Source organism: Pteropus medius, unplaced genomic scaffold (genome assembly GCF_902729225.1).
Source record: "Pteropus medius unplaced genomic scaffold, Ma_sr-lr_union100, whole genome shotgun sequence".
Taxonomy (NCBI): Eukaryota; Metazoa; Chordata; class Mammalia; order Chiroptera; family Pteropodidae; genus Pteropus; species Pteropus medius.
In genome coordinates this window covers 8,226,416-8,298,504 of record NW_024349800.1, presented here as the reverse complement: position 1 = coordinate 8,298,504, position 72,089 = coordinate 8,226,416, and the positions used below count along the sequence as shown (strand labels likewise).

Below are 72,089 nucleotides of genomic sequence, written 5' to 3'. Positions count from 1 at the left end.
ACATTGTTTTTGTGTGTGTGTGTGTGTGTGTCTTTTTTAAAAGTTGTTTTGAGAGGCTTCTTAGAACATGTTGTGATTATGAGTAAAAAGAATTACAATAGAGGCTGGGAGATTAGCTTTTGAGTTGTCTTAAAGATGATACAATTGGATGTATTGGACTTCCTGGCAGTCCATATGGAGGATGCTTATTTTTTCTGATATAGGCTGTGAGGATATTGGTGTGTCTGTGTGTGTGCGTGCAAGCAAGCAAGCAAGCAAGGAAGTAGTGATGTAAAAAACTGAGCAAGTTCTCTACCACATGGTCTCTATTTACTCCATAAAGTTTTAAGCAAGCAGGGAAGATCTGCTGGAAATGAAAGGGAAGGAGGGAAATAGAGAAATAAATGGAGGAATCTAGTAAAAGTCAGCAACAGCCACATGGTTGACTTTAAATATCAATGATATTTAAAGAATACCTAGGCAATTTGAATTTTCCCATTATCTTTCTTTGTTGGCAAACCTATTTACTGTGCTCTTTGTTTTTTGTTTGTTTGTTTTGTTTTTATCAGTTATCTTTGCCAATCATACTTTCCCATTGTGCTTCGAAACATTTTTTAAAATTTGTTTAGAGGATAGAAAATGTCTGAGTTATACATAATTCTTATTTCGTTAAAAATGGTTTCACGGTTGCAAACTTTTTGACTTTAACATGCTACCCAAACTTCCCATAATCATTTTGCTTTTATTATTTTTATTCGTTTTGTGAGAATCAACAGTGAAGATTTATTCAGTTTGAGTTATTTAGCATATGTAAGGATTAAATTGACAGAGTTGTTGTAATAGAATTAATATCCTCTTTATTCCTTGGCATAGAAAGACATGAATAATTGAAGTCGGGCCCTTACCCTCACCTTCTACACAAGTGTCTTGTGGCTTCTCAAGAAAAAGTCTACTTGTTTCAGACCAGCTTATAAATCTCTCATTAGAGTTTGACTGTGTCAGTACGTAGCTCTACAATAAATACTTTAGTAAAAATGTGTTGGGAAGAATCACAGTAAAATGAAAAACAACCAGATGTTGGAATTAGAAAAAAGCCTGGGTTTAAATCTTGACTTTATTTCTTTTCAATTCTGTGACCGAGACCATGTTTCACACTCTCTCTTAAGAACAGTTTCTGGATTTAATATAATAGGATTACTATTAATATTAACTAAAATAACATTTCTAAAGTGGTAAGCAGATGTATAGTATATAATAGGTTCTTGATAAATGGTTTGCTCCCCTTTTCTTTACTACTTCCAACAGCAGCAAAGTAGAAATTTACAAATATATGGTTATGTTTTTGTGTGTATGAATAGGTTTTTGTTGTTGTTGTTATTGTTTTATTTTGTTGTTTATGAAGGCACAGAGGTTTGCATGAGCTGTGTCACGTGCTGGGGATGTTTAATTTTATATATCGCATACAAATAATATATAATTTACATGAAAAATGTTAAATGTCTTTGAAACTTCCTTAGAGGTATTTGCTTTTGCAGTGCCTCATTTACTTTTCTGTTCTATGTCTTAGTAAATTCATAACAGGTATTGGAATCTAGTTGAGGAGGCAAAATATCCAAAAGCTATTCAAGCATGTGAACATTCTTCAAATATATTGTGTTCAAGAATGAATGAGTAGTCAAAAATGTATGCAGAATATTTTTATGGTAAAATTACTATGCATCATATATGTGTTTCAACCTGAAAGGCATTTGGAAATGAAGTTCCTGGGTATGTTCAGAATATCAAAAATGTTTGAGAGAGGGAGAGGGGGGAAAGCGAGAGGTAACTAGACCTAATCACCAAACTAAAGTCGTATTCCTGAAGTCATCCTATCAACCACCTACTACCTTTCAGCCTTAGAAAGCACACTGCCTTTTAGATCTTTTTCCTGAAGACATAGACAAAGAAAGTGTTACATAAGTATCAACAGAAATCTCTTTAAGAACAGAAAATCTGACCAGACCTGGCAGGTACATTTGGACTGTGTCAGCATAAAAGAGAGTCTAGGGCCTTTCGATCAGATCGCTCTTCCCTAGCCCTGCTCTTTAGTCTCACTAAAGCAGCGATTTTACTAAATTCTGTATTCACTTTTCAGATTTTGATTCTGGATCCCTGAGCCACTGCCAAGAGTTGCCTGGACTTAGATTCTAGAGTGAGAAATTGCTTTTTAGTGCCTATCACGGGCCAGTGACAATAGGAAGTAAGGCAGAAGAGGTCCTAAACTCAGGAATTTAGAACTTAGTAAGTGAGACAGACTAAAAACCAAATAAGAATATTAGCAAGTAAAAAGTAAGAGTAATGCAAAAAATAGGATATTAAAATATAAAAAAGTGATGCATTCCTAATCACTTGTCTAAATTTGTCCATGATACTGATTAAACATAATTGACAACTTTAATCCTGTTTCTTAGATGCTTAACCTTGTGAGTACATATAATTTATTTCCCTGATGAACCTAATTTTGATGGCCGTGGAGGGAAAGAGATTCAGAGGTTTGGATAAAGATCAATAATGAGGATGAAGTCTTCTTTCTTTATAATAATAACTTCCTCTCTGTGTATTTGGGAAAATACAGAAAGCGGCAGTTCCCGTGATTTTACAGCAGTGAATTCCCCTAGGAAGAGTGGAGAAAGTTGAATAGCATAGAACCAAATATTTCAAGAATCTCAAAGCCTAAGTTTGAATTTCAGCTCTTTTCCTTACAGGCTGATGATTTTTGACAAGTTGTTAAACTTTGCTAATCTTCATTGTCATCATCTGTTAAAATGGATATTATACTAGTACTTACTCCATAGGATTAAAAATTAAAAAGACTAATCTAAATAAAGCACCTAGTGCATAAAATTTTGTCCATAGATATTAGCTATTTTTACTAATGTGAAATATTATATTTTGATCACTGTATTTGTAAGATAATTAAAAAAATTTATTCTACCTATAAATATCTCTATATGTATACACATGAATACTCATAGTTTGTAACTATATAGAACATGATGAAATGTTGGGAATATAAGTAAATTTGTTTTTAATAATAGATTCACTGCTAATGTATATGAAAAATATAAGTCAATTTTTTATTGATTGTTGCCTTTTTTCTTTGACGTCTTTATTTCAATTATTTTTACCTTCACTCTTATTTTTCTTTGACTGTTGCTTGCATATAATGCTGTCACTGGAACATAGGAAGCACTAAGAAACTCCTTGTTGAACAAATATGTATATGAATAAACAAATCACTGAAGTATGAGATAATAGTCATCACTACAATAAAAATACAGAAAAAGGGTAGATTAACAAATTCTTTAGTATAAAATAATAACTGGCATAACTGTGGATATCTGTAAAACTACATTTTGTCATAATTTTTCTCACACTTATGTTAGCATCATCAATATTCATGGAGCACATAGTTATTATGAGGCCATATGTTAAGTGTTGCATACAATGCAACTTAAAGATCTCTTTAGCCCATTAATGGATGAGTGGATAAAGAAAACGTGGCATATACACACACACTGGAATATTATTCAGCCATAAAAAATAATAAAATCTTGCCATTCGTGACAAGATGGATAATCTTAAAGATGTTATGCTAAGTTAAATAAGTTAGACAGAGACAAATACTATATATTTTCATTTATATAGAGAATCTAAAAAACAAAAACTGAACAAAACTGTAAGCCTGTAGACACAGAGAATAGATTGGCGGTTGCCAGAGGTGAAGAGTAAGGGGTGAGAGAAATGGGTGAAGAGAGTCAGAAGATACAAAGTTTCGGTTATAAATAAATGTCGTGGGGACATACTGTACAGCATGGTGACTATAATACTGCATATTTGAATGTAGCTGAGATAGTAGATCTTAAAAGTTCTTCACAAGAAAAAAACAATTTGTTAATATGTAAGATGATGAAGTTAACTAGACTCATGGTGATCATTTCACAATGTATACGAATATTAAATCATTATGTTGTACATCTTGAACTAATATAATGTTGCATGTTAATTATACTTCATCTAAAAATATATATATAAAAAAATCTCCTCAAAACATAAATACACATAATTATAAAACTGAGTGTGTAATACATGCTGAGGTAGATGGATCTCAAAATGGCACCAATTCGTCAATCCTTCCTATATCCATACACTTTGCAATGTGACTTTACTGTTTCTCTCAACAAAAAGAAAATGTCTGCATTTGGGATAGCGTTCATATTTGCTTTTGCCAAAAGAATGTCTGGAGAGTGATCTTGGTCTAGTTCCAAGCCTGGGCCTTGAGTGGCTTTGCATGTTTCCTCTTTTTTTTGGAACCCTGGCATGATCATGTTAACAGATCCAATCTAACCTCCTGCATGCCAGGAGCAAGTGACCAGTATCAATTACCAGATCGGTGTGCCTCCAAGGGAACTACCAGCTGATGTAGATACATAAGCAAAGCCTGGCAAAATCAGCCCAGCCTGGATTAGATCAGCAAAGTTGCCTGACTGATCTAGAAACTTGTGAGCAATAATACATTTTTATCATTTTAAAACACTGGATTTTAGTGTGGTTTGTTATACAGTAAAATATAACTGTTTTATTTAGATACTCATATGAAATCAGTTATATATGTGTACTCATTCAAACAGTTTACATAAAATAGATTTACGATCTTTACATAGGTATGTACATTTATATTCACACATATAAATATGTTTATATAAATGGACGTGGTGGGAGAGAGAGAGAGCAAGAGCAAGAGGGAGAGAGAAACTCATTTTTTATCTCTCTTTTTACAATGCCGTTGGCAATAGAGGAATTCTAACTCTACTGTAGGTGAGAGATGGGCTGCTTTCTCCATAAATAGTCTTAGCTCATAAATTTCCTGTAAGTAGTAGCTGCCACTCAGTGGTCAGGCCAACTATAGCAAATAGGATAAGAACAGGAGAGATGTTTGAAGCTCTCTGAAGACTATCAGTGAAGATCAGGCTTAACGCCCTCATGCGTAACCTAATCTTAATCCCAAAAATGTAATTTCTCACATATATGGAATGGTCAGGGTTCATGGCACATCATAATTTTAGACCTTTTTTATAACTTGTGAGAAAGATGGCTGTGCCAACCTTGCCAAGGAATTAGTTTAGTTACAAACATATGAAAACCTTTAATTTGTTTCATAATATTCCTATATTCCAGTTCAACTCAGATTGTTATTTTTAATATTTTCTAATGTTTTAATGCAAAATATTCCTATATAATTATACGATTGTTTCATGATGGGTTTGTGAGTCCTATATAGAAGTTTAATTCCCAGTCCTCTTCTTTTATTTCAGTTTACATGTATAAAAGATAATATTCTAAAGACTTTTAATTTTGATAAATGTGGTGCATTATTGGGAACAAAACTTTCAATTAAAATATGTTAAATAGAACACAATAAATGCATAAAATAAATGAAAATAGTAAAGAATAACAAGATAAATTATTAAAGGATTTCTTGATGACTGAGAAGAAGCCAGAAAATAGGAAGACCTGAGGGCTCTTGGCAATCAAAACCCAATCAAGTTGCAAACTATACTTTAGTTTTGAGGCCTTGCAAAATAAAACTTAAAATGTAGAGTATCTGGTACACCCTCTGCTCATTAAAATGAAACCAGAGTAAGAGTAAAGCAAAAGTAAACCAGCCTCTTTTATTTCATGCAGGAGACTACAAAGGAGCGTTGTCTTGGAACTGGCCTGAGAGAGAGAAGAAGAGAGCGAGAAAGTGAGAGAGAGAGAAAAAGAGAGAGAGGAAAAAAAGAAAAATCTTGGCCAGCCCTATCAACAATGTGCAGCAAAAATTCTCATCACCAAAGTAGTCTAGAGAATTTTTTCACAGTAAATTGTGTTTAAAGTAATTCTCTCCTGGTCACCTGGCAACCGACAGAGCAACCACTAATCCATAATGAAAAAGCCATATCTATTGTACACCGTTAGAAACACCTGCAAAAATAACATTTCTAAAGCAATGAATAGTGCAGTAGTTGAGATCTTTTAAATTTGTCATTTGAAAGGGGTACAGAGAAGCCTGAGAAAAGAGAGAAATTCTAGATTTTTGTTAGAATAAGATGAAGAGAAGAGATTGTAAATATAGAGAGTTTTATAAAGACCAACATTAAATTCCACAGGATGCAAAAGGATGCAGAATATGCTGAAGTAGGAGATGGAGTCAAGAAAGAGGTCAGAGTAAATAATTTGTGGTGATGACCTGAGTATCAAGGGATTCTTGTAGGAAGTGACTTAATCCCAGGATATAAGATATTCTGTGACTGATAAATCTTGATCTAAAGGTAGAAATTTACAGCATCTATAAATGTGGAGATTTTTCTAGTAGCATATGAGATCCCAGGGTTGGGGCAGTTGCTTGATTCCTGCAGAGCCAAGGTTAGAGTAATCTTAAAACTGAAATTTTGGGACTACCTCTTAACTTCTAATGATAATGACTGGAATGAGGGTGACAGAGAATGCAGGGTAGGAAGCTTTATCCATGCTCAGGGTTTCTTCTCTACTCCCAAAGATGGAGCTACGGCAAGTCACCCTAAAGTTCTCTAACTTTTCCTCCTAAACAGAACTCCAAAATATATTCTAAATATTTTTTATTGCTCTTATAAAAGTAGTTTTAAATTATGTTTTCTAATATTTTTGCTTATGTCTATTTGCTCTATTGATTTCAAAACAGTAAAGTTACTCTTACAATCTTTGTAGATTAACTTTGATTAAAAAATATATATGCATATATTCATACATATATATATATATATGTATACACACACACACACACACACCTTTTGAGAACAATGTCATTTTCATCTTGCCCAAATATAAATTACATTTTCTTGCCATATTGTTTGGGTTAGCACCACTAGTAAAATGTTGAAAATTTGCGGTGATAATAGACATCTTTGTTAAGGTCCTATTAAAAAAGAATGTTCCTATCATTTTATCACCAATTGTGATCTTTTTTGTACGTATTTTGATAGATACCTCTTAGCCAGTTAAGGATGCTCCCAGACTTAGCAAGATATTTTATCATAAACATCATTAAATGTTTTAATATTCTCACAAATTTAGAAAAATACATATTGTTCTATAGACAACACAATTGGATTTAAACAGTTTATTCTACCAACAATATGCCTAAATGGACATACTTTTCCAAGCCAACCAATCAGTATCAACTGTTAACTTCTGAAAGGCAATCAGGGGAAGATTTATTCAAATGAACTTGCTTCTGAGAATCAACCAATCAACAACACTCTCATCTCTGAGTAATCAAGTTTTACCAGGTGATGGATAACACTCACTATACCTGCCTTGAAAAGTATCGATTCCTAAATTCCCCTTATCTTAAACACTCTCTATAAGATTAATGTTTTCTGTTTCTGAAGCCTATGACTAACCAACATAGGTTGTCCTTGCCATAGTAACCAATGACCAGATTTTTTTTTAATTTCAAATACTAAAATATCATCGTTTGAAAACTACCTCTATTATATGCTCATACTTTAAAAAAAAAAATCTTTTACTTGTTAATACGATGAACTACATAGGTTTTGTTTTTAATATTGAACTATCTAAGTATTTCTGGTATAAATCAAACCTAGTAATGATAGTGTTTGGTTTCATAGATATAAATTGATGAATTTAAATTGTTAACATTGTAATTCGAATTTTTTGTCTATATTATGAAATTGAATGCAATTTTTTTTCTTATACTCTCAATATTCGTTATCAGATGTTTCAAACTTTATAATTTGAAATCTTTTTTTCCTGCAGTTTGGAATAAATTACATGAAATTTGGAAATATCTGGCACAAGTTATCTGGGCTTGTTTTGGTTGGTAGATTTATAATTACTTACTTTGGTTATGTCTTATACACCACTTCACAATTCTCTCAACCTTATCACTTCTAGAGTGACCATTTCTATGCAGATGTTGATTTGCTTTATGCAAGGATAACTGGGCATCCTATCACCTGGAACCACTCCATGTACTTCTTATTTTCTATCACGAGACCAGCTTCAGAAACACTCTTTACTCAGTCATGCACAACCCAGAAATGCAGAAAAAGTAATGACCTTGGGCTACACTTGACCAAAGAGGAATGGAAGCAAATGGATGTATGCTCCCCTTCCACCTTTTATCCGCTGGTGAAGAGTTTTGAGACATATCTTCTTAGATTCAGCATTATTTATCTAGAGCTGAGGATAATTTAATCACGTCTTAGGCTAGCAGTCCCTTTTCTCTAGTCTTTTTTTCCTCCTGTCCTGTATTTCTTCTCCCTGGCATCACATTTCTACACAGGTCTCGCCTGTAGACTTTGTGTCTGTTTCTAAGGAAACCCAGGCTAAAACATTTTCAAATATGCCTATCTCATTTTTCTGTCTTTTGTGTTAATTGTGTTGTTATATTTTTGTAAATAAGTACATTTTGTCTGTTTTCAAAAATTTTGACATAAAATTGCTCATAGTGTTTTCTTATAATGATATTTTATTTAGTCATTTATAAGATGCACCACAAATATATATTTTCTCAAGAAAAAATATTTGCTAGTTAAACTATGACATATTATTGATTGTAATGTATCCTGATTTTAAAGATTTTTTTTTTTTAAGTAAGCTTTTGGTTTAATTGGTCCACAATTTTTATATTTTTGTTTCTTACTGTGGTTTTATTTTTATTAATTCTTTACCTTTACATTCTTGATATAATTCTTCAGTTCTTTTTCTAGCTTTTCATGTTGTAGTCTAACTTCATTAATTTTCAGTCGTCTTTCCCCTAATGTGAGCTTTTGAAACTAAAATTTCTCTTCTAAATACTACTTTAGCTGGATTCAACAAATAAATTTTGGTAAAAATTTAATTAAAATTAAATTAAAATTAAAAATTAAAAATTGATGTTACATTTTTATCTGTTATGACTTAGTCTTTGACTTATGAGATATTTATATATCCATTCAAAAACTTCCAAACTTAAAAATATGGAACTTTTAAAATTTAGGTATTAAAATAGAATTATAACTTATTTATATTGTGATGAGGGAACATGTTCCAAATGATAATATTTCTTTGCTATTTGTTGAGAGTTCTTTGTGACATTTAGTATACTGATATTTAAAAAAATTATAAATGTTCCATATAGACTTGAAAATACGCTTATTCTCAAATTTATAGACTCAGGATTACATTATCCTATTTTTTCTTAGGACCTCTCCTATTTTAAATTCTATTTGACATATGTTGGACCTTATTATTCTGCCTTTCTTAATTCCTTTTTCATATTTTCTATCTCTTTGGGTCTCTATGTTTTTATTTTCTGTAATTTCCCAGCCATATCTTCACAAATTCCCTATTGATCTAATTTGCTATTTGGTCAATCCATAGAGATTATATTTTTAGTGTATATTTTATTGACAGAAGTTCAATTTTGTTCATTTTAGCCCTGCTTATTCATTATCAAAATGTTTTTATATCTTTAAGCATTTATTCATCATTTAAACATCTAATAATTTTATTACATAAGAATTTGGCTTGTGCCTGCAAATTCTTGCTCTCAGTTTAGGTTGTGATTTCATATTCAGGGAGACTTTATCTGTGGGAATCCTTTCTAATCTAAATCAAACTTTGTCTTTCTAGAACACTTTTGTCTCATGTCTCTCACTTCTGGTCTCACTTGAGATGACTTTTTATATTAATTTGTTGGCTTGAGTGTTCCTGGATCACACAAGAGGTGACATATTCAAACTCATATGAGGTCACACTCATATTTATTAATTCTCAGGAAAGATTATTTTTATTTCCACATTAATCACAAACAATGCAAAATGAGTTCTTTTTATTTTTAGCTGCCAAAGATTGTTTTTCTAACCTACTTGTTTAGTGATAGTGAGTCCTTTGAATGTTCAAAGAACTGATAATGTAACCCTTTAAATTTTCTGAGTTTCAGTTACCCACCATATGAGGATTCAAGACTTACCAATTGTATGGCTATTAAAACCAAAACTTTCGTTACTGAGACTGCAACATCCGATCCTCACCCCTCACCACTTCATGTAGCTGCAGTCCTTTCTTTTTCTTACCACTTTCATTTTCAGTTCTTCCTTTATTTTTGACCCATCAAGATTTTCATTCCCATCTACTCAGCTATAGTTCTAAAAAATAACCTCTTTTTAGCATGCATGTGGAAGGGTATTCAGAACATTTAGTTTACCTAAATGTTGAAGAATAAAATTTAAATTCAATCATTTCTTAAATTCATTTTAAAGTTTAATGAAATAAAATCCTCAGATGCTTCACTTTTTACCTGATGTGGGGAAAAATATCTTAATTATATCTCTCTACAGAGCAGAACTACACAATGGATTAGACACATAAGTCCCTAAAAATCAAGCTACTACATCGTTGTACAACATGGAAATCTTCAATAGCTTTGCTAGTAGAAGAGATCATAATTGTAGGCCTTTCTATCCAACCAAAATTAGCAGTTGCTATTTTTCTACTCCAGAAAAATGCATCTAATAGCAGTTTACTGAAACTCCATCATTGCAAAATGTCACTAGTATAGGGAAAAAAATCCTAACTCATATAATCAGAGAAACACTATGTTTAGCTTATTTCTATAGCTTATCAACCTCTAAATTTGAATTTTTAAGTATAACTACAGCAATGAATTATGAAGTTATGAAGAAATGATTCATATATAGGCCTTTGCTCACTGTCACTAGTGAGTACAGCTACCATTTGAACGTCATTTTAAAATAAATTTTTAGACAAATATTATAAACGTGTAATTTTATAATGTGTAAAAATCCATGAATAGAAAATGAATGCTCACTTGATTCAAAATTAAAAATATAAATATAGAATTGGTGATTTAAGCAGCTTTAAAAATAGTTGCTTGTATAATTTTGTTCAAGTGAGGTATCAAATCACATTTTTAAACAATATCTGCAGTAAATATTTATTATGACCATTAGATTTATTGTTTTTTGGCTCCAAATCTACTCTTTCTTGCCTTGTCTTATGTAATTGGAGCTGTTCCATCCCCAGGTATTTTTTTCTTTGATACCTGGTACAAATGTTTATTATCCGATGGCGTCCAAAGGAATCTGAAAGGAAAAGTAGAAGGAGCTTTTCCTTGTGGTTTTGGTGTGTTTTATCCTTTCTATCTCTGGTGGCCAGTGGTTTGAGGGACACCTGTAGGGACCACACCTTCAGCAAGACTCACCATTATCCAGTAGGCAGCTTCCTGGCTCGTGGTGTGTGGGAGACCCAATGGCGCATGCCTGTAGAGATTTCACATTGCTGCTGAATAGGACTGAAGTATTTAGCAGATAAAGATACAAGACATCTAGTTAAGTTTGAATTTTAGATTAACATGTTTTTTGCCATATTCGCGATATACTTATATATACTAACCCTTTATATTCATTATTTATCACACATTCAAATTGTGCCCAGCATTCTCTATTTTATCTGGCAACCCTATGTCCAGTGGGATTTTTCTGCTTGCCAGCCCCAGACAGCAGGCATCCTGGTTGGCAGCTTCCTGCTCAGCAGCTGTGGCCGGCAGTACCTCTGCAAATTTTGTTATTCAGTGGGCCACAGCCACACCTTCTGTGACAAAATCTGAGTTTGCACTCTGGGTTGGGGTGTGTCGGGGGTAGTACTTCTAAGTTTCTTTCCTCATTGAATACCCTTCCTTGGCCTTAGATATAGTGGCTACTCCCTACCTTTGTTATTCCTGTATTCGTTAATCATTCTTTATGTTAAATTTTTTCTGTGATAATTACTGTAATGTATCTATTTCCTCACAGGATCCTGACTGAAGTAGAATTAGTACTGGAAGTGGCCCTAGGAGAGAAACCTTTAAAGACGAGATTTAGGGATCGGTTAGCCATGCCCATGGGCTTGAGCACAGTGCTGATATCCTGACCACTGGGACAAAAGATGCTAATAATTCAAGGCATGCAGTGGCATCACAATTAATCAAACTACCACCTGTGGTCGATTCTGATAAAGTGCCAACTGGAGCACGTGCCTTGGGAGTCTAAGTGACTGCAGCACTTGACTATTAAGTAATTATGATACATACAAGCATTATGGTGTGAGAGGAATCTACTGAGTACACTGGAACATTTACAAAAAATAAATGACAAGCTCAAGTCTTTTAACCCTCAGTTCAAATCATGATCTGAAAATCAGAGAAGTTTCATGACAACCCTCATCGAATCTCTTATTTTTTTTTAGCTATAAGGCTGATATTGCTCAAAAATCAAACAATAATTGTGAAGGTTTCTAAATGATATCAATTGAATGTTGCTTAGGTTCAGAAAGAATGGAACCAATCTTGGAATTAAAAACATTTGTTTGGACTAAGATGAAATGAAAATGTCAAACTCACAAGTTAGCCTAAGGTTCCCTTGCAAGTGGAAGCAGCTTTCCCTCTCGTGTCAGAGGAGACTAGTCACCTTTTGTTTTAAAACACTGTGATAACCTCACCTTTTGCAAATACCTTGAAAGAGAATTTTTATTCTCCTTCAAAACCCATCGCAACCACTAGACCCACAACTGAAGGCGAATATCAGAACGCTGCCAGTGCTACGAAAGAGACTCAGTGGCTCTCATCCTGCAGCATATTTCCAGGATCTGAATGAGCAGTTTTCTTGCTAGCACAACGTGAAAGACACGGTGGTAATCACCTTCCAGCAAGTTTCGCTGTCATTTTACACAGTATTTGGCTGGCACCCCAGACAGTGGCTTCCATGGGCGAAGTGTGCTGGGAATCCGTGGCTTTTGTCCTCCAGGGAGTTTCGCCAGCAACCCAGCATGTGGCTTCCTTCGTCTTCTTGTTTAGGAAAGCCAGAGTTTCGCACCTCCCAGTTTGCATCATTAAGGGTGCAGTAGGCATATTCTTACTTCCAGCTAAGAAGAACTGCTACAAACTGGCTTTTAGTAATGTGGCGACAGGTGCAGGAGAAAGAGAAGCTTCTGTAGTCCCACGACTGGGTCTCAGTTTTTCAGTGAGACTCTGCCTCTGGGCTGTGGACTGCACCGGAGTTCCTCAGGTTTTTTGTTTGTTTGTTTGTTTGTTCATTTGTTTGTTTGTTTTCCCATGTAGGTGGATCAAGATGACTCGAGTGGGCTAGAGTTGGGTATTTCCCTTCACCATGTGAAATGTGAAAGGTTTGAGTCAGCTGGAGTTGGGTATAGCCATACTTTGCCTAACTGTGCTTTGCTTTATTACACTTTGCAGATATTGCGTTTTTTACAAATTGAAGATTTGTGACAACCTCCTGTTGAGCAAGTGTATCACTGCCATTCTTCCAACAGCATTTGCCCACTTGGTGTCTCTGTGTCACGTTTTGATAATTCTTGCAATATTTCAAACTTTTTCATTATTATTATATTTGTTATGATGATCTGTGGTCAGTGATCTTTGAGAAATTGTTTGTGAAAAGAAGAGTCAATCGATGAGGCAAACTTTGTCTCATTTTAAGAAATTGCCACAGCCACCTCAAACTTCAGCGGCCACCACCCTCACCAGTCAGCAGCCATCAGCAGTGAGACAGGACCTTCCACCAGCAAAAAGATTGTGACTTACTGAAGGCTCAGATGACCCTTAGCATTTTTAGCAATAAAGTATGATTTAATTAAGATATGTACATAATGCTATTGCTTACTTAACAGACTACAGTACAGTGTAACAGTTTTTATATGCACTGGGAAACCCAAAACATTGTGTTACTCGCTTTATTGTGATATTCACTTTATTGCAGTGGACTGAAACCGAACTGAAATACCAACGTAGGCCAGTACTTCCCTTCCCCCGGGTAAGTTAGGGCTCGGCTAGTACCCTATCAGGTTAGGCTCCGGTTAACTAGTTTCTCCTGAGGGCAGGCGTCCTTAAGAACAGACTGCTCCGGCATACTTTTAAATGTTTCCTTTTCTCTTACCCCTGCCAGAAGTGAGAAGTTTTTCTCTGATATTTACTGTGGAAACGCGGTTGAGTTCCTGGAGGTAAACCTTACCATGTTGTGGGCCCCCTGTGATTGGGTCTCCCTGGAGGTTTTAACCCTCAAGCTTGTCAACATGGAGCCACTGGCATTTCAGCAACTGCAGTTGCGGTTTTCCTGCTGGCACTGATTCCAGAGGTTTCCGGTCCTGAGTGTGGGCTCTGGGAGCCGTGGCTCCCTGTGCTCTCCTGTCTCTCTCTCGGGTCTTGGGGCAGTGGTTTTCCTTGTGTCCTCCACATGGTGTCTCTTACAGATCCAAGGAGAGTTGTTGATTTTTGATCTGTTTAGTTTTTTTAGTTGTTGCTGGGACACGGGGCAACTTCCAAGCTGTTTACACATGGGCCTGGAGACCTCAAGTACATGTATTTACTACATATAGTACTGTTCATACCTGTATCCTTTAGAGTTCTCTTTAATTATTTTTAGTAATCCCATTTCACTAATAAATTCTTCTTCAGATAATTGGTGTGTTTTCTTTTTCTCGACTGGAGTCTAATGTATTTATACAATAGTCCCCTCCACTTCTCCAAGGTTTTGCTTCCCATGGTTTGAATTACCCGTGGCCAACCACAGTCTGGAAATATTACATGGAAAATTCCAGAAATAATTCATAAGTTTTAAATTGCAACTCATTCCGAGTAGTGTGTCGAAATCTCCTCAATCCTGTTTCATCTTGCTTGGGTCGTGACTCCTCGCTTTGTCCAGCTTCTCTGTGCCATACGTACTCTAGGTCCCTTAGTCCCTAGCCATCTGGGTTATCAAATCAACAGCTGTGGTGCCACAGGCTTATGTTCGAGTAACAGTTATGTAGCCTAATACTACGTCACAATGCCTAGGTCATCCACCTTGCTTCATCTCATCATGTAGCATCGTTTAATCTTACAGTATCACAAGAAAAAGGGTGAGCAGGTACGGTAAGATATTTTGGAAGCGAGGGAGATCAAGATCACATAACTTTTAACATAGTATATTGTTATAATTGTTCTACTTTATCATTAGTTATTATTGTTAATCTTTTATTGTGCCTAATTTATAAATTCTACTTTATCATAGGTATGTATGTATAGGAAAAATCATACCATATTAGGCTTTGGTATTATCTGCGGTTTCAAGCAACCACTGGGGGGAGTCTTATCCCCTTGGGTAAAGTGAAAATACTGTAATTATATTTTGCCCAGATTTAAACACCCTTGATATCTGAAAAGCAATTTGTTGGCTCTGAATTTCACCACAAATTTACAATATGTTGTTTCAGATAGGGAGTCTATGTGATGGCTGCATCGTTTAAGGCTCTGTAACTACCACAGTAGAAAAACTGTGGATTTATAACTGCTGTTGTGTTAAACCTAAGGAACATTGAGGTAAGTTTCCAGACTTCAGAGACCGTTCCTAAGGTAGTTTGTGCCCCAGCATGGTTTTGCATCCACTCACTGGGTCTATGACCTTTTTGACATCAATTTAATTAATTTTTTTTTTATATTAACTAAAGTTGGCTTTTATTGTTTGCAGCCAAAACCCTGACTGGTACAGCACCAAATATCAGGTAAGGTAAATTACCTGAGAAGCTTTAATACTCGAGAAACTTCTGCTAGACCAATAATTTAAATCCATCATTGATTTGGCATACAATAAAAATCTTGACTTATGTGACCAAATGATTTTCATAATTGTTAGAAACAGCTAGATTGAAAAACAAAACAAAACAAAACAAACACACAAATAAAAAACCCTAACATCTGATTACAGAAGTTTTCTTAACGTATGGATAGCCCTACATGGGGAGTTTAGTTTTAAAGAGTGAGCCATCTGATGTATCTTATAATTGATAGGAGCCAGAAAGAGAGATAGAGAAGCTGATCTGTTTAGGAGATTATTATAAATTTAATAGTCGAGTGTCTGGGTATGTATGTGTGGAAGGTAGTTAGATATTACAGGTGATTGGTAAGAAGGAAGAGATGGTGAAGAAAAACTAGCAGAGGACAAGAAGGAAAGGCTGAGCAACACAGAGGCAAGCAGAGGGGTCTATAGTACAAATATTGACCAGTGAAAACTTTCTGATGGCAGAGAAGCTAGAAAGATTTTAAGAACATGGATGTTGAATATCAATTTGTAAGGTTCTTTTTTTCTTCAAATAGAGGATCTTATAACTACTAGTAGTTATTTAAAAGTTGTTTCTAATACATTTTATAGCTTTACTTATAATATTTTAACGTAAACATTCAACATATCTTTTTAAATTCTTGCTGTAGTAATATTCCAAGACACTCTGATACATGGTATTATTAAAATAATCTATTTTTCTTTCCTCAACCCAGAACTCAAATTTGCTCTTCCCACTCCATTTTCTCTAACAGAGGCCATTTTGATTTTTCCACATGGACATATTTAATAGGTAATCATCTACTTTCCCAATGTTTTCTTCAGTGTGCTTCTCAGAAATTTGTCTCACCATTTGCAGAGCAATGAAAATAAACATTTAGATATGGAAAATAGTTTTAATAAATATAAACATTCATTAACAATGTATTTATGTTCCAAACTTGGGCAAATTAACATGTATATAGATTTGGCATTGAGAAGTTTTGTAGTTGCCAAGAAAATGACACCATAAATCCAGAGTAAAATTAACCTATCACCATTGCACAGTCCGATTTTGTTTCACAAACAACTCTTAGGTGGTCAGTGCAGAGAATTTAATGGGAGTTTTGCCCAGGAACCAGTACAGAATATAAAAGCAGTTTGTATAATAAAGAATGGATTCACAAAATAAAAAAATCTTTAAGTATAAAAACATGAAAATGTTTTAGTATTAATTATAAAAGATGAGACTTTTAATTCAGAAAGTATGAAAATATGTTTTAATTATATCTGAACATGTGGCATGTATTCTGAAAAAAAAACTATGTTTTTCCAGTAACAGTGAAGTTTTTTAATTAAATTAATGACCAGTTATATGCAGCAGAAGGGCATAATTTTAAGAAATAATTTATATATATATACATATATATGTATATATCATGCATATAAATGAGAATTCATAACACAAATTTATATATATAGAGAGAGAAACTAGTTTAACAATTGTGGATTGTGTTTGTCTGATTATGGATTGGAGACCAATAAAAATATATATATATCATTTAAAACAAGTACTTAAAAATGTTAGCTTCATTAAGAGGTGGACAACGGTGAACAAAGGGCAATTCTATTTGGATAAGGTTCTCACTATAAATATGGCCAAAAAATAATAATATGAATTTTCTCAAAGAACTCTTCCAGTCCTAGTCTTTCCCATTTTAGTAAATGTTACTACTTTTGCTCAGGTGCTTAGGCCAAAAACCTAGTTGTCAGTGTTGATTTTTCTCTTTTCCTCAAACCCATATCCAATCCATCAAAAATTTTCACCTGTTTCCCCTTCAAAATACACCTGGAATCCAGTAATTTGCTAGCCCTCTTAGCCTAAAACACCTTTATATTTCTCTGAATTGCTGCAATAGCACCCAACTTGTCTTCCTGTTTCTACCCTTCCATCTCCCTTAGAGTCAATCCTGTACCAAGTTGCCAGGGTGACTTATACATTATAATTAATTCATGTCACTCTACTGTCTTAAACCTTATAAATGGCCTTCAAAAGTATTTAGAATAAAGCCAAACTCATTATCGTGGCCTACTGGTCTACATGACCTTACCTAATCTACTCTGTGCAGGTCTCTCATCTGACCACTCTGCACTTTCTTCCCTCCTACTGTTCCCTTCGCACTGGAACTTTGACTTAGGGTCCTCTCTGTCTGCAAAGCTATTCCTCCAGATATCCGGATATCCAGATATCTGTGTGGCTCACTTCTGCTTGTCATTTATATCTCTATTCAAATATGGTTCTTCAGAGAGGCTTTCGACCACCCTAAGTAAAAGAGTCTTTCCTGAAGTCACTATCTATCCCTTTATTTTGCTCATTTGACTTCATTACTCTTTTCATTACCTGAAATTACATGTTTTCTTGATTACTTATTGAAAATAAGTTTCTCTTTTGAGAGTATAAAGCATGAATCAGACTTTTTAAAAAATCAAATTAAGATTAATTTTTAAATTTTATTTGATTTTTAAATTATGACTGTAAACTCAGAGTATGGTACACATATATTAAGCAAACAATAAATATATATTTTAAATGAATGAATTGGAAATAAAGAATATTATATAGTGCTCCTTTTCCAAAGTATTAGTCACCTCTTTCATATTGCTCGAATTGCCTAACACTTGTGAGGCCCTTTTGCCTGTTTCACATTAATTTGCTTATTGAAAATTCCTTATTGGCAATGGGAGGTCAGATGTTCAAAGTACTATTCTTTAACATTCATTCTCTCCTATCAAATCATGCCAACATTTACCTGTTCAAACTTATGTCAAACCTGAATTTCTAGACTTTTCCACTTCAACTGATGACATAAGTTTTTAAAAGACTCGATTTTTCTTTTTACACATATTAAGTGGTTTTTATATATTTACAAGTAAATAAAAATCCAACACCCTGTGTCCTCTCAACACAGACCATATCAAATTTAGCTGACATTCAAACTCTCTAATTCCTGCCTTTCACATCTTACCTTTGAATATTCTCATATAGATATTCTAGATATCCAGATCAGAAATAGTCTCATACAGGTATTTCAAGATAGCCTGTCAGAAATGTTATACATGCATCTCGGTGGTAGAGAAAGTGCTAGATACAGGATAAGAGATTGATGAGAAGAAATTTTAAAAAAATACACAAACATGTTTTGATAATCCATTAGATTGTGATGAAAACTGTGGAGACATATATGAAAAAGATCGGTCATAAAATAATAATATCTGAAGTTGAGTGATTATATACATAAAGGTTTAATAGTCTATTTTCTCTACTTTTATATATGTATGTGCAATTAACTAGTACTCAGATCTCTTGCTCCAATCACTTATACATTCTAAATGTCAAAATAGAATGTGCTTTAAAGTTATTAAAATTTTACTTATATCTATACAAATGACTGTGTGTTTATCTTTGCATTTGTGTGTTTTAAGTTGGGTAGTCCTTGGAACTCATTATTTGTCAGGAGACATATGCTTTTGTGTGCCAGATGGTTTGTTGAGGAAATGTAAGACATCAGAATTACTTTGTAAATATCTTTAGGTGCTCGCCTGAAGCATTTCAGTTCACTTAAAAGGAGAGCTAAATTATATTTTCTCAGAATGTTTTAACTTACTTTTTATTAGGCAGCAGTTACTGTTAAGTCACTGAAGGGGTTTCAAAAATGATTAAAACATTTAAAGGTAAAATAAAATTGTTACCTTTATATGGCTTATGATGGGAGGAGGACAAAGTTTATGTTAGTATGTTGAAATAGGAGGATTGGTAGAGGAGAAAGAGGGAAGTAAAATCCTTGAATACCTATAACAAACCAGGGAAACAATTTAGTAGCTATATTAATTGCTTAAGGCTTCCTTAACAAAGTAGCACACATTTGGTGGCTTAAAATAACAGAATTTTGCTGTCTCACCTTTTTAGAGGCTGACAGTCTCAAATCAAGGTGTCAGCAGGGTCTTGCTCCCTTTAAAACATGTAGGAGCATATATACTTCCTTGCCTCTTCTGATGGTTTGCTGCCAGTCTTTTATGTTCCTTTGTTTGCAGTTGCATAACTCCCATCTCTGCCTTTGTCCTCACTTGAAGTTCTCTCCATGTGTCTCCCTGTATAAGGACACCTGTCATTTTGGGATACCTACCATACTCCAGTACAAATTCATCTTAATCATATTTGTACATGTGACCTATTTCCAAATAAGGGCACATTCCGAGGTACTGGGAGTGAGAACTTCAAACTATCTTTTTTTGGAGAATACTATTCAACAATCATGGTGATTTATGAGCTATAGTAAGAAAAGTATTAATTGGATAGAAACATTACATAACAGTAGACAATAAAAGGCTTCCGAAAAATAAGTAAAAGAATTTAGATGTATCTTGAAATAAATGAGACTATAGATGGAGAAAGTGGAGATTGATTGTGGGAAATTGTGAATGTACAATTAGACTAAAGAATAAGTTGTTTGTGAATATCAAAAATTTTATGAAAAATTGGATTGGGTCTAATTTAGGAAGAGTCTTGATTACCATAGCAATGAGTTTGTATTCAATTCTCTAAACATGTATAATCAACACATGTCACATCAGAAGTTGATGCGACCGGATCTGTATGTTATAGATCGATGAAGTAGAATTTTGTCGATTAGATTGGAGTTGATCAAGTGCAGATACTTGGAGTAAAAGTCCAGATTAAACAAAGGGCACCGTGGACTAGGATAGTAGAAATGAGAATGACAAGGATGTGCTAGATTTTTCCTTATACGTGTTTGAATTTCTTTGTAATAGAATACACATAAAATATATGATTTGTTTTTATTCCTTTTTTGTTTAATGACAAATGATAGAACTCAAAAATTATCTCTTGGTATTTGTTGTTTATATTACTTCAGGAAAGTTTTGCACCAAATTGTACCAAAGCAGGTAATTTAAAATTATTGCAGATTTACTTTAAACAGAGAAAACATTATTAAAATGAACCAATTTTCATCTTTCTTTATATTGTTATAATTCATTTATAAAATTTATAGTTTAAAAATATCTATTCTATTTGTATAAGAAGCAAATTATATTTCTACTTCCTTTCCTACACCTAAAATGTTTTCTTCTAAGGAACAAGTGTTCCAAAATATACTTCAGGAAACATTTTACCAAGTCAAGAAAAAAATCTATTTAGTCACAGCTAAGAATAAACTTCTGCAAATGAAAACCACATGCCAGACAAACAAAACCTTATAAATATATTCATTCATTCAGAAAAGTTTTATTGATTACCTATAATAATTAAACCACTATCTCAAGCAAAATGTGGAATAAAAAAGCTTTTCAATGTGGTCTCTCCTGTAAAGTTACTTGTATTCTGCAAATGTATGTAAGGCTCTTACAAAAAATAAGTATCATTCAAGGAGAAGAGTGATGATTTGTAATCGATGTGGGATAAATAATTAAAGTGTGTGTGTCAGACACTGTAGTGCTAAGCCAATAGCGCCACCAATATCCCTTTTGTCTTTGCTGTTAGAACTTCTATGTTTAGGTAGCAGAAAGCCACATGCTAGTTGATCCTGATTAACCTAGAGCTAAGTAATCACTGTAATTCTATTCTGTCTTTTGAGAGTTAGGCGTGTGAATAGCATGTGACCTAATTCTATCCAATAAGGCATAACTGATCTAGACACATCTGAGAAAATTGTCTTCACTCTTTAAAAGGAACACAAGGAAGAGGTGAGATTTTTTCATCCTTCTGGTTTTTCAAAGGTGTCATCTTTCTTTGATGTCTGGAATAATGGCAGCCATCTTTGAATCATGAGATTTACTAACACTGAAAGGATGGCAGGCTGAAAAGATGAATCCAGAGAAATCGGACTTTTGATGATTTGGGCTAATGCATTTATCAGCCATGAAAACATCTTATCTTGAGATTCTTAATTTGTGCAATAATATATTTTTTTATTTAAAAACTAATTTTATTTTGTATTGGATTTTTATTCAGCGATGTGAAGCTGAAGGTATCCTGACTAAAAGAAAATTCAAAGTAGATGGCATTAGGGCTAGTTCTTAAAGGATTATTATTGTTTTGATAATGGTTTTAAAGGAGTATTACACTTCAATAGCAGGAGATATAGCACGGCAAAAGAGCTGAGATAGATCTGTCTGGGCCTTTCATTAGAAAATATTTAAATGTCAAAAGATTTATTATGATGAATATATTTATTTTATTGTTATGGTTAGTATCAATTAATAAGAGAAAGTTACTATCTTTCATTTTATTTATATATTTATTTTTTTAATCTAAAACTTTCAAATTCATTTAGATTTGAAACCAAATATGATCTTATTAAGTGTTCTTTTCATGGTGAATGATATATATAAACTCACAAAAAATGTCTAAAAAAATGTCTTTACCTTGTTCCTTCTGATTTCTTTAACTACAGTTTGAGACCCATCATTTAGCGCATTATAGCATGTAACTAAAATTGTGCAAGAAGACATCACACATAAAGATATGAAGCATAAATTTTATTACAGAAGAGGATTAAATAAGCAAGAACCAAACAAATCTAAACTGTTTCTGAGGTTAATTTTTATTGTCTCTAAAATAGTAATTATTTTCAGGACAATTGCTTTATTCTGTGCTTGAAAAAATCTTTAGCCATTTATTTGGAACACTAATATTTTTTATATGTGAATCTCTTAGATGACTAAATCCAATTAAATTCCAGAATTGAAATGGAGTATTAATCTAAGCTATTTAAGAAACACGAAGAGCAAGCTACACTTTTCTGACAATAATTTCCAAAAAAGCTTACCTCTGTAAATAGTATACATGCTCCGCAATAAAAACTATTATGGGTTTAGGAAGACTGAGGTGGGGCAAACAGGAAGGGCTGACATTCTGGTGACATCGGATCAAAGCTGCTGATTATTTTTGTGGGTCTTTCAAAGTCTCTCTTGTTTTTAGTAAAGCCATGTGTGCCTGCAAACGATGTATAATATGTGTTATTTCTGGATGAATGCACTTAATTATCTCTAAAAATCATTTCACCAACAGATGTCTCCTCCTCCTTTCCTTGTACTAATCATTCTCTGCAGTTGCAAACTTTTTTTTTTCCCTGAGTCCTTGTGTTCCCTCTCTTCTTCTTTCTGAAGGATTTTCCTCCAGGGCAATTCTCCCTCTCAAAACCAAAATGTGTAGCAGCATAAAAGACACCATAAAAGCTTTGAAAATGTTCCCTAGTGCATATTTTAATATAACTACCAGATTTGTCCAGACAAAGAAAATGAATTTCCATCATTTTAGTAATTTTTTGGCAACGGCGCCATAATCCAAATTTATCAATTTATTATCTCTTATTTATTTATTCATGTAAGTGCAGTCATACTTTGTTGTTTTGACAGTGATTAGAAAATGAAAATAACTGTACATAATTTTTATTGTTTTTTATTTCCATTTCTATATCTCATTTTGTGAATCATCCCAATTAAGTTATTTAGATATTAGTATCACAAAGGGCTTATTGGGAGAGATCCATCTCAGCCCAAATTCCAAGTCTCTAGAAAAATAAACATAAGCTGGGTTTACGAATGCAAAGAACAATTGCGATTGCACATATATTAAAGGTTTTTTAGGCCTTAAGCCAATATCACTGTCGCATTTTAGAATTCATAAGATCTTGGCTCATTTAAAGTGATTATAATAGACATACTTGCCTTCTAATATCTTATTTAACTAAGGATTTGATATGACACATTCAAATCAAAGCCACTTCATGTTCAAAAATGACCGAAAGAATATAGAGGATCTTTCTGTAGGAAGGCTACGTACCTAAGGCTGCCGTTGCTTATAGTTGTTTTAATTAAGGATGAGGATTTAAATTGCACTAATTTAAATTTTATCTATTTAGTCATTACCTCAGTCTTTGCATTCAGTTGGTTTTTAAGTGAAAATGTACACACATAGCTCTGAGAAACTTCTTTGTTTTTCTTTCCTTTTCCTTCCTACAACAAGTGATTCTCATCTTGAAATTAACCCTGGAACTTTGAGTTTGAAAATCTTCTGAGATAGTGGTTATGATACATAACCCTGATAAAGAACCAATACATTTCATAATTTTAATAGAGTACAGCCTGGCATGGGAATTTATGGCTAAGGTAGATTTTTATTTCCTCAATAAAATGCTTTAATAAACTCCATTGGATTTTGGAAGAGATGTAATATTTTCAAATTTCAGTTCATTCAAAAAAGCACTCCTAAAGTATAAGCCAATTTGAGGAATAAAGATAAATTAGATACTCTAAAGGAATTAAAACATATTATACTAAGTTTGATGTGGCATACATAGAGAGGCATGTGACCTTGAGAACATAAATTAAAATTTATAAGTCATATTTTACTTCTTTGTACAATTACAGTGTTTATCTAATTGTTCTCTGAGTTCTAGTATTCTGTGATAGGTTAATACTCTATCCAAACGACTGAATAATTATTTTATAGTACTTTACTTTTTTTTCAAAAAGCATATGAAAAGAAATACAAAAAAATAACATTTTTAAGTTAAAAGTAGGACTTAAGAAAATAAGGATTAAGACAAAGGAACGACATCAAGTCAATAAAATTTCTTTATTGAGCATCAGTATTGCTGCCTCCAGACCTCTCACCAGCGATTACATATAGAAATAAAATGATAACATCTAGAATAATGATCATAGTCGGATGCTGTAAAAATTTTAACATTTTTAATTACATTTTTAACTCATTCATATTTTAATGTCTACTTTTCTGCATGCATTATGATATACATTTACTACAGTGTTACAATATATATATGTCTAGGCATAACTAGTCATAAAAAATTTAATAATACTGTAAACATTTGGAAGACACTGATGTTGGGGGCGGGGGAACAGTTCTTTAGCAAAGACAGAGTTTTAGTAATCTCAAGTACTGAGAGAAATTTAATGTGAGAAGGAACATTTAGAAACGTAATAGACAAGGGCAAGGAAACACAAAGGCCTTCAGGAGTCAGCCAAGTAATACAAAGGGTTAAAGTAACTCCTTTAAGCATTTGTATTGCTTTGAAATAGTTAGCTATCATGGTCCTGTGCAAATACAAACAGTATCCTGCCTAAAAGAATGCAATTTTCATAATATATATTTTTAAAAATTATTTTTTAGCATTTAAGTAGCAGTTTATATTTTTCTTTCAAAATCTGAATTTTGTTTTTTAGTCAAAAAAATTCTTTAGGTTATAATATAGTATTAGTTCATTTGTCTGGTTGATGATTTTTATGTTGCTGCCCTAGAGAACACTCGTATATAAACTTCTAGTTACTCATCTTTTCACATTCAGTAATGTGTTTCTTCTTTCTTCTTGGTCATCCAATTGCCAATAACAGCAAAATGTTATTTCAATTAAGCTGAGATTTATTGTTTAAGTTAATGCATATAGTCTTAAAATGAATGAATAAAAATATACATAGTGATAATTGAATATTTTTTCCAAAATCTGACATAATATTTTGTGATATAATTCTAAAAATTTTAGTCCTCAGTGGCAACCCTTAGTAAAGTACTTCGTTCTTTAATTACATGATTTGCATACAAATAAAAAAAGTCAAGTATGAGTAGAAAAAATAAAGGATGTATATATGATGTTGGATCTCAAAAAAAGGCTTTCTAGGAATGTTTTTAACCCAAGGAAATTGAAGTTAGAAGGTTTGATCAAAGACATATCACTCTTTGTTGGAAAAATTAAGATTCGTTGCATTGTCACCAGAGAAAAGCCTGGATGTAGTCACCCAGAGCTAATAGTGTGTGCCGTGTTTAATAAGGTTGCTGCCTAATGGACTTCAACACAGGGAACTCTTTATTGCCCGAGAGACCTTGACATTAGGGACGTTCTTGGAAGAGTTTCAGTCTACACGTGTATCCAGCTATTTAGCCGCTCAGAGTTAACATAAGATTTTTTCTAAAGGTTGATCGGTTCAGTCATCAGTTTGATTTCCTGTCTCCTGTCACTTTTTGCAGTAATCACATAAGTAGTTTTTGTTGTTGTTGTTTTTAAGCAAATTGGATTAAGGAAATAGTTTTTCACTTGTACTAAGAGGTGTTTTTCATTAAACAACATGATCAGTATTGCTATTTTCAATTTATATGCTAATAAAGTATACTTTAGAACTTATAAACATGGGTTTCCCAGTGGGATTTTATTCCTGAATCCAACATAATCTGTGGCCTCAGAGGATCTCTTCAGGTTATAAGAGTGAGAGAAAAGTGGTTTCAACTGAAAAGTATAAGGTCATACTCACAGTGAGGTAGAGGATTGGAGCAGTAAATGATATATTAAGTTAGAAAGAAATGTACATATAACAGACCGCATCTACATTTTTTGACATTAACAATTTGATATTCTACAAGTATCATATGGCATATGAATAGTATAAATATATGTTTATCTCTTGAAAATCCCTTACAATCCTTAGTTTCACACATGTGTAATTTACTGTAATACCGAACAAATATTACTTTGGTCATATTAAGTCTTCCAAGTCCAGCTATGATCGGAATTTTCCTTTGAGATTGTTCATTATTATTTCTGCTATCAGTAGTGAACCGAAAGAATTCCTTAAGTATAAAGGATCATGTTTGTTTTACATGACTGTTTTTTCCAGAAAATTTGATTGGCCCAGAGTGAGAAAATGATCCAAAGGAAACCAATATAAACAGTCCCTGACATATGATGGTTTCACTTATGATTTTTTGACTTTACAATGGTGCAAAAGTGATACACACATTAATTATATGAGATATTCAATGTTTTATTGTAAAATAGGCTTTATGTTAGAGGATTTTGCCCAATTTTAGGCTAATGTAAGTGTTCTAAGCATACTTAAAGTAGGTTAGGCTAAGCTATGATATTTGGTAGGTTAGGAATGTTAAATGCATTTCTGACTTAACAATATTTCTAATTTATGATGGGTTTATCAGGATGTAACCTGGAAGTTGAAGAGCATCTATATATAAGTCAATAAATTTTGTATGAAGAGACTTAAAATTAAAGTTCTCTCCAAGTAGGAATAATGTAGTTAGCTGGCTAAATCAAATCTTTTCTAAAAAGTTTAACTGTACAACACAGAAAAATATTAACATTTGTTTATGATAATACCACCTGAGAAGACACACAAAGACCTTGAGATAACATAGGCAGTGAGTTAGCAGAAGCCATGAGTAAACTAAAGTTATGTCAGAAGAATTCATAAATAAATCAGAAGTTGATAAAAAATCAGAAACCAAAGATATACTAAAAATTAAGATTACTGGAGTTTGTTCACCACAGAAAAGGCTGTAGAAACATAGAAAGTGAGTTGAGCATCCAAAATAAAGTTCTCTACACACCTGGTACTCATAGAATAGGTCTGAGGTAGTTCTGGCTTTGGGGGCAAATGAGAGAAAGATGTAGTTTATCATAGAACTCTGTGGTTGGAAGCAACTCTTGAAAATACTCTACATATGGATGCCTTACATAGGTGCCTTACATCTTTTTAATTTGATGCCTTAGAGGTTTTAGAAATGAAAATGAGAAGACTGTGCTTTCAGATGTGAATGAAAGACCTATCCCTCGGGGTGGATAGTCCACATTCTTTTTATTCTGGGCTCCCTTTTATAGATGATTTGTATTAGAATTTAAGATTTTTTTCTATACGTTATTAGATAATCTCATCGAAAATTGCTGCATTATGTCACTTTCCAATTTATTCTTAAATAGTTTAGTTAACAAAGGCCCTGCATTGCCATTTTCTTGAGTAGTTTACCAAATTTGGGTATGAAGTGAGCGTTTGGGTATGTGTATATGTATGACTATATGTTTAGATGTGGCATGTTGAGTGTTATAAGCACCAATATTAATAATTTTCTAATTTAGATTGCTTATATTTTCAATCTTTTCCTACAGTAAATATTCCTACCATTTAATGCTATCTGATTTTCTTTCTCGAAAAACAGATAAATCGCACTTACCCATCTTTTTGAGGGGAAATGAAGCCACATGATTTCCTGTAGCAGATGATTCTGACCTGAAATTACATATATCATATCTAGGTGAAAATATTTAATTATCAAATATCAACAATTTATTTTTAATTCTGCTGCATGGGCATACAGTCACATGTTGACATATAGGTGAAATATCCAGCATATGAAAAACAGCTGCACTGGATATTTACAAAGGACAGTAGTAGGTTGCACAAATAAGAAAGAAAACTTTTCTGTTTTCAGATATTGAGATTTTTAGATTGTTTTTTTATCATAATGTAATTTAGTCTTTCCTGACACAGCCATAAAGAAAGAAAAGTATAGACAAATTTTGTAGATATTAAAAATAGAGAACTTTATCAAGTAAAAGTTATTCTCCAAATGTTTTCTCACTTCAGGAAAATAATTCAAAAGTTATAGACTCATGTTCTCTTAACCACGTAAAAATCTTTTATGACATAATCTTATGAGTAATGATAATCGCTTCAGAGCAATATGTTAAAAAAATCTCATTTTTAATCAAGAGAAATCTTTTTCTACCTAATATTTATGATTTTATAGGTTGTATACAATTTCTTAAGGAATATGGAAGTATTTGCAAATTCAAATGAGATATGTAAAAACTTTCCATGCAATATTCTTTCACTTAACCTTTTATTTTACACAACTTTCTAATATTTATAACTGGAAATGTTCAATACCTAATTTCTGCTTAGTTAAATTATTAAATGAAGTTATTATTTATGTCAGTTAAATTGTTTTTTGTCTACTTTGGATAGTGGTAAGATATTTTCCCTTTTTTGTCCTTCTGTATCTATTTCTATAATTAAATTGACCAAAATAAAAGAAAAAATATAACTGCTTTACCTCTTTCTGAAAATGGCTTGAGTTTGATCAAATCTGATTAAAAAGAAAATGTGGAGCAGTCTCCAAACATTGTTCCATTTACTAGGAACTGGTTTATAGAAAAAAAAGTAAGAACATAAGCAGCCATGTGACTCGCTCTCACTTCGTTGGCCAAAGCAAGTCATATGGCAACTTGCACTCGTTATATTCAGACTAATAATAAATAATAGTGACAAAAGTGCATGTCATTGCCTTGTTCTTGAATTTATGAGAATAGTACATAGGTTTCCCTGTTTGGTATGACATTGGCTGTTAGCATGAAAAAATGCCAGTTTAATCATGATGATTTTCCTTAATTTAAAAGGAATTTTTATTGAGAATGGATATTAATTTTACCAAAAGCTTTTTGGATTCTATTAGGAAAATAGGATAGTTTTTTTTTTTTATTGTGATTAATAAATAAATAAATAAATAAATAAACAAATGATATATTTTTATTTACTCATCTTAGTCCTCTTTCAATATACTCTAGATCTGATAATAGTTCTTTTTTTCCATCTTCTTAGCTTCTCTTTCTCCTCTACCTCTTTTTCCTCCTTCGTTTTTTTTTTTTCCCCCCTTCTCTTTTTATATCCTATTCTACACATTCAGTTTGCTAACTTTTTATGTAGGGTTGTTGTATCCGTGTTTATATAAGTGAAATCAACTACATTTTGGCATGGACAATAGAAACCATGTCAGATATTTTTAAAAGATAATTTTATATAGAAAAGTGATAATGCAGGAGAGAGAGAGAGAGTCCAAGAGTGAGGTAATATAGAGAGAGCAGCTAAGGAAGTGACTGTAACCCTTAGGATAGGAGGAACAAATGGAAGGTACAGGTGTTATTAGAACCTAGAATACAGCAAGAGGGGCCCTACAGAGCTGGGAACTAGACCTTTGAGGAGAGATTGCTTGTACCTCAGGAGCTTGGAGGAGGTCCCCTAAAAATAGGAAGTTCTGAAGAGGGAACGTTAGCCATCTGGTCTTCATACTTCTGAAGGGACACAAATTGAAACTGGTTTCGTGATACTGGGAAAAATTAAATAAAAACATGAAATCTGAGGAGTCTGTTTCTGCCAAAGTGAAAAGCTGTTACTGAGATGATGCTGACAGGGACAGCGAGCCATGCTCGTCTTCTTGCCCGACTGCTAGGTCTCGTTTACACCACTGATGGCTGAAAACTGATGAGCAGTCAGTTGACAAAGGAGAAACTTAGTTTTCATAGGTCCAGCTCCAATGACACAATAGTGTATAAAATGGTGGCTTTGGAGTTGAGAGATAATAGTTTAATAAATAACCCAAGGGAACTGGTTTCTAATTTCTATTTTAGGTATTGTTAGTATTATGCTTACACTAGGTTTGTAAAATGAAAAAGTAAACGTTTTATATTTTCTTTGCTCTGGAATAGTTTAAGGAACATGAAGATTTTCTGCCCATGGAAAGTATAAATGCAATTTGAATCAACTCTCTGGGATCACTGACATTTTGGAGGGAATTTAGCACACTTTATTTAATTTCAGCCATGGTTACTAGCATATATTTTCTACCTTTGCTTAATTCTTGGCTACTTTCTGACTCATTCTGTAAAAGCTTACTGTGGCTGCTCTCACTTGTGTCCTTTCTGCTTTGGCACAACTTCATCACATAATATCTAGCGCGGTATGGATCTCTGAAATTACAAGATAAAGTGGCAATTTAGAACACAGACATGATTTATAACAAAGTAACACATACATATAGAGACTTAAACACATGCCAGCACACATAAAGTTACATGAATAATCACATTTTGACAAACAAAATCTTAATGTAACACTTTTCTTAAATATATATAGAATTTATAATATACTTGATTTATCACTAAATTATAGACAACAGTTTAAATACAATTGTCCTATGTGGGTCTCTTCTAACAGGCGCTTAAAAGGCTTACTTAAGTTGGATGTGTCAAGATTTGAGGATCAATAATAACCTACCTTTGAGGTAAACAAAATCTGGTTATACTTTGTTTAGTCAGTACTATTTATCACTGGGCTCAAATAGGGACTATCATTGAGATAAAAGAAACATGAGTAAAGTTTTGTAAGTAATTATTTCCTTTCTTTATTTCATAGATCTTTATGCTCTGTGTCCCGTCTAGGCACTTTTCTTCACTGATCATTTGGGCCACCTTGTCTAGAGACTTCAGGCATCTGTGCCTTAGAAGAAATCATTCTTTTTAGTTTACAGCCTCTTTTTTCAAGTTTTTGGATCCTTATTGAACAATTGTATTAACTTTACAGTCTCCAATATGAAGTCAATGATAATGGAGTTTTTCTAATACTTTGAGACAAACACACTTGATTCCTCTTAGTTTCAGGTGCATTTTTAGAGCATATAAGGAAGGAAACATTTGTTTATTTCTTTGTAGAAGAGAGTGTGAAATGTGTTCATGTATTATCATCCATTCCCAATCCCTTCCTGGTTTATAACAGAAAAGCATTGTTTAAAAAATGTTTTATCATGATAAATAATAACCTAAAATTAAATATCAAGTTTATTTAGGCAGATAAAATATGTTCCTTAGGGAGATAATATAGTAATATGAGAGGAAGAAATCTGTACATTTGATTTTATTAATCTTTACAAAAGCATAAAAACATTCACTTTTAAGCAGCTAAATGTCAAAAGAGGAAATTTGGTTTTACGGAGAGTGTCCTCAGAAGAAAATGTTGCCCTCGACCCTGTCTTTTATAGTCATTTTCTGGATCTGAGAGCATTTTCCATGCCCTACCAATAGAATTATTCTTTTCTTCTGTCTTTACTACTCGTGTTCCAAAAACATGACTAACTACAAAGCAAATCTCCCAATGCATGTGTCAAAACAATGTGATACATGCCTGACTGCAATACCAGAAACAAAGCTCTCGTGATGTTTCTAAAGTAACACTTAATTAAGTTGTTGTTCATGCAGTAAATACAACATCAGACTCTTGGGTCCAGCATTCTGAACCAAGGGACAACACAGCTTTGCAGTCTCTGATAACAGGACATGCTTCGAACAGAGCAAAAATACTCATCCAAAATGGAAAGCAGACATGTTAGTAGATTGTCTGATTTTAGTAGATTGTCTGATTTTCCTGCTTATGCCATTTATAAGTTCAAGTCAGATAATAACAAAGGCATATTTTGTGTAAGAGGTGCCCTGTGCTTCTCAAAACACACACACACTAAGACAAAACCAGAGATAGTATAAATATCATCATTAGGAGCACACATGCTTGGAAAATGAGTCCCTTCCTTGTATATAATTTAAAAATTAAATTATAATTTAAGATAATTATTAATAATCCAAAAGCATTCTGATTTTTCATAATAACTACTTTTATACTTTTATGAAGGGTGAAATATTAAAAATTCTGTCCAGCAACATTTTGAGGTTCCTGCTTGCTAATTCTCTAAGGAAATGCTGACATGCTTACTAGTTATTGAGCCCTGCTCTTGAACACTCAATCCCTGTGCATCTCACTCCCATTCAGTGGGGACCACTTTTTCATCTTGAAGGCAAACATACTTGGAATACATTTTTGCAGAGGTAAACCACTCTTCCTACTGAGCCCATCCAGGTTGCATCTTCTTGGTTCTCCTTATTCTCCTCGTTTCTAGTTTCATTCAAAGAGTATTAGCCTATCTAGCTAAGACTCTATTTACCTGTCCAACTTTGTCCAGTTCCATTTCCTTTGGAAAGCACCTTTTCTCATATTATTAAATCCACTAATTGGAAGTTCCAACATTTGTCTAGGCAAATCGGAATATGTTGCTTCCATCAACCTTTGATATTCCTTCTCCTCGTGAATTTTCCAATGCCACACTCTGAATAGATACCCTGAAAACCATCCCTGTTCCCTACTATTAGAAAAGCACTATTTACAGAGCTAAATAGGAATGATTACTCAGCCATACTCCCTTCTCCATACCCTATTATGAAATCCTCAGCCTCTTCTCTGAAAAAGCCTTTATCTACTCTCTCTCTCCCAGCCTCACCCACAACTCCATTTTCTGTTCTAATAGGTGGATAAATATTTTGTCCTAAAATAATAACGAAAATTGATATCAAAATGTAAATAACCAAGCTATGAAATATTTATAATATCCAAAATTCTTTCACCATTATTTTATTTCATACTTTATTTCTTTTAGATGAGAAGCTTACCTCTATAAAGTAAGCTTTATAGGAATAGATATTCTAGTTTTGCAATTACTATATTCCCAGATCTCAATATAATCTTTCATACAAGTAGCAGACATTGAATAGTTTTTATATAAATAAACAAATAAGAACTAATGAATTTGACTTAAGTCAAAGATAATTTTTATTGACAGTATATAATGAATATAATTTACTCTTTATTTATCCTTGAATGTTACTAGTTATAGTCATATATTCAGCTTTTCCACAGGAAATGTAAATTTTTTATTTAATGCTAAAAAAATATACTGAACATTCAACTAATTACTACCATTGAGCACTTTGAATATTCTTAACAAAAGTAATACGAAAAAAAGTGAATTACCTATGTGAAAAAAAAAAATCTAGTCAAAAATCAAGGAAATAGGAATGTATCTAATAAAATAAGATAATAAACTTATTGTGATATATTATCTGTGGATTAGCATTTTCTCCTCCCAAAGCCCACCATGTTTCTTATTAGCTAAACTTAAAGCTTAGCTAGTAAACCATTTCTCATGTACACAGGAAATGTAAACTAATTTGTGTTTTTGCTTAAGTAACACATAATTAATAATGTGGTTCTGTTACCAAAAAATACATCTCCAAATTAGATGCAAATGGCTTCTGGATTATTTATAGTTTTAGATAATCCATGCTACAACTCTCTGATAGTTGATAATTATTTGTAAAAACATTTCAAAAATGTGCTCATTACTTAAAATAAAAATAGATCTTTTCTATACTTGTAAGCATCATTTAATATTGTACTTTGGATATTTATAATATAACATCTGTCTAAAATTCCATGTACTATTTAAATTAACTATGATAGATTGAATAAATTAGTAGAAAGATTTTTATTAAGCTAGAATAACAGAAATGGGAATGTTTAAGAAACAAACAGCATCTCCGTATTTGCTATTATACCTAAGAAAATGACATTACATAAATACAGATACATTTACTACTTTTTCTCAAACCCACTACACTGAGAAATCTTTTGACCTTTGTGAATAGTTTGACTTAATATTTTATCCTTTCTTACCAAAAAAAGCAGCTTTCACCTAATATTTGTTCACCTCATTGGAACAAAAAGTCACTGGTATCTGATATATACATAAGTAATTAAGAAAAAAAATCGGACTCAACATTTTTTAGAGTTGCTATCTTCTTCGAATAGCTGACTTTGTTCCATGAAATGCACAGTGGGATGATAGAAAAGTTTTCCAGAAAAATACTAAGTATTTTTATAGATAAAATAAATCCATTTCAGTGTGATTTATCATCATATGAAAAATAAATGTGTAAACCATATCAATCACTGTTAGGCTTTCTCACAGACTGACTGACTTGTCGTCTCATTCACTCACTGTCTCCAGAAGAATTCATCAAGTCTATTGCATACCCTGGATTATGCTGGAAACTACCTACTTATAAACAGATGAGCTTGGTTCTTTATAGTAAGTTCCAAAATAGAGTTGAGCCCAGGGTGCTATGGGAGCAAGTGTAAGGAGCTTTCTACTGGGAAACATCTGAGTGGGATTCAGCATGATTAGTAAGATAAACTCTTCCTCTTGATTCTCTTGGTCTTCTAACGTATTCCTAGATCTGCCAAAATTATTTTTCCTGAACATGAAATTCATGTTACTTTTCAAGTGAAAATTCTTTTTACTGGTTTCCTGGCAAAATTTGAACTTTTTATGGTTCACAAAACTCTTTATGGTTATCCACTGCTCACAACTACAGATTTATACCTAGATATGCCTGTAATATTTCATACCATAAAACCAAACAATATGAGTTATATATTTTCAAATTTATCCTTTGATTATTCTTCTGGTTGGAATGTTTTTATCCAACTTGTTTAATCTTACTTTTATCTTTAGATTCATGTCAGGTTTCACCAAGTGACGAAAACTTTCCCAAATCCATAAGACTGCTTAGATGTTCCTATGTGGTACTCTTGTATTCTCTGGCACTTCTCTTTGAATATTTTTATCTTATTGCTCTATAAAAGCCTTACTGCCAAACTGGCTTGGAAATATTTGAAGACAAACACAGTTTTATTTATTTCTACATTTCCAGGTCAGCATACTGTCTGGCACAAAGTAGGCAGTCAATGAAAATCTAAATGAATTAAATAATAATTGATTGTAGAACAGCACCAAATTACTTTTCTTTCCTCTTCCATCACACCAATTTATTCCAGGGGCACAAGAATGGAAATTTATGTCTTGGAGATTAGTATGGTAATGCCTTTCCACTTTCTAAGTGATATCTGTACCTCTGGTCTTTTCCCCATTAAATTCAATTCTTAGGCTATGTTAAGAGATCCTCTTTTGGGCAGTTGAATTAACCTGACCTTAAATTGGTTGGACCTGAACTATCACCCTATGATATGTTCACACATATATGTTTATTATGCCCACAGTTTCCATGTTGTTTTTTGCCTATCCAATATATAGGGAAATGTCTGTGACATAATTTCTCAGTAATATTTTTCATTCACCTATTTATTTATTTAGTTAGGATGTTTTTAAGAGCTTCTGTTGAGTGGGGGAGATAAACAATCATCAACACAGTGTTTGCAATATTACAAACTGAGATAAGTCATAGATGTCCATATAAGAACTTGACCACAAAGCTAGGGCACCAGGTAAGGTTTCCCTGAATATTTCAGTGGGAGAAGAATATTAATGTTGAGTTGAAGTTAACTAGGTGAAGTTGGGCAGAGGGAAAGACATTCAAACAGAAGAACAGGGGTATGCCAAAAAAAAAAAAAATGGTGGCAAATGTGGTATTATCAAGGAATTAAAAGAATAACAGTATGTTTGAATCTTAAAGAGCAAGCTGATATGTGGTGTGAGATGAGAGGGAAAGAGGTAGAGAGGTAGGGGTCGGACTATTGAGGCTTCTTGGCCACAGTAAGTATTTGAGTGTTTTCTAGGAGCAATTAATAGGTCTTAAACAGGAGATGGCATTATAACATTTCATTTAAAAAATAACTAAAGTGTGAGGAACAGAATATAATGAGACAAGAATAATATGGGGAGACTAGGAGTCCAAATAAGAGATGAGCTAGTCAGATCTGGATGGAAACAATGCATACGAAGACAAATGAATATTAGGAAGTAAAAATAAAATCAATAACATTTAATGAGAGAGGATCTTTCAGGTGAAGGAGAAAGCTATGTCAAGTCAATGAGATGGATGTTGGCCCATTTACTAGTAATACTGAAAAAATAATAAAGAAATGCATAAATGAATCATATGATAAAATTCAAAAGAGATAATGTGGTGAGTGATAATAATGTTGAAATATTTTGAATAGAAATTTGAAGCTGAAAAATGAAGTTAAGTATAATTTGAAAAGAGGTGATGAAAGGGAGTTCACAGTAAGGGTTGAAAAAAAATGAAGTATAATTTTATAGGTTACCATAAAAGGGAAAGTCTTGTTTTTGAGGTTTGAACTGTGCTATGGAATGGTCAAGACAAATGTAAAAATTCTAAAAGGAAAGTGGAGTGATATCAAGTTAAATGTCAGTGGATTAGAAGGGACAAAATTTAGAATAATGGCAAGTGAATTGAGGAGTTTAATAAATCATTGACATTGTTATTAAAGGAACCATAAATGATTAAGCATGTAGAGAGGAAGCAAGTGAGCCAGGTGTTGAAGTCATCAAAGAAAATGGAGGAATTACATTGATCATTTAAGAAAGATACAAAGTGATATGGCGTGACTTCAAATAAAAGGAGATAACTAAGTTGAAGGTGGGAGAGCTAATGTTTCAGTGTGAGGTGGCAGCACATCGATAGTCTGGAATTTGTACTGAATCATATGGGCAGAGTCAATGCCACTCCACCTTGAGTTGAGAGGAGAGTGGGAGATGGTGGTTTTGTCACTTTTGTGGCATACCAACATCATATGTTTAAGCACTCTTGATTGAAAGTGGTGAGTATACAATTAAAATTAAATTTAAAGAAAAAAAGGGAATTTGGGGGCTCTTATAATTGAAAATCTACTTTTGTGTTCAAGTGATGAATCAGTCTCTCTCCTTTGCTCTGTAAAAGTTTCTATAACAGGAGGGCTCTATAACATGGTGGCAAAGATTATTTTGGCAGCTTGAGGTCTATATGGTACTCAGTTCTTATATCATTCACTCTTCTCAGATAGTATAAATAAAAATTATGGGGAGAACTTCTACTGGCTCCATTGCATCACATACTACTGTCAAAAACATCACTGTGACATCGCTACTTGGTGAGACCTCACTCTTGTGTCTACACTTTTGCTAGGGGTGAAGAAGAGGTGACTCCTCTAAAACTACATAATATAAAGTTCACTTTTGAATAAAGAGTTCTACTTTCAGATGAAGTAAAAGTGTTTCCAAACCCTCAAAGACAACGATTCTATTCTGAATTCATTTTTCCTTAAAAATCTATTTTACCTTTTTTATACTATTTATTAATAGATGACCCCTTCATTATTTTTTTCTGTTACTCAAGCAGTTCATCTGAGTATCATTCATGACTCTCTTGTACAAGAAAATTAATTCATATTTAGTTAAAAAAGACTTTGAAGGAAAATATTTAGGTGTATTTAAAGCATAAGACACAAACAAGAAAGATTTTTAAGGTATTTGAATAATTCCATGATATTAATGGTTTTCTTACATTTAGAGACCAGTGAATCTCAGAAATATTTATTACTATGAGTGTCCTTTAATCAAGACATCTTCACATAGTGGTTAAAATGCTAGGATATAAAGTCAACAAACTTGACTCTGGATCCCAGTGTACAGTTTGACATTGGACATCTCTTTATTTATAAAATGGAAAATCAGAGATATAGTGTGAGAATAAAATGACATAATACATAAAATTTATTCTTGTGGTATCTGGTTCATGGTAAAAGTCTAACAAATGTTAAATATTATTTTATTATTAGAATTACCTCTGCTTTGAGATTTAGTCTTTTCTCTTTTCATAGCTTTAAAATGAGAAATATACTATTTTATTATTTTATTTTATTTATTTTATTTTTCAAAATGGTGAATGTTTCTGTGTAAATGACCCGGTGGTTTTAAGGAGGACACTTCTCACTTTAATGTTTAATAGTTCTAGCAAAACTTTGGATTATTTTCTATAGCTTCAAAACAATGATGAAAGTAAAGCTGCCTAGCATCTGATGCTAGACTAGAACCTTAAGGTCATTACGCAGTCTTCAGGCCCAGAAAAGAAAGATAGGAAAAAGAGAAGCTGACATGTTTCAGACTAAAAAAGCAGAAAGAAGAATTAGAAAATAGAAGAAAACAGTAAATTTAAGGGCAGCTTTTGGATTCCATCTTTAGTTTTGTTCTCATAACCAGAACCTCAATTTTTTGTGGAAATTCAAATGGCTCTGGCTATCTGTTCTTTTTTGCCTTTCTCCCGTTTAAATTTAGCAGTAGGGCTAATTAAGTGCTTCTGGGACATTGTAATAACTAGTTAAATCCAATTTAAATTGTTTAATCAATAAAGCAAATATGCCTTCTGCAAACTATATTAGTTTTTCTTTTTTCCTCCATCTAAGAAAAGTCTATACATGTACTTTACTAGAGCTTAAAGAGAGAGCATAGGTAAAAATACCCATTGAAATTGGTTAGTACTTTCCTGTATGATAGACCTAAATACAAATAAAAGGTTCATTATTCTTCAGAGAATGAATTAAACAAATGTATGGTACAAAGTCAAACTACCTTCAAATTATTGTAGTCCCATGCCATGAGAATCAATTTAGAAAATGTGAACAAATCACCTTATGTAGATAGGTGTAAAAGTAGGGGGCGGTGGGGAATGTTTTTTCCCCTTCTCTTGTGTTTCTTTGTTGAAGGAAAGTAATTAGTATAACACAAATTTGGTCCTCTTAGCTTCTCTTAACCCTCACCAGGGCAAGATGAGTAAATTACCTGGTTGATAAATTCTAATGCTGGAACTGGGTAAATGTAGTCAGTATCACCACTCTCCCTTCTCTTAGAGATCCATCTCCTTCCAGAGAAAATGCATTCTACTTTATGCTGGTCCTTTGCATAAGCTTAGCTCAGAATTTGTCAACCATAACACCACTGACATTTTGGACCAGATAATTTTTTCTTGTGTGGACTGTCTTGTACATTGTAAGATGCTTATCAGCATCCTTGGCTTATACACACTAGATGCCCGTAGCGTTCCCTGACTGTGACAAACAAAACTTTCTCCAGATATCCCCGAATGTCCACTGCTAGGGGGACCAGCTCTGGTGAATAACTACTGCTTTGAGATTTGTTGTCACAGAAAGTGTTGCCTTAGATTGAACAAGTAAATTAGCCTATTTCTAATTAACCTGAGCCACATTTCACAGTAACTCTATCGGTAACAAAACTGGTACTTTAATTTCCATCTATCTAACTCCTTTGTTTCTCTTAAACTATCTAAACTCTGGAAGAAATGTTGGTTATGGGCCTTCTACAATTTTAATTATGGAGAACAAAATTAGATTTTGTTGTTTGTGTGAAAAATATTAACTATAAATGAAGTATAAACCCATTCATGGGAGAGAGGAGGCAAATATTTTAAAACGCTAAAATAGAATCTTGACTTTCCTGTCAATAATTACCTCTAGAAGAGGGTACTATCATCAGTACCTCCTCTGTATATTTTTAATTTTTGAGAATTCCATTAGATAATGTATGTCAAGTATTTATCACAGCATCTGGCATATAGTAAGCACTAAAAAAATTTACAACATTATTCTAATTCACACTCAAAATGATGACAGCAGGACAAGTATCTATTCATGATGTGCTCAGGGCAGAAAGCAAAGGCATCACTGAAACTCTGGGATCAGCAGAGATAAGAGAGACTATTTAGGACATCAAACCACAGAGTATAATCTGGTTGCTCAGCAAGCTTAGAAGGATAACACAATAAAAGGGACCATGAGGTTGCATCTTCAGTGCATAGAACGGCGCAGTGAAATCATGCCAACTGAAAGAGTGGCAGAGGGACATTTTCCAATCAGTTAAAAAAATCACATAAAACATTTACATCATTAGTTACCTCATTTGGGAAGAAAAATTCTTGGTTGTTAAAAGTACATTTTGGATTTGAGTGAGTGCCAAAGATATCAAAGCCCTGCAGGCAGCCCACTTCTGAAAGTCTTTTTGTTTTATCAGAAGATACTGAAGAGGACGACAGAATAGGATGACACAAAACAAACTGTCAATACTGAAATATTTTCTCTAGTTGCAAAAGATTTAGAGCCCTTTTGATTTGAAAATGATTGTTACATAAAAATAATCATTATTATATATATTTAAATTATCAATGTATAGAATATATAGTTTAATTTCTAGTAACTGTTTGGGTGGTTCTCAACTAGTTTTTTAAAGGATCCTGTTCAAGTGCTGTTAAAATGGAAACAGATGAACACAAGTGGACACAACCAACCATGTGAACACAGGCGTGTGAGCAGAAAATAACTTCTCTCAATTGTGTCTGATAGCTGTAGTGATTCTAGTTGCACAATTAGTGCCTGAGCAGGGTTATTACCAGATAACCCATTCTTGCAGTAGCAGCTTAGAGAGACATTTTGGTATTATGCTCAGTGGGACCATTTCCCCCAACCTGGTCAGCTGATAAGACATTGAAACAAAAGTAGATAAACAAGCAAGGACTCGGGTGGGTGATGTGAAATAGAGTGCTGGTATTCATTCTCCTTTCTCGTTTTTGCCTGCAAAGAATTTTATTTGGTTACGCTAACTTATTTTGAAAGTCCTGTTGTGAAGAGAGTTGAAGAGTTGCCATGGAGAAAATGCAAAAGAAAAGGAAATTACAAAATAAGAAATTTCCTACATATTTTACCCTTTGGAGAGTTTTTCAAGAAGAAAGAAAATGACATCTTTGATTGTCTAATTTTCAATTTTGCAAATTCTCTCTTGATTTACCTTTGGTTACCATGCAATTCAACACTACGCTATTATAACCTCCTTACAAATAGAAGAAGTTCTGCACTCTGTGGAAATAGAAAAGGCCATGAGATCACCCTTCTCGTTTATATTGACTCCTCTCACAATGTGAGGACTTCATGGTACTATAGTTCACGTTTAATAAAGTCATCCCCCTACCTTCATTTCACATGGGAAAAATGCTAAATAGAAACCTAGCAAGAAGCTAAATTTAGTCTTAGAAAATATTTTTTTACTTGAAATAAAATTCTTAGAAATGTAATGTAATATATCAGTAAGATAGAGATCTTGTTTTGTGTGTATATTAATTTCATCATTGTTTATGTAAATTCATAGTTTTGAAGAGAACAATCATGTAAAACAGATGTTTCACTATTAGAATATCCCTGTTATGATATATGACTATTCAGGTATAAATTTTAATTAAAATACTACTCTTGGGAAGTAGTAAACTATATTTTTCAAAATTCTAAATAATCTTTGTCAAATGCTTTGACTTTTGATAGTAGAGTTTCTCGAAAAACTTTGAACAAGTAAAAGTTGTATGTCATTATTGTAATATTATTTACTCACACAGTAGAAAATGAAGAAATGAAGCCAAAACTTCAACTCAAATCATGGCTTAACTTTTTAACCTTTGGAGGGTTGATACCTTGAGTTGATTTTTTTAAATTTAATATTTCTTAAACTTATTTCTATACAAAGCATACTATATCTTAAGGCATAGCTGAGCATTACTCCTCTGGTTAAAGAAGAATAGAGAGTCAGGGAAGGTCAAAACCTGGAACTTTTTCTAAATGTAACATGCCCTTTCTAGTCTCTACAGCCCTGCATAGGCAATTTCCTTTAGCTAGAATACTCACTACTCAATTCAATACTATTTTTTCTTCAACACTTAATTCAAATACCACTCCTCTTTTTGTAAAACCTTTCTGTGAATTCCAAAGCCAGATTATAAGTGTTTCCATAGCACTTTGTGACTATATAGTGTATCAATTTCCCTGGTTTAAAATATTATCTATCTAAATTGTCAGCTAGGTCTTATGCATCTTTGTGCCTGTTTGGCATCTTCTCCTATTATTCATCCAATAAATAATTGCTAAATAAATGATGAATGAAACATCTATTCATCTTAGAGAATAAAGTTAACAATTCTGCAAGAAAGATTTGTCTGTTCATCTGAAAGGTCATGATACAAAAAAAAAAAATCTTGATTCATAATACTAACATTTGTTAAGTTACCCACTCTTAAACCTAGAAGTAATCTTATAAAAGCTTCTCTTAACTTATCTCTTGTGTTCATTCAGTTATGATTCTGATAATTCTACTCTGACTCTAATTCATTAGCATACAGAATACTATGGTACTATTTCAGGACCTAACTTGCAGTTCCACCAAGAAATTTTATTTTGATTTTACATATAGATTTCTAATATACAAAATAGATAGACATATAGATAGATGATGATAGATAGATGATAGATAGATATACCCATTGCATGTTTGTTTTAAATTATAACACTTAATCTTATCTGCTTATAATTCCATCTTATCTTTTTCTAAATTAAAAAGTTCTTAAAGTCCAGATGACAGAAACCATAGCCCTTTAAAAAAGAGCCATAAACACAGGGGCAGAGTTTGAAATTTTCACAGAAACTGTCCAGAAATGACCCTTCTGTATGAAAACATTTTAGTATCTTCCCAGTTCATATATTTTTCTTTCGTCATCACGCCCCTGGATTTGTCTGTAGATCCTAGCTCCTACATGCTCTCTAGGACTGAGTGCTTCTTACCCTGATTTCTCTGTATCTGATCCTATCGTATTTCTCACTCATCATTGTTTAAATGGATTAGATTTTTGCATGCATTATATGCCATCAATTGCTATACAATAGCTGTGAGTAAATTTTCTAATTTTGATAAAGATTGTAACTGGGCTACAAGCTGGTGGCTGAGTTTGAAAAGCACAGCTCTTGTACAATCCAACAAGAAATATTTCCAACTCGAAACAAAGCAACAGACCTTTTACTTGCTAGGTCAGAAAATGGCATCTGTTAAGCTCACCTGGCAGAATTGTTGCTATTGCCCCACAGGGGAGCTGATGAAAAGGAAAGTAGAAAACACACACAGAGAACATGGGCCTATGCAGAGAGATGTCAGTAATTAGGGGAATTTGCTTGTGTGCTACAGATGGCAGCCGCCAAACCACATAAAGTGGATGAATCTGTACTGTGTACTTGTTTTCTTAGGACAAAAATTATCACTGTTTTCATTTTCTGAGCGTGGCTGTGGCTCCAAGCTTATTCAGTGGAAATGGTCTACATTCAGTTATGAGCAAGAGTAGATGCCTGCATTCCTCAGGAGGAAAGCCTTCTCTCTTGTAGAGTAGAAATGAACTGCCTTTGGCAACACATTTCTAGATGTTCATTTACAGCAAGTGGGGACTGACACATGATTACTTTGCTGATACATTTACTTAACACTTGTGGGCAAACATGAGTGGGAAAATTGTCCAATTTTAGTTGTCTGTTAAAAACTGAATATGCTGGATATGCTCATTTACAACAGCTAGATTAAGTCCTCTGAAATAGTTAAGAGTGAACAGAAGGGTGAAGAAACACCAGTGAAAAGTGACTAAACCTCCCAAACAGTGAAAAAAGTGGGGAAAATGTCACCCATATCATTCTATCATACCATTTCCTTATCTATTTTTTTTTCAAGCTGAAGCTTTGTAAGAGCTTTATTCTCTACTCTAGATTTATAATCTGTCCTCTCTTTATTCTCCTCATCACTCCCATTTTATTTTAAAGCTATTGGTTGAATACTGGCTATAGAAGAACCCTGGCCAATAGCTTTATTCTAATATTAAACTAATGTTTGCTTTCTTGCTCTGCTTCATTATATGTTATTTGTATAAATGAAGAATAGATAAAAAATGTCTTGGGATATTGATGGAGATATTCACCTATAGGAATTCGAGGTAATCATCAGATTTGTTATATCTAAATTATACATCCAAATGAGAAAATAGAGGAAATAAAAGATAGTAGAGAGAAAAATAATACATACTTAATATTTTCAGAGTATATATTATGGAAGAGTTAAAAACCATTTGGAGCCAACAGCTGCATGCAGAATTTAGCAGACTGTTCAAATGGAGAAAGATGGATTTATACATCTGTATCTACTCTGGCCACAGTCTGACTCCAGCGCTTATGACTGATATTTCTTAGCCTCTAGGGCAACATTCAAATGCATGGGCAGAAACAAAATAGAAATGGTTGAGCTCAGAAGAGAGCATTTATGAGAGCATTGCAAACAGCTCATTTAAAAGCTTTTCAAAATATGGTTGTAATATTGTTCAGTGACTTCATTCTGAAGACTTTTAAAGGCACTTGCCTTAAAAAATTTAAGCTCGTAAACACTGTTCTTTCTATTTCTTTTTTTTTCAGTTCCACATTGTTAGTTTCAACAGTAAAAAAATTGAAGTGAGCAAGATCAGCTTTTGTGATCAGCATAGAGCTCAAATTCTCCTTTGGTATCCAGTAACCAAAAATGCTAATATGTATGTCTTAAAGAAAAATAGATGTTAATATACATTTTAAAAAGATGTCAAAATTTGTGTTGATTCTATGGAGATCACTACATTTGTCACTGGGATCTGCCAGTAAACTTCTCTAATTGTTAACATCCTTTGGGTTCTTTGTATGTGTTTTTCATTTTTCTTTTCTTCAGCACCCTTGTGGATTGACACAAAAAACTTGGAAGTTTAAAATAATTATAACTGTAAGAATGTTTAATAGATGTTATCTTTTTAATATCTACCTTATCTAGCTCTTGTTAAAAATTTCTATTGGATACATCATCACTAATAATTACTGAAAAAAATAGGAATGGTTCTCACTTTATTAGTTTGTGATAATGTTTAGATTTTGTAGCTATTTGTAATACTATATATGGCATATTTTATTATTAATTAAATTTTAGATAGCTAATAATTCATATGGCCCAAATATATAAATTAAATTAAATTAAAATTTACTCAGTTAAATTCCCCATAGAAAACTATTGATATTATTTCCATGGATGACCCTCTAAATAAAGATGCTTTGTGAATTAATAGGTATAAATAAAAATAAATAGATATGTATTTTAAAAAGTCAACTGCTTTTATATAAATGATGCTATTACATAAAACATGTTCTGAATTTTGATATTATATTCACATTGTAGCTAATATATTGATAATTCATATAAAAATGAATATATCTCTTCTAGTGTATTTTAAAAAATGCTACAAAGTCATAACCGAAGTATGTCGCCTCAACTGTGTCGTTGTGATGGATAGACTTTAAGGTGGCTCGCTGTGTTTCCTATCTCCTAATATTCATACCTATGTGTAATCCCCTCCCTTTGAGTGTGAAGAGAAACTATGATTTGCTTCTAATCAATAGCATATGAAAAGGTGATGGAATGTCACTGCTCTGATTACGTTGCCTGTATAAGAACTTATTTTGTTTGCTGGCTTGACGGGGAAAGTAGCTATTTTAGGACAAGTCACAAGGAAGAAATGCCGGCAGCCTCTCAAAGTTGAAGACATCTCCATCCAACTGATGACAAGAAGCCAGGCCCTCAGCCTCATGGCCTTAGGAGAATAAATTCTACCAATAATCTGAGGAAAATGTGGAACAATCTGGAAGTGAAATCTTCCCCAATCAAATCACCAGATGAGAACACAGCCTGGCAAACTCCTGGATTCCAGCCCTGTGAGACCCTAAACGGGGGATCCATCTTAGCCATGTCTGGATTTCTGACCCATACAACTATAAAAAAGTAAATGCACATTGTTTTAAGCTTCTAACTTTGTGGTAATTTGTTATATAATATTAGACAACTATACATATATAAGTTCATATCTAAAGGTTTGTCTATGTAATAACAATAATGAAACTAGATGAAAATGAGTATAAATTAACATTAGAGACAAATATTAATGAGAGAGATTAGTTTGCATTACTATAACAAAATGTCATATTGTACAATTTACACCTTCTAAATACAAATTAGTATAATATGGTTATTCTTGCATAACTGTAAAGATAAGAGGACAACGAGGTTATAAATAGGAGCAAACATATCTATAGCTATACTATTTAGAATTTATGTTTTGTTTTAGTTAACAATAAATGTGGTGTTGTTATTTTAGTAACTCCTCACTCTAACCAAAGGACAGAAGTTATGATATAGACGAAGGCCTCCAACGGTTCTTTGGTGCTTTGAGGTGGATGAGGGGAAATGTGGGGAAAGAAGTAAAGAGATGACAGAGAATGACTTGGGCAAGTATTTCCTTGGCCTTGACTTCTACTTTTTTAATTTCATACCACTGAGCCCCTCACACTGGCACAGCTTTCCTGCTCTTGCTAAGTCCACAAGGTTGAGAGTTAGATGCAAAGCTTAGGAGCAAGGCTTCTTTTTCTTTCTCTTTCCTTTGCTTTGTTGTGATTTTTTTCTCTACCTAATATAAGAGCTCAGTGATGTAAGAGCTCAATGGTATGAATATAGGAAAAATGGCTCAGGGTGAACTTTGAGACTGCTTTTAGTTTAGGCCTTAGTTTAGTGGGTCAATAGTAGAAAATACATAAGTTAAGCCAGCTCAAGAATCCTAAATATAGTTGTTGTTATTTTTTCCCAAATAATCTTTTTAATTTAGAATACTTTTTGATTTATAGAAACATATAAATGTAGAACAGAGTTCCCATATAACTCACACTTAGTATCCCATATTATCTTAAATTAGTATTTTGCCACAATTCATTAACTAATATTGATACATTATTATTAAATAAAGCCCACACTTTTGTTTTTAGATTTCCTTAGTTTTTATTTGTTTATTTATTTTTTTTTTTTATTACAGAATCCTATCCAGAATACCACATTGCAATTAGTCATTATGTCTCATAGGATACTTTTGGCCATAGATTCTTTCAGGCTTCTCTTGTTTTTGATGACTTTGACAATTTTGAGAAGTACTGCTCAGGTATTTTGTAGAATTTCCCTCAGCTGAGATTTGTCTGATGTGTTTCTAATGATTGGCCTGAGGTTATGGGGTTTGGGTTGGAAGACTACAAAGATAAGTTCTCTTCTCATCACATCATATCAAGAGAACATAAATCAACATGACTTACCACTGTTGATATTAATCATAATCACTTGGCTAAGGTAGTATTTTCCAGGTTGCTCTGATGTGAAGCTTTTACTTTTTTTCCCTTTTCTATTTCCAAAATGTATGGAAACAAGCTACTGAGCATCCCACATTTAAGGTGTGGGGTGTTCTATACAGAGTTTTAACACTGGTAGATATCAGGGTATAATCCTCATTTGGGGTACAGTAAAATGACATAATAATTATACAGACATATTAGCATAGACATATATGAATTCTCAATCATGTATCTAATTTATCCACGTATTTTATGTCATCTATCTATCTATCTATCTATCTACCTATCTATCCCTATCTATCATCTATCTATCGTCTATATTCTATCACTTACTTATCTATCATCTATCTGTATAAAGAGAACTCTATTATTTTCTAAGTTGTGTACACTTCAGTGATAGGGATAAATTTAGATACCCCAAGAGAAATAGAAAGATTTTATGAAGTTGTGAATTTTTAAACTATCACATGAAATTTTGTTAAGTCAATAACATTGCAAAAATAGTAGGATAGACTGAAAAGAAAAAACACCATGGAAAGAAAAAAAAATCGATGAAGATCAGGATCAGAAAAGATTCTCTAGATTGGAGAGGTCTATATCAAAAGAGCTGTGAAACTATCTTAGGAGCTATATTTCCTAATAAAGCAGTCAAACAAACAAATGAACCTGGAGGGTTATTTAGAATCAACCATCAATGAAAAAATTTTAAGAAAAATGTGCTATAATTTTTCACAACCAAAACATATATGGCGTTTGAAATATATATGTATGCATGCACAAATACAAATATAATATATACTATATATTATATTTACATATATATGTAAGGATGTATGCTAAATACTTGGTATATAATCATAAATCGATACCATAGTAGAACAAATGTCCAATTAATATGACAAGAGATAATTGTAAAATTTTACTTTCTAATTAGGACATAAATACAATATATCCATTATGAAATCCATCTAGAATGACAGAGGAGATATACTGGCTCATGTATCTGAGTAGTTTAGAAGTAAGGAAGGATTGAGGCCTAGATTGATCAGGGATTAATCTGTTTATTTGGGATTTCTTCATTTTCACCCTCTTCCTTTGTTCTAAGGCTAATTTCCTAATTGTTAAAGTTCATTAGAAATAACAGCTTCTTCACTTTCCTCTTGGTGGAGAAAAAAAGGAACCCTTCTAACCGAGCTATTCAAAGGATAATCTTGTTATTTCACAGTTGAACTGATCATTTGGCTAGAAAAATGGAATGTGTTGGTAGATTTAATAGGCCTTTCTACCAAACTGCTCTTACTCTCAACATCTGCCTCCCAACTTCATATATTAGTGAGTTTATTCTTGAAGCACAAGGGCTCAAGGCTAGACCTATGAATACCCAAATAAGAACATCGAGACTGTTAGGAAGAAACAAATATAGTGATCAAATATGGCAAATGTTCTATGTCCTGACATAAAAAAGAGCATAAATTTCTGCCTATACTAATATCCTGTTAGTTATTAAAGAGTTATCATACATATTTTGCTTATTATCTAGATAATAAGAATATGATCCATGTACTTAACTGTAATTTAATGATCAATAGATCATATAGTTTTAAAATCAGATCTTGTCATGCATTATATATGTAATTATTTTAGACATTTTAAGAGGACTCAGAATATTGAAAACATAATAGTTTGAATCAGATATTATCAATAATATAGATACTACAAATGCATGGTTGCCTGAGTAGATTGTGAAATCAAGTGAGTAACTTTTTCTACTGGAAATGTTTTATTATTTATTTATTTAAATTATACGTAAATTTCAGTTGTACCATTTTATAATATATCATCTTTATATTCCATGTCTACTCACCACCTAAAATTTAGTCTCTTTTTATCATCATGTACTGGATCCTCTATACCTTTTTCATCCACCCCATACCCCTCTTCCCCTCTGGTAACCACCATATTGTTGCCTGTGTCTATGAGTCTTTTGTTTGTTTTCTTTGTTCATTTGCTTTCTATTTTATATCCCACATGAGTGAAATTGTCCTTTTCCATCTAACTTATTTCACTTAGCATGATACTCTCAAGATCCATCCATGTTATCACAAATGGCAATATATTTATGGCTGAGTAGAGTTATTTTTATGGCTGAGTAGAGTTCCTTTGTATATATGTACCATATCTTCTTTATCCAATCATTGGTCTACACACTCTTAGGTTGTTTCCATGACTTGGCTATTGTGAGTAACTCCGCAATGAACATAGGGGTATATATAGTTTTACGTACGTTTTCAAATTTTGGGCGTAGCTACCTAGAAGAGGGATTGCTGAGTCATACGGTAACACTATACTAATTTTTTGGAGGAACCTATTAACTATTTTCATAGAGGCTGAACCAATTTACATTTCTACCAGCTTTGAATGCAAAAATAACATTTTGGTGTTTAGTTTCCTCATAGTCCAATTTGTGAAATGTTTCCTATTGTATGATTTCCAGGATAGAACAGGAATAAATAATTAATTTAATATTTTCTTTAGATTAGTAAAGTATAAATATAAATTATTATCATTTTAGACAAATAATTGTTCTAGCAGTGAGAAAATTATGTTATTTTAAATTTGTTTATCATTTGTAAGGGTCCATTGATATATTACCAATCTGACATTATCATTATTACTTAGCATTAATAGAACACATTGAATTTTCAGAACGCTATAATCATTAATTAGTCATACTTTGTAACATTCTTGTGAGATAATGTGATTATAGAAAATTAAGTTACAAATAATACAGTTTTCTGCCTGGAAGGATTATCACTTACAAATGAATATATTCCATATTAGAGGTTAGTAATCTTTGGAATTTTTAAACTCATTGCATAGATATATGCAAGCATAGATAAAAAGTCAAAAAGTATGTTGATTATAGCTATGCCATTTGTGCCATGTTATTTAATATTATGGCATTTGGATACTCCTTATCCTGAAAAACTTGCATATAAATTTGCTTAGGCTTTTTGCATTTTTCCTGAAGTCATGAATTAAAAGTCCTGACAAAAAATTTCTGTAAATCATCTATTTATTCATCCTCTATGCCTCACTTTTGTTAAATAATTTGTATATGGTCTGATTTTTGTCAGATCCCTTTAGAAATCTCCAACAAATTGTCTTTTGTCAACATCTTCTAGTAACTCTATTCCATTTCTAATGAAATTCATGTCCTTCCAAAAATCATGTTATTTATGGCCTGTGAAATACATGTCACAGTTATTTGCCAGAAAATTCTCTTTAAGCTTAAAAAACTCCCGAAACTCTTACCTGTCAGAAGGTGAGTCAGAAAGGGAGCAAGGTGGAGTTTTCAAGTCTATTTAAGAAGCCTAAAAAAAGGAGAAATTTTTATATTTATTTTAATAATTAAGTGTCTTTTTTTATGGCTGCCCCCTTTCTTCATTTCTTACAGCGATTAAGGGACTCTCTAAGACAGAAATACCATAATTTGCTATCTCAATGGTGATAGGAAACCTAAAAATACTAACTTAATTTCTTAATCTTTTCTTCTAATAAGTTCAAATTTTTCCTCTGGGAATGGAAGAGTGTTAAAAAAGCTATCTTATATTAGCAATGTAGATTAATATTTTCAAATGCACCATCTTGAAAAACAAATTCAAATGTTAGTATTGCAACAAGAGAAGAAGCTTTCTAAAGAAGGAATTAATTTCTTAAGAAGGAAAAAGAATTTTGGAAGAAACAAAAAAAGCATCATCTAGAAGAGAAGAAATTTCTTGCAGGTGGCATTAAACTTAGTTCATACAACTTGGTCTTTCACAGCTGACTAATACTCAAGTAATCATTTTTAATAAATTAGAACAAATGGTGCAAGAATTGCAAAGAAAATAATGTTTCCATTTGTTTTCTAAATTTCCATAACTCAGACAGTAAGTATAGTTCTATGTAATATATATAAATACACACGTATGTATATATATGTGTATGTTTTATATGTGTATACATAAGAATATATAGCTACATAGATATATAACTATGTACATAGATATATCCATACATATATATATATCTCTATATATTATCTAGATAGGTCTATCATTATTTATATCTATCTATCTATCTATCTACTCATCTTTATAGATATATAGTTAACTACATGAAATCTCTGATTTTGGCTATTTTTTGACTTACTGAAAAGGGACTTTCATTGCTCAATCAAATAGTGGTTACTAGAGAAATTTGGTTAGAAGTATAGTGACAACACTTGGTGTCATGAAATTAATACTGTCCTTGGCAATTTGAAAGCCCTGATCTCCTGGTGTTTCTGACTGATTACCTATTAATAAATCAGGAGTTCCCATAATTTCTTCTTAGGTTTGATAATTCACCAGAGAGACTCATAGAACTCAGTAAAGTATTTTACTTACTATTAGTAGTTTGCCATAAAGTATACACTTCAGGATCAGCCAAATGAAAGAGATTCATAAGTCAAGGTTTGAGAGGAGAAGTATGGAGCTTCCAGACCCTCTCCTGGTATGCCACCTCACCACTCCATGTATTCGCTGTCCCAGAAGCTCTCTGAAAATCATCATTTAAGGTTTTCATGAATGTTTTATTACATAGAAATGTTTGATTAAATCTTTGCCCACTGGTAATTATCTCAATTTCCAGTTCCTCTTCACTCCCTGGAGACTGGGAGGTAGAGCTGCAAGTTTCAAGCTTCTAATCAATGTTTGGTGTTTCTGGCAACTACTTTCCATCCTAAAGATATTTAAGAGCCCCTCAAGAGTTTCTTCATTAGAACAAAATCAAGTTCTTATCATCATTATCACTCAGTAAGTTCCAAGAGTTTTAGGAGCTCTGTGCTGGGAACTGCAACCAGAGTGATACCACAACCATATGCAGAAGACTTTGTAAAACTGCCCAATTGATGTAGTTATAGTTTTACTAAAAGTTAAAGTAGTTTTAGAATAACTGAGATTCATATTTTTCACCATTAAATCCAAGTACAGCTGAAGTGTAACTCTAATAATTGTCCAAATTGGAAACAAACAAACAAACAAACAAACAAGGTATTAACAGGCTAGTTAATAATTATTTTATAACAACAACAAAAAAAGTAGTATGAATATATTTAGGTTTCCATGATTCTTCTAAAATTATATACTAGTAATTATACACTGATAAACTGCAAAAATAGCTCTCCTACCATTCTCTGATATCATTCTCAGGAAATCTTTTCTCTGTTTACATTATCATGTCAACTTATTTTATCTGAAAGAATATGGAACAACTCAAAGTAAGAGGAACTAGTAGCTTTTAATCTAATTAACAAATCTGGATTCTAAAAATGTATTTTATATAATTATTAATCTATCTCTACTATTTTATAAAATATTATACATTTAAAATATGTTATTTACAAATTCTACATTTAAATTAAAAAAAAAAAAGTTTAAACTCACTGCTCCAGAGAAATTGGTATAATTTTATGGATGTAAAACTTAATGCATGAAATATTTCTTGATATGTTAAGTGTGTAAATGCACCCTGTTGTGATTCTTATAAACAGGTTTTTGAGCCTTATTTTTGCCAAGCTTTTCCCAATACCAATTGCTGGTTTATCACCTCCATTAATCAGCCTCAATTCCTGGCTATCTTAGGGAGGATGAAATTCTATGAGAAGATGGCCCAGTTTTATGCTAAAATGCTTGCAGAGAGTCAGCCTCAAAAGACACCGCACAAAAAGAGAAAGGTTCGTGGGAGGAGAAGCAGAAGCCTCAGGCTGAGTAAAAAGAGAAAGAGGTGGCTGCCTCAACTCATGAGAAGGATATAGGTGAATGTGAGCTGGCACTAGCTACTGAGTAAAAGGCCAAGGACTCCCTTTGCTCACCTTTCCAAAAGGACCTTTGTGTTAGCTAACTTTAAGAACAAATGCTCCCAGCAAGTACACTCTCTCTGTGGTGCTGCCCCATTTTGAGGATCACTTTGATAAAAATGGTTGGTCCCTGTGGTTCTGTGAGAGCTACTTCCCTGAAGTGCTCACTCATGCTTTCATGAGTTACAACCTCATCAGCGGAATGTTCTAGCAATTGGACAAGCCGAGAAAAATGTTCTTGCCAGTGTCATCCTCTTTGGAACCAATAACAGCAGCTCTATTTCATGAGTCCTGGTCTTCTAAGGCCAGGAGCTTACCATTCTGCTGAGTGCGGATGGACAGTTGAACTAGGAGTCATATATATGGCATATACATGGTGGAAGCTGAATCTTGGCAGTAAAGAGACCCAGACGCTGGTTCAGAATACTTTTCCTGGGAGGGGGTCTTCTAGCAAGAGGACAAAGCTTACAATCAGGGCAAAATATTCAAATACACATCTTCTGCCATCTCCAAGCTGCCTGCACTAGCTCTTCACAAAGACAGGAGTTATTAAAGAAACTGAAGATTGGGGGAAAAAAAAAATCAATGGGCCTTAGTGATAGGCTCTTGATTTAAAAACTAATGATAAAATGTTAATGATATAAATATTATTGTTAGATTATCATATTTAAATCATTATTACTTTTTACTTTAGATATGGGATTTTTATTAAGAATGACCGCTGAAACTTTATAAATGATGTCTAAAGCATGAAGAGCATTTTACACAAGAGGAGGTGATTGAAGACTGAGAGACCATTTATCAGATTGCTAAATTAGGGGTATGAGGTTGTGAAGGAAAGCATTCCAACTTCAAGGACTGCAAAAAACTATGATTTTCTCCACTTCTGAAAAACTGGAATTCACCCCCTCAGTTATTGAGGAACGGAAGTTACCTTTACAAAGGGCTATAGAATTCATCATAAATTTATTGTAGCCTCATAAATATATAAAGGGTATTGTTACATACAGACATTTAATTTGTTTATTCATTTATAAAATACTTATTGACAAACTATTTCCTCTGCCTTGGCACATAAATTCTAGTGAGGGTGGTAAGGAAAAAAATTAAGAAGTAAAAGATATATCGTTTGTCAGATACTGATAACTATAATCAAGAAAATTAAGATGGAAATACCACCAGCAGCATGGGAGTCTCTTCCTCAGCAACTCTTGTCTCCTTGCCCATGACACCGTACAGGTCTAGGAAGAGGGCAGTTACTTCTTCATTCTTGGAAGGAAAAAGGATCTAGGACTTCGATCAGATTCGATCCCTCTTGTTCTTATATCCTATATCGTCAGCCTAGTTCAGTCACTTTCAAAGTTTGTTTCATGTGTATGGAATAGTAAGTTTATTAAAAATACAATGGCTTTGACCTCAACAACTTCTATACTAATGTGATAGAGATATGGTTCAGTTCAGTTATACGTATGCATATGTAACAACACCCCAGGTCATTCTTATTCAAGAGGTCTGTAGAGTAGTTTCACAAATGCCAGTATTGTTATTCTCAATTCCAAAACAATAAATTAGAGTGAAGTCAAGTGATTTCCCTGAAGTGAGCAGATATCAGAAACAGATGTCAGTGTCTGTCTCATATATAACCTTTGAATTTAGCTTGCAGGTGGAATAAAATGTCCTGAGAGCTGACCAGAGACTTCCAGCATTACAAAGAGCCACCCAGGCATGGGAAGACATCCTTCTCAAAAATTTGGCATGCCAGGAACCTATTTTTAATATAACGCCCTGAAAGCCACCTTGGTGGGCATAGCCACTTAGGAATCATAACTCTGGGGTTAACCAAGCTGCATAATAAAGAGGATTTCTTTGATTTATTTAATTTAGGCTTAGAAAATGATTTTCCACTTAGAGGGCCAGACACTCTCTTCAGGGAATAGTCTTGTTCTTATCTTTAAACACGAGTCCAAATTGAATTTTACAAGATTTTATTTTCTGTTTTGAAATTTAAAACTGAAGGCCAAAGCATAATTCTTTCAAATTCAACAACTCACAGTGCCAACTTAGTTTTGGTCTTTTACATGTTTCCTCTAAATATGTGAATTTGTATTCAAGTTATGAAGCAATCTGTTCACTCTGAAGTAGTAACAAATGAAATTGTCTCAGCCCCATTCTTCCTGTCTTTAAGGTGATTAAGCTACATGTGTAAAATAGTTATATTTTGGACATTAGGAATTCATTTCTCCTTATGGCAAGTATTTTAGTCTCAATAAGAGAAAGGAGTTGCAATTTTTATATTTTAATTATATTTTGATAATGAAAAGCCTTATGTGTATGGGATAACTTAGTAATTTACTATGAATGAAAGGGCAGCTGGCTAGCTTCAGCAATAATTTCTGTTCTGAGCTTATTTTTTATGCCCTCAAGCTTTTATTTCAAATATGTGTTTGGGGATGTACATAGTATTATTGGAGATCAAAGAATTTTACTATGTTAGAAATGTTTAGAGACTTCTTTTCCACCTAATTAAGGTCAGAAAGTTCACTGATTCTATATCTTCTTTGACTTTTCCGTATGCAGGAATATGGAAGCACTGATAATAAGCTTATATTAATTAGAGTAATAGGCTAAGACTGTGTTGCTGTAACAGCTGGAGGGATATGGACCTCGCTTCTGGAAGTGCAATGCATATAAACACTAACACAAAGGGCCATATGTATTTAGCATATATCAGATTCACTTTATTTGTAATGCTTCCTAGTCTTCTGGTCAGTGTACCAAAGGAGATTTATCCAAAGCTAAGATGCATATATATCAAAAAATTTTATTTTTTTATTTTTTTAAAAGGGGATATTTAAGATAAAGGCAATAATTTTGGGTAGTCTTTTCAATTAATTATTAAATGATTATAAGTTCACATGAATTTGAAAATAAATCTTTAGCTTGACTGATTTAATTAATTGATTTAATTCAGCTCATATCGATGTAAATAGTATAGAATTAGATAACTTAAAAAAATAGACTAAAGACATTTGACAAAGCTAAAGACATAAAATGGAGCCAGAAATGAGGTTATTATACAAAATCCTATGTATTTGCCAAGAGTGGGCCAGAATTTTGACATTAATCGATGAACATGAGAAGAGAAACTATTCGCAAAATCTACAAAGTTCTTAAAATAAATACAGAGTAGTTATTTAAGAAACACAAAGATATTTCTGGGTTGTTTTTTTTTTTTTCATTGTGTAATAACATCTTTATTAGAGTAAATATTTTCTCTTTTTATTCCTTTCACTTTTTACTCTTTTGGAGTCCCATAGACTGTGGTTTAAATATGTATTTTAATTCTGTCCTTTTATCAGCTATTCTGCTAGTTCCAAGTTAGAGGTTTATGATGCAGAAAGAGATATACATTGAGAAGGGAGGATAAAGACCAAAGTCTCAAACCTGTAAGGCCCTGAAGTATCTGTGGTTAAAACCCTAGCAATGTAGGTTGGGAATATTACACTGTGCTAATGCTCTGTGTGATTTTGTGATGTGACTGTGGTTGGGGGAGGAGCTGAGCCCAGACAGGGGTTTGTGTACAGGCTGCAGGTGGCTGGGCGGGACTGCAGATCCACAGCACAAGATATTTCTGTTCTTAAAATATCATAGCAAGTGATAAAGTTAATGTTCTAAACATTGTGAGTATTCTGCACATAAAATTCACAAATGTAGTTAAAACTAATATAAAAAATGCAGTACAAAAAAACAACAAAATGTTGATGGAGGGTAATGAATAGTAGTCAGAGGCCTAATTCCAGATTTAACAGTAATGTTTATTATAACTTTCTTCAAAGGCCTAACTTGATATATTACCTGTATTCTTTTTTTAGTCTAAGAATTTAAGCTCCCACATTTGCGATGACAACCAAAAGACCTAAGTATGATTCTATTATAACAGGCAAAATGAATCAATAGTATTTAAATCAGAGCCATAGTTGCTTAGGCAAAGTTTTGGAAGACTACCTGAGAAAAGGCATAAGAAAACTTTTTAGGAGATAGAAATATAGTGCTTGGGATAGTGGTTACCTGGCTGTATATGTTTGTCAAAACTCGTAAAACTACATATTCAAAATGTATGCATTTTAATATGTATAAATTAAAAATAAAATAATCTAAAAACACAATTCCATATGAATTGATTTAATTTGTACTTGAATCTACTGTGACACTTATTTTTCCATAGCAAATGTATTATTTGAAATTATTTTATCTTCTTCTCTTCATGTTTACAAGACAGAGGATATATTTAACTTGTTTACTATCATATTTCTAGTGACTGACCATAATTCATATTCAAAAATAATTTTTAAATGAAAATAATTCTAATTCTAATAATTCAGAATTTGATTTTCATTGATCAGCTTGAAACATCAAATTTTCTTTATTAGAAATTAGGACACTATAAATGTCCTGCAACTTAATTTCAAAGGCCTCTGACTCCCAGGGGAGTGAAATATTTACAGTATTGTAACTACACTGCAGTATATGTATCTATCTATATTGCATGAATGTATGTTAATGTATAATATTATTAGCCTAATGAAATAGGTAGGCTTTATGACACTAATTTTACATACATATAAGCAAACTAGACTTTATTGACAATAACATCGAAATTACAAATAAGTGTAATGTTAGTTTTAAAATATATTCACCACTAATTTGTGTACTGTTATTATAAAATTTCTATCATTTTTTTACATGGTAATAAAATGAGAATAATTTATGGCTGAACTCAATGGCATCTTAAATATTTACATGTCCTCCACTTTTCTACCATATAAGAAACTGCGTGTGATACATTTCAAAGGCAACATTTCTAGGCTCTCCAGTCACTACCTTAGATCACAGAGCTGTTTGTTTTATTACATGAGTAACTTCAAAACGCAGGCTACACCTAAAAGAGACAGAGTGGAATGTTGTAGACCTAGAGGGAATTGTTGAGTATTTTAACCTGTATGAGCTTTAGTTTTCTTGTTTTCAAATAAAGAAATCAAGCTAAATATTCTTGAAGGTTTTATTCAAATATAATCTCCATAATTCTATCATCATCGGTTCTTTATTATTTTTAAAGAGCTCAACTTGAAATCAGAATATGAGATGAAATATATAAAATGAGATTATCTGTAAAACATTTAGGATGACTTGGTGATGACTTTTAGATTAACACTTATTTATTCATTTTATGTCAAAAATTTTGTATGTCCACTGAACATACAAGTAATGCCTTAAGAAACTGGCCTGTTGAAATATTTTTCTCTCAATCTAAGATACACTAAGTAATATGAAAAAGTGTGACTTTTTAAATCTTAGATATCTTCTATTTCACATTATTTTAAAATTCAGCCGAATATCTACAATTTAATACTTCCTCAAAAGCTATTTATTATTTCCATAGAAGACATAATCAAGAAAAATTTATCACTGTCATTTATGCTATTAGATCACAATTATTTCTTTTATAACCAACTTATAAGCATTTTAACATTAAAAACAAGAAATAAAAGAATTGTACATTTTAATAGATATTATTACCTCAACTCCAAAGGCTCTCACTCACATTTCAAAATTAACAGCTTGCACACACATGCACACACACACACACACACACACACACACACACAAATTCTTAGGAGATGGATATCCTATGCAACATTGAGTAACTTATTAATTATTCAAGAACTTGTAGGTCTTGTTACAGGATCAAAAATGGCATTAATCATTAATACTGCTTGCTTAAATGCATTAGAATGAGCATTTACTTCTCACAACAGAAACACCAAATGTATAGATTACCCCTGTTTAAAAATTGCTTTCTCATTTCATCCACTTAAAAGTCAGTTCATGTTTAGTCTTCAAAGCTGTATTCTATCAGGGGAGTATTGCCTTTATTCTGTCCTTTAAACAAATCAATTTACATGAATATTTAAATTATTTTTAACTTTTTATATATACTTTTAACTGAAAATGTTGTCCAAAGATAATGTCTTTAAACTATATTTTCAAATATGGAGTAAATTTAGTAAACCTCTTAGCATTCTGTATATTTGTAAACACTTTCAAATAGAGAAAAAAAAAAAGAAAAAAGTCAGGAATCTGAAGATTGTATTAAAGCAGCTAAAGTGAAGGGAGAATTGAAGTAAACGTAGAGTATTAGAAGAAAGAAGCATGGGCATAATTTAAGCCAAGTCCCTCATTTTACAGATGAGGAAACTAAGACCAAGTGAAAATGTGACTTGTTTGAGTTCCAACATGTAATTAGAGCTAAGGCAAGAAATAAAATTTCAGACCCCTCGGCAGTGCTCTGCTAAAGCATTACACTATTTATTATACAATTTGTATAATGGAACTTCAAACCCACCTTGCTTGAATTATGTAATTATCTAAAATTACTTTGCTTATAAAAACATAATCTTTAGGGTAAATCGTTTTGCCCTTTTCTAGAGGTATAATCTGTGCTTCTTAAATGTCAATCTGACACAATGAAAGCACAGGACTCCTTGTGGTCACGAAGAAGAAATTTTGTGCAGTTAGTATAAAACTTCAATTTAGTAATTTTATTTTTATTTGAATGGCAATAGAAAAATACAACAAAACAATTCTGAAAATACCTACTAAAATGTTATTTTAAAAGTATTTTCGCCTTAGATGCGAAAGGTCTATATGACAAGGTCTATATGATTTATGAGCCTTCAATCAGTTTAATTTCCTGGAAAATCATGAGACTGAATGATTCTGAGAAAAATTAATTAATAATGTGATTATTTTCTCCAGTATCTTTTCTCCACATATTCATACTTATTCATACTGCTGGTGAGTTTCTCAACAGTATTTTTCTCATTACTAACCACCTCCATATCTTCTTTAATCCTCATCATGTATTGAAGACCCTTAGGCTGATCCCTGGGTATTTACTGATCCTCTGTAGGTCAAGTCAATAAAGGAGTGTCAAGTAGAAAAGAAAAGTCTTTAGAAGTTCCCATATTATTATAAGAATATGCTAAGATGAAAATAAATACCAATGGACAAAATCTATACACACATAGATAGAAGGTAATAGATTAGATAGTTGATACATAGATAGATAAATGGATAGATAGATAGATAGATAGATAGATACATACATACATACATACATACATACATACATACATACATAAATACATAGATAAATTTTAATCTGAATTTAATCATATAACTCAGAAGCTGTAAGAAGAAAGAAAAAGTAAATTTGACAGAATATTAGGATCTCACAGACAGGGTTTAGAAAACTTTGCCTGAAATTCTTTTACAAAAAAAGAAAAATATGATTTGTAAAAAGAGCTAAGAAAAAATGCAAGAAGGCCTAAGATATTAGATAATGTATTTTCTGGAAGCATATTATATAGAGAGGTTATCTCAGGATATGGCTTATTTAGGTTGGAGAAAAATGCTTTAAAATGGGAAATAAAGAACTAATGTTAAATTCTGCTTGAAAGGGACCAATTAGAAAAACAACATATTAACATGTTCAAAAATCTTCTGGAATTAATCAAACATATGAAACCTCTTCAGATTTTAAAGTATATAACAAATTTTTCAGCAAAATGTTCACATAGTAACACAAAAGCAGTGTCTTATGTTGCATTGAATCATTTCTATCATTTCTATCATGATATAGTTGTGTTTTAGTATGGAAATTAAAAAAGCATTCTCTTAATAAATTTTTATTACTTATTGCCTGTATATTACGATCAGACGAATCATTGGGTCAGAGTAAAAGTACCATCTCTTTTATTTTTAGAATTCCCACCAGTCACCAGAAAAGATACTGAAAACAAGTTTTTTGACTAATTAAAAATCACGTGGGTCTTTCAAGATTTTACCAAATCATGTAAACCTAATTAGTTACTATTTAGTTACTGGTAAGTAAGTAGCTTAGATTCAGATTTCTGTTCTTCTTGCTATCAGAATCATTCCATTGCCATGTTTTCTCTCTTTGTATGTAGTTGAGTCCTCATGTAGGCTGTTAAATATAAATCAGCAGTTAACGAGTTCAATACTTTTGAATTAGTTTACTTTTGCTTGGGTATCAGAAGTCACATTTCCCATATATTAGTGTTTCTTATTTCAAAAAAGGAACTTGTCCTTTTTTGAATTGTTTGATGACATCTTTCAGTTATCATTTGACATTGTTCAAAGTTTATGTTTAGCTATATGCTTTATTATAAGAAAAAAATGACAAGGTTGTCAAATTCTATTACTATGCTTGGAATTTGGGAATAACCCATCTGCAGAGACAATGAATAACTAAAGATAATGTGCACTGGATAAGGAGATCCTCAGAGTTTTTGCTAAGTACACTCAGTATGCAAGGGTTCAACTTGCTGAGGTTTGGTTTGCCATCTTCACTGGACTCTGGGAATGGGTAACTGGCATTGCTGGTTATTTAATAAGCATTTCTTGTTAATCCCTAGGTCTCAGGGAAACAGGCTATAGTGTTCATTGTACACAGTTGTTATCCAACTAGTAAGTAAAATCTAGGAGTCTAGAGATTAAATACATTCACATTCAGAGGAAATTAAATGTCATGACTTCTCTTTGTTTATTTTTAATTGGGGAGGCAGAAAAGATTTGCTTACATAGCAAACCTCTCTAAAAATTTTCCTTTTATGTGCTCCAGAGAGTTAACAGTATACTTATATTCAGTGAACAAGTAATGTTACTCAAACTTTTAAAACACCTCTATCTGGGTTTCTTCTAAGAAGCTAATGGAACAAGGCTTTATTTTACAATCGATATTCTTCTTAAAAGACATTATGTCTTCATGGAACTCAGTTAAAAAAACCCTCAGAAAAGCTAAGTGAACAAGAGCTGATACCTGACTTTTTCTCTTAATTTAAGACAGAAACATCAAAGTTGCAGGCCCTCAAGCAGTAGCAAAAGTCAAGTGCTGCCATTAGACTACAAAGCAGTCTTCGTAAATTATTAACTTTCCAACTACAGCATCAGTCTTGCTTCTATGTAAAGTCATAAATATTAATCAGTCAAAGAATTATTTTAAAAATATAAAAACATTTAAAATATTATTTAAGGGAATGGAAAGCAGGACTTTTAAGCATTTCTGATTTAGAATCATTAACCATTAGAAACATTCACTACAGGTACCTGTGGCATCTGTTAGGATCACTGGAGTAGTTTTCAGCTTTATTTATTTCTTGAATTGGCAAAATCAAGGAAGCATTCATACCCAGGAGAGGTAAAGATTTTATCCTCAGAGATTTTTAACTACCAGATCATAAGCACACGCCACTTGGGCAGTAACATGTGGCATGTGAATGTAGTGATGTGACTTGCTTTCCATACTTAAAGAGGAGCGAGATCTGTAGTAGTCTTGTACTCCTGTGAACTCTTAAATACTCCCTAAGGATGTGGAATCCTTAAGGATTTTAGTTATCTTGTCAACCCGTTTCCTGGCATTAGACTTAATCCAATATCAGCCTTTCTTTTATACTTCATGAAATAGCCCAACTGGGAAGAATATAGAGTTCCTCATTAAATGAGGCATTAGATTCTCCTCCTTCCAGGCTCACTCCTCTCTTTACTTGATTAGCATGGATTTAGATGGTAGCAGAGAATTACTTTGTCTTTAGGGACATTATACATTCCTAGGAGCCACTCTCCTTATGATTCTCTAAAGTGTGATCCCAGGAGTAAACATCATTGAATATCAACCCTTTACATAAGATTTCCTGTGTCTTTTTCATTTTTTATTGACAATCTGAGAAATTCAAAAAACCCATAAAAGGTCATCTTATGTATTATTTTCTTGTATTTCTTGCTCTTTTCTACATGTGAAAGTGAATATTGACTTCATAAGTTCAACACAACTTGAATTGGATTGATATACTCAAGTCTTTGGGAGTGAAGTTTATATATGAGAATTGAATATCTTTTCTCTAAGCTTCAACATTCTTTGTACTACATAACTAGATCTTCTTAAGACTGGAGTTGTCAATGTCGTTTCATTTCATTTAGTAAAATTTAGATATTCACTTTATGAAATTAAATATTTATATTTTAAGAAATGCTTTTTACAATTTTAATTTGTAACAAAATTTGAAAATATCAATCTGGCTTTCTTTTACAAATAATGTGATGTTAGAGGAGTTAAAACAGGGTTTGGATAATATAAACAAATTTTAGAAAGAATAGCTTCTATTTCTAATAACATTTATTTCCAAATTGTGTGACTTTGGATAAATCATTTAACCTCTGTGGCTCACAACTTTTATCTATAATATTAGACATAAATCTTTGCATTACCTCAAGAACCAATGAGTGGACAAAAGAGGATACTGTCTTAGTAATACAACAAGGTAAACACTTTAAAAACTGTAAGAAAGTGCAGATAAAAGTGTTATGCTAGGTAATATGAGATCTGATCTATGTTATTTTATAAAATATATTTACATTTACAAATTATTTTTCAGTTTGAAATGAAAACAGTTACTAGTTTCTGCATGGTCAGCAGTGTATGACAGGATTAGCATAAATGGTTTCTATGTAATTCGACAGAAGTGATACTTTGTGATTTAGACCGAATATGATAACGTAAGAGTACACGTTGCTTTTCTCTCTTCAGCTAAATCACTCTAAGAAACCACTATTGGAGAATATATTGGTTGAGTACCTATTAGGTCACCTAAGGAAAAAGAATGTATGTATTGGTATTATTAAAGATAAATGCATCAAATCCCAGACAAAACAAAATAAAACATTATTTTTGCTGACTTCATACAGCATGATAAATAGTTCCATTAGCTTTCAAAATATCATGTGAAAGATACTAAATTATTACATACACTGAGATACTGTAAAGTATGGGTTCTTGGGGCTTAATTGATTTTACCACCTTAAATATAAAAATGAATATATAAACTCAAGCTGTGTTCACTGTACACATGACAATAAAGGCAATCCGTTTTTGTTTTTCAGAATCTTATTATTTTTGCATCAGGAACAATTAAAGCCTGGGAGAATTTTAAATCGTGTAAATATCCCCTTCAAAAGCAAGACATAAAAGAATCAGTCCAAGGTGCATGACGTTTGATAGCATAGTTGCCACTATCGCTATTTCTAATTATTCTTGACATTTGATCCATTATATCATGAGGCTTCTCAGAGGATAGAAGTAATCAGCTGAAAGTAAGGACTAGCTAATCATCTATATTATATATATATATATATATTTAAAAAGTTGTGGTATTCTAGATAAAATACCAATTACGGAAATTGGTGATAAACCCCGACTGTAGAGATATATCTTGAAAATAATAGTTAGCCACAAGTTTAGAAATCTTATCATCATCTCTTTTTTCTCCTCTACAAACCAGTAAAATCTCATTTGCAACAAGAAATATGTACAAGAGTAATTTAAACAAATTGCATCATAGGGAACTACTTTATAAAATGTAATCACCTTTTAAGCCTGAAAAAATATTGTTTTTAAAAATTACTTATTTATGCAGGATAATTGTGCATATATATGGTTCCTGTCTACATCGAAAAGCAACTCCAATTGTTATTCAGATTTTGTTCACATTAAAGGAGAAAATGTTTGTTCATTTTATAAACATAGTTGTAAAGTTTGCATGTTATTTACCTAGAATTTGGACCATATTATGTTTTTGGATCTGATCGTGGGCTGCAACAAAGTCGCTTGCATTGGAACTTTACCAAGCCGCCCCTTAGGCAAAGAAAGGCAAGCTTCTGAAAAGAATTAACTTACCTGTAATACTGGAAATGAAGTTGGTGTTTCTATATAATCCCATTACAACGGATTGGAAAATGAAGAGTATCCTAGTTTTACTGGGGATTTTATCTCTATTTTGCAATTTTTAACATCAACATTTTACATTCCTTGCTTAAAATCCCCTCTTCAACTCTTTTTAAATTTATAGATTATGTTAGTGAATGCAGCAATGTGCCGAATTTTTGAGGAATGCTGGACATGAAGGAGAATGTAAATCTTATCAATTGGAAAAATCCCATCAACCAACTATACCTACAGCTGGGAAAATAGCAACCAGCCAAGTGTGGTCAGACTGCCAGGACCTGCCACTTCTCTAGGCTTCTGGATCAGCGACAGCATCTCAGCTGGAGGAGTACTGCTAAACCTAGGGAGCGCGAGGACACTGAGGTATTTTTGGTTGTCTCAGTGACTAGGAGGGACAGCTACTGGGATTTAGTGGGGGACAAGAGTACTAATTTACAGGACTGTCTGTAAAAGGATAATTCGCCCCATCCCAAATAACAGCATACCAGTGCCTAGTGAGTGTTCAAGATAAAATTTGATATACATTATACTCCCCTCACACACTTTTCTGCGGTTTCAGTTCCCGTGGTTTTAGTTACAGTCAATCAGAATTTGAAAATATTAAATGGAAAATTCCAGAAATAAACAATTCCTATGTTTTAAATTGTGCACCGTTCTATGTGGTGTGATGAAATCTTGCACCCTCCCATGCCTCCTGCTCCGTACTGCCTGGGACGTGAATCATCCCTTTGTCCAGCGTTTCCACACTGTATATGCTGCCTGCCCTTGATCACTTAGTAGATTATCAGATAGACTGTCCTTGTATCTCAGTGCTGTGTTCAAAAAACCCTTATTTTACTTAACAATGGCCCCAAAGCATAAGAGTTGTGATACCGGCAATGTGAATATGCGAAAGAGAAGCTGTAAGGTGTGAAAAGGTGAACGTTCTCAAGAAAGAAAGAAAAAATAACCATATGCTGAGGTTAAGATCTACAGCAAGAACAAATCTTCAATTCGTGAAATTGTAAAGAAAAAAAATTATGCTACCTTTTCTGTCTCATATTAAACTGCAAAAATTACAGCCCAAGTGCACGACAAGTGCTAAGTTAAGATGGAAAAGGCATTAAACTTGTGGGTGGAAGACATAGACAGAAAACGTGTTCCGGTTTTGGTAACGTGTTGCTCCAGAAAGCATTGAGTCTTTAAAAAAATTCAGCAAGGGATCTTCTGAAACGAGTGACACCAAGCCATTTAGAGCAAATAAGGAATAGATTTGAACTGAAAAATGTAACAATTTCTGGGGAGGCTGCATCTGCCAGTGATGAAACTGCTGCCACAGAGCAGCAGATTTAAAGTTAGGGAGAAAGGTGTGTGTGTATAGCAAATATGTGTAAATGTGCAGGTATGTATAGGAAAAAACATAATATCACATAGGGTTTGGTACTGTCTGTGATATGTCAAGCATCCACTGAAGGTTTTGGAACATATGTCCTTGGATAAGAGGGTCTACTGTACAGAGAAAATTCTGGAATTTCAATTTCTATTTACTTGTATCTAAAAATAAAAAAAGACTTTACAATATTGGTATACAGATTAATATAATTGCGTGTGAATGATTCACAAAGTAAACGAATATGCATATGTTCCCATGCACCCTTAAATTTACTTATGGGATTTTGTAATAAAATAAAACAATGTAAGAAATTAATGTTTGAAGATCCCTGCTTTGGAAAAGCAAATATCCGTTAAGTTATACATGATAATGTGCACACCCTAAGGGTTATCAGTAAAGCGTGGAGATGGGCTTATCAGCACATTTCTTTGATTAGCTTCAGGATGAAGGGACAATAAAAGATTTTTGTTTTGTTTGGGGTTTTTTTGTTGTTGTTCTTTCACCATTTTTTTTTTGCTTTTTCTAACATCAAAAGCCCTTTTGCTTGGCTTGTTTAGGATAGTGTGGATGTATGGATAGTAAAAGTTTAGTCAGAAAAACAGACTGTATGTATGTATGTATGTATAAACACAAATCCGCAAATATAAACAGAACTTATTTAAGGAATTTCACCTTAAGCAATTGTGTGATCTGCTTACACAATCTCTATAAGGTTATTATCTTCACAACTGATGCTGGAGTTTAAAGTCTACAGAGCAGATGGACACATTACAAAGCCACTTTGCTAGTCATTGAGAAGATGAACTGTGTCTCCCCCTCTGAGGTTTCAATGATATATACAATCTATTCTCATCAAGCAGAGATATATTCTGAATAAAAGTGGGTTGCATGATTTGTAATAGGCTGGTGACAGGCCTGTAAATATGGTCTGAGTTGTAAATGGTTATATAACTCTGAGTCAAATACATTTTCCATGTTCAGATATACAATTAATATCTATAGAATTGATTCCTTAGAGAGTAAATTAATTTAAAGCAATATTTTATTTAAACTCATTTAAAATTTAGTGACTAAAGTAATAAGAAGAATCCTTAAGCAATAGAACATGACAAGCAATGCAGTAGTTCTGATTAATGCACTTCTTTGGTGTTTCCCATTGCCATCAGAAAGGCATTAATCAACTTTACTTCATGGCTTGCTAGGCCTTGTTGCAATTATAAAATTGTTCATTATTATTAATATTTTAGGAATATTAATAGTAGTGTTTGTATTCTCATTGAGGAAAACATATATGACACCTAAAATGTGCAGTAAAACACATTATTAAATATCTGCATATATTTATCTAGAGTAGATAATTTATCTATTATCAGTTATGCAATTCAAGAATTTTAGATAGTAGTGTGTGTTCTATGCAGTCGAGGCTAAAACCCAAACTTGCTTATAACAGAAGTGATAGGATTTTAAGCTGAAATACAACAAGACACACACATACAGTCATTTGTATGTGTATGTACATATATATAGTGTGTGTATATATATATAATTTTTATGATTATATATGATTTAGTTACAACTATAAAAGGCACACTTGAACTTCTCTTATAGAACTTGTTAAACTGCTACATAATTGTTTACTTATCTATATCTGCCCCGCCAAACTGCAGAACATAATAATTGAGGGCAGTTTGTACGAATATGCATGTTTGCTCTACAAAAACTTTGGTGTTATGTAGTACAATATTTTAAAAAATCCCAACTTTTAATACCTCCCCTACAACTTCCCTTTACCATTTATCTAACTTTTCATCTTTAAAATAAGGGACATAAATGAGATCTATTAAAATTACTTTCTAAAATTTGTGAAATGTGATTCTACTTAGCTCTAATTTTCTTCTCTTTTTTATTAACTAAACATCGAAGAGACACAGATAATAAATTTCATATTTTTAAAGAGGAGCAAAAGAAAGAAGCATGGACAATGTGATAGCTTTGCCCAGTGTAAAAAGGGATCATTCTGTGGGTATATGGTTATCCTATTATAGGCACCTGAATTCTACTCTAGCAGGCTATTGTTTCTCAAATGATTGTCACTTTTCTCCTATATTGCCATTTTAGGCAAAAGTTGCTAAGTAATTCACTTTTGCATCATTTAAGTAAAATATAAGGAAAGAGAAAAACTAACTTTATTTGCATGCTTAAGTAAATATTCAATTACGTTGTTTTTACAGAAAATGGTGTGTTTCCTCATCAAGACATTGAATCATAGACTACATTCTATTTTCCCAGATAAGATTGAAGCCAACTGATCCTCTCTTAGAGTTCTCTGGATAGGACTTATCTCAGCATTTTCCTAACAACAGACTCTGAGAAGGAGATAAGCAAGCAGGAGGAATTTTAGGATGTGATATGAAGCTTAACACTGGAAGAATAAAAGGGAGGAAAGCAGGATTGGACAGAGGCTGGAGCTGAGCAATGATGTAGTCTCAGTGACAACCTCAGATGGTCCACAGGGAGCTCTGAAGTTGGGAAGTACATTTAGAGTTGTTCCGAGTAGGAGCGAAGGGGGCAGGTGGCTCCAGCTGCACGTGAATCAGTCATTGGCATTGGCTTCAGTCTGTCTGGAAAGGCACCCGTGAATTTGAGAAGGATGATTCAGGCAAGGCAGTTTTGAAGAGGACTATCAGCTGAGAGCTGTCTTCCGGCAGCATTCTCACCATCTGGGAGAACATGTTCTTAATTCCTAAAGAGGCTAGACGTTAGAGAATCTACTGCAGAATGTTGTCACCTCTGCCTCATGCATTTCCACACCTCCTTTAAAATACCTATTTTCATCCTCTTTATTTTGAATATGAACAAAGTGAGCAAATAAAGACTGCTGAATTTTAAATTCTGTTTTTTTCAAATTAATAACTAATGTTTGATCCATAAAAATATCAAATTAAGAAAATGACTTTTAATGGCAGTAAAGAAAATAGAACAGTCCAAAATCAAATCAAATGAAACAAATCAAATCAAAACAACTAGAAATAACATAGCAATATTAGAATAAATCATGAGAATATTTTCTGATATTTAAGATAAGTGATTTAAAGAGAAAATTTTTTTTCTTCCTTATTGGTTTTCACTGGAAATTTTAGAAAAACATGATTTGATAGAGCCACATGCAGGAATGTATTTCAACCACTACGCTGATACTTGCTTAGCATACCCTGGTTGTAATAAGATTCATGCCAGAATGGACAGATTCCATTTTCACAGTCTAAAAACACTTGAAAATAATTGGACATAGTATTAAAATGAGACCAAGCTTGTCACATTCTGAATACAAGTTTAAATTCCATTTTATCTCAATACAATTTTAAATAAAGATATTCCTCTCATGAGATAAGAAATAATTGATTATTGCAAAAAAACAAAAGTTAAAACTGAAATCTTTCTATAAAACATTTTTAAAATATTTGGAAAATAGCCTGTAAAAAAGTCAATAAAGGTTAAACTTAGCAGAAATACAATTTTAGTGGGGTTTTTTTTCCATAGTAAATGTTGCATTAAAATTAATCTATATGTATTAAAACCATACAGGCACTTAGCCCCATTACGGAATTTATTGAATCATAGCAAAATTAGTTGCTTGTAGAAAACTCTTCATAAAGCTTTACATTCACCAATGAAAGAAATAATGTCTCTGTAAATATGAGACAAAATTAATCTTGTAGAAATTGTTTGGTATTGTTCAAAATGCTGATGTTTAAATAATTCCTGGTAAGTAAAATGGCTTCAGCATTTTTTTTTTAAATTTATCTTTCCTATAAGAAGTTGTTCTAGGATTAAGTTTTCTCCCACTAGATCTTAAACTCCTTGAGGGCAAGGGCCATTGGGGATGTATCTGGGTAGCGGCTGGATCTAGCATAGGCTGTGGCACACCATAGGTACCTAGCCAATGTCCATGAAACTATTGATGAATTAATAAATGCATTCTGTAATGCCTGGATAGAGAAGCAAGATTTCTCACACTAGTGAAGAGGAGGGCATGGTGTTTTTCATCTCCTTTCCAACCAAGAACACCCCAAACACATTGCCTTATAAGAATGTACTCTTAACCTTTCCAAGAGCATAATGACAAGACAATGCTGAAAATTATAGATAGTCATATAAATATCATAACAGCCTTGAGTCTTATCTGAAGTAATATGTGTATATATATATTTATATAGTTAATATAATTATTTTATTATATTAAATATATTAAATAAATGTAGTTATTAATATAAATTATATATTAAAATAAATATATAAAATAAAGCATTATATTAAATATATTTTTATATATAATCTATGTAAGCTTTATAGATGAAAATAATTTAAAAATCCTAAGACATAGACTAGGGCTTGACCATGGGGAAGCCCCAGTTTGCACCCTCTTCAATAAGGATATAAAATTTGTCTTTAGCATTCTTTCAAAATAATTAGCTAAGATAAATTCAATTTTGACTCTAATATTATAAAGCACTTTAGACAACGTAAAGACAATGTTAAAACAATAGTGTAAAAGGAAAGCCAATTTCAGAGAGAAAGAAAAATAAAATGCAATATAATAACAGAAGGGTAATTAGGTTGAAAAGATATATTTTTGGATGACCAAGAAACAGTCAAAATATACAAGATGTTCTTCACTTTAAATATGTCTTCATTGTTTATTCAAGTCAATCTCTATGCCATATAGGTGAACACTGTCATGATTTCTATGGATGATTAAATTTTCATTCAATTTACTTCTGTTAATTCAGAAACACTGCAAACATAATGTTGTTATAAGTTAATTTCATATGCATTAATATAAACAAAAGAAAATTATAAGATATAATAGATTTTTTTCTGTATAGGGATATATATGTGCAAGAAAGTCAATACTATTTTTGTCAACTTTAAATAAAAGGTTAGGACATTAAAGCACTATCTAAAATTATTTTATTGAAATTAATAGTATTTCAATCATTTTATATTATATGGTTTTATAGAATAAATGCAAAGTTCTTAGAAGGGCAATAGGATACATTAACTGAACAAAATATTTAAGGGTAGGATGGTTGATAAATTAAGACTATATACTTGTGAAATAGATATATATAAATAGAATAATACCAGAGTAAATAATGGAACCTTTTTATATCACAACCACATGCATTAATAAATGAAATGCAGGGTGGGAAAGAGGAAAGCAGTGAAAACTTTCTTATGAGGAGTCATTTATTTTTGCATTTAATAGGGGATTATTTTCAGATGTTTTGCTATTTATGCCAATGGCTAAAGCATTTTATTAGCTCTCATATCAATCATGTAAAATATTGCTTTAGCATTTTTTTAAAATAGCAAGTGCTGGTGTCAGGAGACTTGAGTTTTGATCTTGACACTACCATTTACTAAATGTGTAATCCCTTTTTTTAGTTTCTTTATCTTAAAAAGAGGATAATAATTGTACCCACCTCAGAGGATTGTTTTTAGCATTAAATAAGATAAATAATGATTGTAAAGCTGTTAGCACGGTGCCTAGCACTAGAGAAATCCTCAATAAGTGTCTGTTGATTTTGTTGCTGTTGTCATTGCTAGAAGGCATGCAATAAAAAAAATGAAAGGAAGTTTATATGGAGAGATTAATGCCTAATCAATGAAAAATTCATTCCTTCATTCAAAAATCATTGTTGAGAGCACACTGTATGGAGCCCTGTGCTAATGGAGTGACAGAAAGGATGCTCTGTTGTCTGTATTCTAAAGTGCCTGGTCTCATGGGAGAAGTTGGCATGTAAAGTGTTATTACAATATAAGATAAATGCTATAATAATAAAATATACCAAGGGATATATATTACAACATAGTAGATGTTGGCTTTGACTTGCGAGAAAAGCTACAGAGAGAATTTTATTTGATTTATGTTTTAAAAAATAATCTAGAGATTTCCAAACTGAATGA

General features: G+C 32.6%; 1 pseudogene; it reads left to right on the top strand.

Annotated features, from left to right (window-relative positions):
• The first annotated feature begins 12,803 nt into the window (after positions 1-12,803).
• LOC120622136 (elongation factor 1-gamma-like) lies at positions 12,804-53,440 on the top strand (annotated as a pseudogene).
• Positions 53,441-72,089: the final 18,649 nt, after the last annotated feature.